Source organism: Solanum stenotomum, chromosome 3 (genome assembly GCF_019186545.1).
Source record: "Solanum stenotomum isolate F172 chromosome 3, ASM1918654v1, whole genome shotgun sequence".
In the NCBI taxonomy this organism is placed as follows: domain Eukaryota; kingdom Viridiplantae; phylum Streptophyta; class Magnoliopsida; order Solanales; family Solanaceae; genus Solanum; species Solanum stenotomum.
Window position 1 is genome coordinate 20,408,436 of NC_064284.1, and position 72,089 is coordinate 20,480,524.

The 72,089-nt window shown below is 33.4% G+C and overlaps 3 protein-coding genes and 1 pseudogene across 6 annotated transcripts; 1 reads left to right on the plus strand and 3 right to left on the minus strand.

The window, feature by feature from the left end:
• Nucleotides 1-20,308: 20,308 nt before the first annotated feature.
• Nucleotides 20,309-20,872, minus strand: LOC125858760 (probable (S)-N-methylcoclaurine 3'-hydroxylase isozyme 2; annotated as a pseudogene).
• Nucleotides 20,873-44,949: 24,077 nt separating this feature from the next.
• LOC125858762 (probable (S)-N-methylcoclaurine 3'-hydroxylase isozyme 2) lies at nucleotides 44,950-46,635 on the minus strand. The gene is made up of 3 exons (XM_049538568.1): nucleotides 46,626-46,635; nucleotides 45,714-46,342; nucleotides 44,950-45,560 (listed from the first exon to the last, which is right to left on the minus strand). Exons 1-3 carry the CDS (start codon nucleotides 46,633-46,635, stop codon nucleotides 44,961-44,963), a joined length of 1,239 nt encoding a protein of 412 aa, XP_049394525.1. The 3' UTR covers nucleotides 44,950-44,960.
• A 1,984-nt stretch (nucleotides 46,636-48,619) lies between these two features.
• Nucleotides 48,620-50,697, minus strand: LOC125859364 (probable (S)-N-methylcoclaurine 3'-hydroxylase isozyme 2). The gene is made up of 2 exons (XM_049539097.1): nucleotides 49,669-50,697; nucleotides 48,620-49,525 (listed from the first exon to the last, which is right to left on the minus strand). The coding sequence occupies exons 1-2, from the start codon at nucleotides 50,527-50,529 to the stop codon at nucleotides 48,929-48,931; spliced, it is 1,458 nt and encodes a 485-aa protein (XP_049395054.1). The 5' UTR covers nucleotides 50,530-50,697; the 3' UTR covers nucleotides 48,620-48,928.
• An 8,917-nt stretch (nucleotides 50,698-59,614) lies between these two features.
• LOC125860257 (E3 ubiquitin-protein ligase BIG BROTHER-like) lies at nucleotides 59,615-66,661 on the plus strand. 4 transcript variants are annotated; one of them, XM_049540185.1, is made up of 8 exons: nucleotides 59,615-59,772; nucleotides 62,591-62,778; nucleotides 62,909-63,128; nucleotides 64,314-64,354; nucleotides 64,451-64,510; nucleotides 64,688-64,812; nucleotides 65,554-65,662; nucleotides 66,398-66,661. In XM_049540185.1, exons 2-8 carry the CDS (start codon nucleotides 62,653-62,655, stop codon nucleotides 66,434-66,436), a joined length of 720 nt encoding a protein of 239 aa, XP_049396142.1. In that variant the 5' UTR covers nucleotides 59,615-59,772; nucleotides 62,591-62,652; the 3' UTR covers nucleotides 66,437-66,661. The 4 variants fall into 4 exon arrangements, with proteins under 4 accessions (XP_049396142.1, XP_049396145.1, XP_049396143.1 ...); XM_049540188.1 differs by having other exon boundaries at nucleotides 64,314-64,348; XM_049540186.1 differs by having other exon boundaries at nucleotides 59,657-59,772; nucleotides 62,595-62,778.
• Nucleotides 66,662-72,089: the final 5,428 nt, after the last annotated feature.

Here is a 72,089-nt window from a genome sequence, read left to right on the forward strand (position 1 = left end):
ATTTATCGCCAAATTTATATATAATAATAAAGCTAGAAATATAAATTATTACTTTACGTTTTATTAATACCTTGTTTGGTATTTTTTTTCCAACCTATTTATAACTAATGAAAATATTAGTTATACACTCTATTGTGTATTAAAGTGTGTATTACACTATTACTATATCATGGATTCTAGGTATTAGTAATGCAATGGTTTTAATGCATGCATTAGCATGGTTAAAGACCCAATTGCCCCTTAAAACTTTTTTTTTTACATCTTTTCCACCATAATTGTGAAGAGTATCTTTGTAAATAATTTTTTTTGTGCAATACATGTTATTTTGAATGCACCTAATTAAACAATGCATACAAATAATTTATCTATAATTGATACAAGCATTACTAATTAATACAAGCATTATTAATCAAACATTACTAATATACTCTATTTAGCATTAAATTTATTGTCACGTCCCGACCCTACACCCTGGGCGGGACTGACACTCGAAGGCCATTGCTGGCCCCAAGCGAACACTTGGCCTGACTTACTTAACACAGTGGAACACTTAAACTGAACAAAGGTAAGTTCATATAGTAAACTGGGATGTTATAAAGGAACATTTAACTGGCCATTAAGGCAAACTTAAGTCTCAACATGGAATAATGACAATGAAAAGACTAAACAACTAACATCTAACTGTCTATGAAGCCTCTAATAACAATTGAGATGGATGTTGGGACAAACCCCACAACATCCTAGTGAACTAAACTAGAAAATAATGAAATGGATCCTCCGGAATGCAAGGACGCTCACCAACAGACTCTGAACTACTCACTGGATCAACGATGCGCCGGAAAGCCGATCCTAGTTACATGTGTCTGCATCATAAAATGATGCAGGCCAACTGGCATCAGTACATTGAATGTACGAGTATGCGAGTTGGAAAGCTAAACATAACATAGGCTTGAAAAGGATCTGAAAGAAACACTTACCTTGGCTCTTCTCAACTCATGAATACTTAACTGAACTCATTTCATTATAAAGCAGTTTAAGACAAGTGCAATATAAAGAAAAAGAAAATTGTTTAAAACATGCTGTCAACTTATAATCATAAAATCATAAAAAAAAAATATCATGATCCCTCTCAAAGCATTTACTCTTTTCTGAAAACTACCCCGAAGGCTCTTTGGAAATTGAGGTTTCCTTTCTTGTTTAAATGTGAAAACATTTAAACTCTTTGGGAATACATGGTCCCCAAATACTTTTGAAGAAAATGAACTTCAACTCTTTACTATTTGCTTAACTTGAAATTTAAGTCTTTGAACAAGTTAAAACATTTGGAAAAGACTTTTGGAAAACTCTAAGAACTTCTCTTTACTTGACTCTTACTTCTCTTGATGTTGATCCTAACTTTCCTTGAATTGGATTATGGATTCAAGGTTCATGATGTTTAGATGTACCTTAGAGTGTTATAGGTACATTGCTAAGGAACAAGTACGAAAATGTGGGGAATGAATGGGGAGAACTGGCGTCCCTGGCACTTTGAGAGGCGCGGGGCGCCAGCCCTCAACATTCAGAGACCAAGTTGGGGTGCTCTGGCTGGCGCGACTCCCCACCCCCTTCCCCAAGTGCCTGACGACTTTTCTTCTCCGTTTTTCAACTCTAAACCCTCTAAACTACAATGGTTCTTTTCCCAAACACTAAGGATCATTTATACCCTTAGAATATGATAGATTCAAACAAAAATTACACCCGGAAACATGAATCAAATCGCAAGAAACTTCAACAAAACAACCAACAAGAATACAGACGAATTTCATCAAGAACTCAAAGGATTAACTTTCAAATCACACATATTTTGCTGAATTGAATAATGATTGGCACGTGAGTGAACTAAACCAATGCTATGTGATCTCACATACCTTTTTAGGGATCACCCCCGACGAAATCCATAAGCTATCCTTGGCGAAATCGACGAATCTTGCTTCTTCTTCTCCTTTCTCCTTTTTTCTCTTTTCTCCAAGCCCTAGCGTGAACTCTAACTTTTCTAAACTGACCAAAATCTGGTTTTACCACAATTAATCTCCTAAAAACGAATATGAATAATTAGGTAAGGAAAAGACTAAATAACCCTTCTAAATTCTGGATTAGATTCTCCTTAATCCAACAACCCAACTTCCAAAAGGCATAAAACTTATTCATACGAACTCGAAATTGTGCAAACTCGGTGGTGTTGGAAAGATCATTCCAAGAGCTTTCCAACCATGTCTGGAAGTACACCTAAATCATCCTGAGCTTGGAGTTATGGTCATTTGAAGTTGACCAAAACTCAATTTTTCCTAACTTTAACAAATTTCCAGATTTTCATTCTTTCCAAAAATGACTATTTCCAATTAATAGCTTCTTCCTAGTTATTTCAAATTGCAAGATGTTACAATATCTCACCCTTGGGAACATTCGTCCTCGAATGAGATTATTCTTACTTAGCTCAGGGCGTAACATCAAGTTCAAACACCCAACAAGCAAATGCAAACAAACAACATGCTTACTCATAAATAAATACTAAGAAAGGATTAGTACCTTGATCTAGAACTTCTCTGGGTTCGAAGAGATGTGGATATCTCTTTTTCATACTTTTTCACCAATAGACTTCTCTCAAGTCACGGTACATCTTGGTGGAACCCGGATGAATCGAATATTTGGTGCTTTAAGCTTCCTCCATGATCCTCTCTTGGGTTCCATCCACAATTGATACACACAACCTACCTTGATGTCTCAACATACCATATCTCCCTTGTTCAAAAGCTAATACTTTTTGCTTATGAACATTTGCCTTCAATTCAAGCAAGATAGGGTCTTGGTCTTGCTCGCGTTTTACTTCTGACACTAATGATGATTCAGCCCCATTCATCACCACTATTCCTCCTCTTGTGGAATCCATTAATCGAACTCTTAATCGTGCAAGTCTATACACATATTTTGCTAACTCTTTCATATCTTCCTCAATATGGGCGGTACTACCCATAGACAACCTGCTCAAGGCATCAACAACAACATTAACCTTACCTGGGTGATAAAGAATACTCATGTCATAATCCTTGAGTAATTCTAAGCACCTCTTTTGTCTAAGATTAAGCTCTTTCTGGGTGAACACATATTTAAGACTCTTGTGATCAGTGAATACATTAACATGCACACCATAAAAGTAATGACGTCATATCTTCAAAGCGAATACTACAACAGCCAACTCTAAGTCATGGGTGGGGTAGTTCTTCTCGTGAACTTTCAACTATCCGGAGGCATAAGCTATAACTTTGTCATTCTGCATTAAGACACAACCCAATCCAACTCTAGATGCATCACAGTACACCACAAAACCTTGAGTACCTTTTAGTAAGGTCAAAACTAGGGCAGTAGTCAACCTCTTCTTCGATTCCTGAAAGCTTTTCTCATAAGCTTCAAACCATTGACATTTCTCTGTCTTCTGAGTTAACTTGCTCAAAGGGGATGAAATAGACGAGAACCCCTCTACAAACCTTCTATAATATCCAACCAAACCTAAGTAATTCCTAATATCAATTGGAGATGTGGGTCTAGACCAATTCTGCACTTCCTCAATCTTTTGGGTATCAACTCTAATTCCATCACCGAAAACTATGTGGCCCAAGAACACCACAGACTCAAGCAAAAACTCACATTTCGAGAACTTAGCATACAACTCCTTATCTTTCAAAGTCTGAATAACTATTCTGAAATGGCCAGCATGATCTTCTTCATTCCTTGAATAAATTAGTATGTCATCAATAAAGACGATAACAAACATATCTAAGTAAGGTTTGAAGACTCTATTCATAAGGTCCACGAACGATGTTGGTGCATTGGTCAAACCAAAAGACATGACCAAAAACACATAAAGACCACAACGGTTCCTGAATGTTGTCTTGGGAATATCACATTCCCTTACTTTCAACTGATGGTAGCTAGATCTGAGGTCAATCTTAGAAAAACAAGAAGCACCCTGAAGCTGATCAAAAAGATCATCAATTCTCGGAAGAGGATACTTATTCTTGATGGTAACCTTGTTCAACTGACGGTAATCTATACATATCCTAAGGGAACCATCTTTCTTTCTCACAAACAAGACCGGAAAGCCCCAAGGTGAGACACTTGGTCAAATGAAGCCCTTATCTAATAGATTCTTTAACTGTTCTTTCAACTCTTTCAACACTGTTGGTGCCATTCTGTATGGCGGAAAAGAGATAGGACGAGTATATGGAAGAATGTCTATACCGATGTCTATTTCTTTCTCAGGAGGGACTCCGGGAAGATCATCAAGAAAGACTTCTGGAAACTCTAGTACTACTGAAACTGACTGAATATGAGGTATCTCAACACTAGAGTCATTAACTCGGACTAGGTGATAGACACACCCCTTAGAAAGTAACTTTCTTGCCTTAAGGTACGAAATGAAACGACCCTTAGGCACTGCTGAACTACTTTTCCACTCTAAGGCTGGCTTATTTGGAAACTGAAACTTAACTACTCGAGTTCTACAATCAATTAAGGCATAATAGACATGAAGTCAATCCATACCAAGAATGACATCAAAATCTACCATGTCTAACTCAACTAAATCAGCCGTGGTGTCTTTGTGATGGATGGAAATGACACAATTACTATAAACTCGCTAAGCTAGAATAGACTCTCCAACAGGTGTAGAAACACAGAAGGGTTCACACAGTTTCTCAGGAATAACATCAAACTTATTTGCAACATAAAGGTTAACAAAAGATAAACTTGCTCCTTGGTCTAGCAAAGCATAAACATCAAAAGTAAAGACTTGGATCATACCAGTGACCACATCTGGCAATTTTTTTTGCTTTTGGTGACTATCGATAGCATACAAGCGGTTTGTTTCCCCTCCAGTACCTGAAGTAGCTCCTCGAGGTGCAACTCTGTCTGGTGGAGCAACTAAAGAAAGTTAGGCCCTATTGCCCCTATTACCATTACCTTGCATATTCTCAGGACACTCCCTCATAAAATGACCATTCTGACCACACTTGAAACAACCAGTAGAGCCCTCACGACAAATACTTGAGTGGTTTCTACCACACTTAGCACATGCATGAGGCTTACAACCCCTTTGTGCCATACTACCTTGAGAATAGGCAGGTTTAGCTAGAAAACTATTGGAATTCTGACTATTGTACTCATTTTTGTTCTTAGGTGCAGGTGCACTAGCAGATAATGGGGCATGTCCCTTCTGTTTCTGTTGGAAGGAAGACCAGTTCGCACTACTCTTTTGCTGCCTAAACTCGTTCCCTGATGTCTTAGCCTTCTTATTCTTAAATTATTCTCTATCTTTCAGTTTATCCTCCTCAACTTGTTGCACATGGTTCATTAACCTTGCTATGTCCATACCCCCTATCAACATTGTTGCCTTTCCTTCCTTACTTGACTGACGAGACAACCTAACAACAAATAAACTAATCCTGATTCTCATGTCAACAACCATCTCCAGGGCATAGCAGGAAAGTTGTGCGAACTTCAGACTGTACTCATGAAAACTCATAGACTCCGGATTAAGGGTGAGAAACTCTCTTATCTTTGCCTCTCGTAACTCACGGGGAAAAAAGCTGTAACACCCCAGAAATTTTTCGAACTAAGACTCGAACCGTTCTTCGTTGTGAGTAGGATTTTATCGAGGAATTAAAATTTCTTAAGTGTTAAGGTCACTAGATGAGGCACCTTGAGTTCGAAAAAGAATTAAATTGGAAATAGCAAAATCTGAAATTTTGCAGGTTAAGCTAAGTATGTGTTTTGGATCGATTTCAAACGACCATAAATTCCAGCTCAAGATGAGTTAGGTGTGATACCAGATACCGTAGGAAATACCTTTGAATTATATTTCCAACGCCTCTGAGTTTGCTAAGTTTAGAGGTAGGATGAGTGAGATATGACCTTTTGAAATTAGGTTGTCCAGTAAAGTAAAGTCAAAACCGGGTTTTAGAGGGGTATTTTGGTCTTTTCTTTACCCAATCAGATTTAATTTATTTTTAGTAATATTTTAGGGGTATAATATGATTAGGTTCAGTTTTATATTCCTAGTTTACGCCTAGGGTTTTAGTTGAGAGTTCAAGAAAAGAAAACAAGAAGAGAGAAGAAGAGAAAAGAGAAAGGATGAAGGCGTTCGTCGATGTTCTTAAGAGTTGTTGCGGATTGTCGCCATGGGTTTGATCCCTAAGAGGTATGTAAGCTTCCATAGTATTGGATTTTTTTACCCACATTCCAAACATGTTATTTTCAGCGCAAATTTCACTCTTGAAGTTGAAAGATTAGAGTTCTTGATAGGTGTTCTTGAAGTTCATTCTAAGTCTTGTTGTGTGGAGTTTTGGATGATTTCTTGAGATCAAAGTGAGTGTTTTAAAGGATGTATTGAGTAAATTAGAGTGTACTTATGTTAAGTAATTGATTCTAAGTGATTGGGGAAGAAACCGTTCGATTCTAGGCGAGTTTGGGTGAGAAAACGAGCAAAGAAGCACGTCAGATTTTCTGGGTTGGGGGCCTGGCGCGATGCGCCTGCCAGAGCGCCCCAAACCCACCTCTGAAGTTTAGGGGCTGGCACCCCGTGCCACCCATAGCACCAGGGTCGCCTGCCCCACCCAGTTTGTCGTCGGTTGCCCCGTTTGAGTTCGTTTAAAGTGCACCTTCACTCCTTTTCAATTCTAACTACTCTAAGTTACTTTTAAACACCTAAAATCATTCCTAACATGATCATAACCTTGAATTCATAATTCAAATTCAAGGTAGAGTTGAGAGTTANAATTTTGCAAGTTAAGCTAAGTATGAGTTTTGGGTCGATTTCAAACGACCATAAATTCCAGCTCAAGATAAGTTAGGTGTGATACCAGATACTGTAGGAAATACCTTTGAATTATCATTCCAACGCCTCCGAGTTTGCTAAGTTTAAAGGTCGGATGAGTGAGATATGACCTTTTGAAATTAGGTTGTCCAGTTAAGAAAAGTCAAAACCGGGTTTTAGAGGGGTATTTTGGTCTTTTCCTTACCCAATCAGATTTAATTCATTTTTAGTAATATTTTAGGGGTATAATATGATTAGGTTCAGTTTTATATTCCTAGTTTACGCCTAGGGTTTTAGTTGAGAGTTCAAGAAGAGAAAAGAAGAAGAGAGAAGAAGAGAAAAGAGAAAGGATGAAGGCGTTCGTCGACGTTCTTAAGAGTTGTTGCAGATTGTCGCCATGGGTTTGATCCCTAAGAGGTATGTAAGCTTCCATAGTGTTGGATTTTTTCACCCACATGCCAAACATGTTATTTTCAGCGCAAATTTCACTCTTGAAGTTGAAAGATTAGAGCTCTTGATAGGTGTTCTTGAAGTTCATTCTAAGTCTTGTTGTGTGGAGTTTTGGATGATTTCTTGACATCAAAGTGAGTGTTTTAAGGAATGTATTGAGTAAATTAGAGTGTACTTATTTTAAGTAATTGATTCTAAGTGATTGGGGAAGAAACCGTTCGATTCTAGGCGAGTTAGGGTGAGAAAACGAGCAAAGAAGCTCGTCAGATTTTCTGGGTTGGGGGCCTGGCGCGATGCGCCTGCCAGAGCGCCCCAAACCCACCTCTGAAGTTTAGGGGCTGGCACCCCGCGCCACCCATAGTGCCAGGGTCGCCTGCCCCACCCAGTTTGTTGTCGGTTGCCCCGTTTGAGTCGTTTAAAGTACACCTTCACTCCTTTTTTATTCTAACTACTCTAAGTTACTTTTAAACACCTAAAATCATTCCTAACATGATCATAACCTTGAATTCATAATTCAAATTCAAGGTAGAGTTGAGAGTTAGGTTTTTAGAATTTTTTTGAACATTCTAAGAAAGTCCCTTTGAGTCTTTTTGTGGAGTCTTCTACAACTTCTAGTAACTTGTTTCAAGACTTGAGCAAGTGAGTGTGAGGATGAGGAGAATGTACTCATGAGTATACTTTGTCATCATGAGATCTTTCATATCGTGAACCATAACTCTTGAATTCATAATTCCCATTCAAGAAAGTTAAAAGTAGAGTTCAAGAAAGCCATTGAGTTCAATTGTGAATCCTTTGAGATCAACCATCGATTTGAACTAAGTCTTAAGGTAGTAAGTAAGAGAATAAGAAGTGTCATATACATGAGTTCCATGTAGTTTGTAGACCTTCGAGTCAAGTCGTTCATCCCCATAAATTTCGCATGAACTCCATAAGTTGAGTATCTATGAGAGGAGTAATATCTCCATGTCCTAAGTCTTAAGTGTTGAGTTTATAACCCATTTGATATTATAATCCTAATCATGGGACTATTACCTATTACCCATGAAGTCCACGAGTTGAGTTTTTCATTCCCATAATTCCGCATGAACATTATTAGTCGAACAATCTTGAGATGAGAAGTATCTTTGAGTCCTTAAGTTGAGTAGTTCATGCTCATAAATTCCGCATGAACCCTCTAAGTAGAGCATTCTTGAAGTGAGTAGTATTATTGAAGTTCCTGAATTCCAAGTATTTGAGTTCTATTTATGGTTATTGAAAACCTTGCATTGAGTCGTTCACGTCCATAATTCGGCATGAACCTCATTTTAAGAAGTCTTTTATGAATGTTTTACTTTGTTTTAAGACTAAAAGTTTCAAGTTAAGCAAAGAGTAAAGAGTTGAGTCCATTTCTCAAAAAGCTATAAGGGAACTAAGTATTCCCAAAGAGTTTATAAATGTTTTCACATTTGAGCAAGAAAAAGGAGCATCGATTCTAAGAGATCTTTTAAGCTAAGTTTTGAGTAACTACCTCAATTCAAAGAAAGAGTTTTGTTTTTACAAACATTGAGCTAAGTATATTTTGAAAGTAGTATTGAGCACTGATATGGGGATGCGAGTTCATATTAACTCAAGTCTCCATAAACCATGTAGCCATCATGGGTAGTAAAGGATCATACTTTTTAGATGCCTCCTTAAGATGCTTTTAGCATAAACTAGTGGATCCACTAAGTTAAGCGTTCTATATGACGGCAAAGTATTGGACAATTCTGGCAGCGTGGGCAAGACGTTGTATCACCACTTAGGCTCATAGTGGTTGTTGTCGGTTAGAGAATCTCCCACAGAAACTATATTACTTTATTATATAAGTAAAGTTGAGTATTTTATTGCATTTTCTTTAACGAACTAAGTTGTTTTTACTGTTTTATAAAGCTTTCCAAATACTGCATGTGTATTGTTGCTTTATATTAAGTTGAGTACCCAGAGTTGAATATCATATCTTTGAGTTGAGTATCTAATCTCTAAGTTGAGTATCTTATCCTTGAGTACTTATGAGTTGAGTAAGTTGAGTAGCTTTGAGTATCCTTAAGTATTCCTTGAGTTGAGAAAGTTTGAGAAGAGGTAAGTATGTTTTCTTTTTATCAAGTTTCAAGCTTATGTTTATGCTTTAGAATTCCTCTTACATGCTCGTACATTTCACATACTGAGCCATTTGGCCTGCATCTTCTCATGATGCAGACACAGGTATTCAGGATCATCATCATGAGCTTCATTGATACATCCAAGAGTTCGAGTTAGCTATGGTGAGCCTCCTTGCTTCCGGAGGATTTCATTTACCTTCAGTTTAGTCAGGATGTCGTGGGTCTTGTCCCGACTTCCATATTTATCAGTTAGAGGCTTTATAGACAGTAAGTATAGTTGAGAAATTTGTATTATTTATTTATTTTATTAAATATTTCAAAGACTTAAGTTGCCAATTTTGGGGCAAGTTGAATATATTTTATTATTCAGAGTTTTCATTTGAGTTAAATTTTGAATTAAAGTTTTATGAACTTTTATTTCAGTTTTTAAGCTTTGTATGCTTGAGTCGGTTTTCCGCTTGTAGTCAGCTAGGATGAGGGCTCGCTTGGGGACCAGCAATGGTCTTCGAGTGTCGACCATGTCCAGGGTGTAGGCTCGGGCCGTGACAGAAACGTCCCATGAGAGCACTCTCAAACATAACCTAACTCACTATTGGCGCATCCTCAGCCCTATTCTTCTTCCATTGGTCGAACCAGACTCTAGCGATACCCTTCAGTTGGTATGCAGCTAGTTCCACCCTCTCAGTATCAACAACATGCAATATCTCAAAAAATTTCTGAAGTACTTCAACAAAGTTCTTTGGATCCTCTGTGACTGTTGAACCTGTGAAGCTTGGGGGATTCATCCCTAAAAACTCAAGGATTCTTGAAGTATCAGCCACTTCCTGTCGATTACTTCTCTGTCCAACTTGATGAGTCGCAACTTGGCTTAACATTCGGATAGTCTCACAGAATTCAGCGTGGTTAACTTCCCCTTAAGGTTGTACTTCATGTGCATTAGGTAACTCCTCCTCCTCAGCGTTTCTCCTAGCTGGATGACCTCTGACTGCTCTTCATGGAGGCATGATTATCTCAAACACGCGCAGTCACGAATTAGAAGGAAACCTTTTAGAGATCAAGCTCTAACGCATGAAATGAGCGTGAAAGAAGTGAGAAATTTTCCTAAATGTTGCAGCCTCATAATTATAGATGTGACTTCACACCGATAAATAAGACTCTACATACACGGCTTCATAGACTCCCAGGACTCGTGAACTCTGTGCTCTGATACCAAGTTTGTCACGCCCCGAGCCTACACCCTAGGCAGGACTGGCACTCGAAGACCATTGCTGGCCCCAAGCGAACCCTTGGTCTGGCTTACTTAACTCAGCGAAAGACTTAAACTTAACAAAGGTAAGTTCATATAGTAAACTGGAATGTTATAAAAGAACACTCAACTGTCCATTAAGGCAAACTCAAGTCTCAACATGGAATAATGACAATGAAAAGACTAAACAACTAACATTTGACTATCTATGAAACCTCTAATAACAACTGATATGGATGTTGGGACAAACCCCACAACATCCTAATGAACTAAACTAGAAAACAATAAAATGGATCCCTCCGGAATGCAAGGAGGCTCACCAACAGACTCTGAACTTTTCACTGAATCAACGATGCGCCGGAATGTCGATCCTAGTTACATGTGTCTGCATCATAAGACGATGCAGGCCAACTGGCATCAGTACATTGAATGTACGAGTATGCGAGTTGGAAAGCTAAACATAACATAGGCTTGAAAAGGATCTGAAAGAAACACTTACCTTGGCTCTTTTCAACTCATGAATACTTAACTGAATTCATTTCATTAAAAAGCAGTTTAAGACAAGTGCAATATAAAGAAAAAGAAAACTGTTTAAAACATGCTGTCAACTTATAATCATAAAATCATAAAAAAACATATCATGATCCCTCTCAAAGTCTACTTGTGCAATGCATGAATGAAGTCTCATACCCCCCATCCATACTAAGCAGAACCCCTTGAGAAACCATGCAATTACTGTTGTGGGAGTTTCTTTAACCGACAACCAACACTTAAAGAACTATAGTGATGATACAATGTTATTAGCCCCACGCTGCTTGGGCCATCTTATACCTTGCCGTGGTATAGGACCTGAACTACTAAGTGGATCCACTAGTCTATGCGAAAATGATTCATCTAAATAGTATGACCCTTTTCTACCCATGATGGCTACATGGTTTATGGAGACTTGAGTTAATGTGAACTCGCATCCCTATATCGGTGCTCAATACTACTCTCAAAAATATAATATATATTAGCTCTTATATTTAAAAACATACTTCTTCTGTGATTTGAGATTAGTGCTCAAAAACTTAGCTCAAAGGCTATCTTGGAAATCAAAGTTTCCCCTTTTGCTTAATTATGAAAGCATTTACTCTTTTCTGAAAATTAGCCCGAAGGCTCTTTGGAAATCGAGGTTTCCTTTCTTGTTTAAATGTGAAAAACATTTGAAACTCTTTGGGAATACATGGTCCCCATATACTTTTGAAGAAAATGAACTTCAACTCTTTACTCTTTGCTTAACTTGAAATTTAAGTCTTAGAACAAAGTTAAAACTTTGGAAAAGACTTTTGGAAAACTCTAAGAACTTTTCTTGACTTGACTCCTACTTCTCTTGAAGTTGATCCTATCTTTCCTTGAATTGGATTATGGATTCAAAGTTCATGATCTCATGTTTATGGATGATTTCATGATGTTTAGATGTACTTTAGAGTGTTGGAATCAACTAGAAAATATAGGTACATTGCTAAGGAACAAGTACGAAAAGGTGGGGAACGAATGGGGAGAATTGGCGTCCCTGGCACTCTGAAAGGCGCGGGGCGCCAGCCCTCAACATTCAGAGACCAAGTTGGGGTGCTCTGGCTGGCGCGACTCCCCACCCCTTTCCCCAGGTGCTCGACGACTTTTCTTCTCCGTTTTTCAACTCTAAACCCTCTAAAATTCAATGGTTCTTTTCCCAAACACTAAGGATCATTTATACCCTCAATATATGATAGATTCAAATCAAAATTACACCCGGAAACATGAATCAAATCACAAGAGACTTCAACAAAACAACCCACAAGAATACAGACGAATTTCATCAAGAACTCAAAGGATTTACTTTCAAATCACACATATTTCGTTGAATTGAATCATGATTGGCGCGTGGGTGAACTAACCCAATGCTATGTTATCTCACATACCTTTTTAGAGATCACCCCCGATGAAATCCACAAGTTATCCTTGACGAAATCGATGAATCTTGCTTCCTCTTCTCCTTTCTCCTCTTTTCTCTTTTCTCCAAGCCCTAGCGTGAACTCTAACTTTTCTAAACTGACCAAAATCTGGTTTTACCCCAATTAGTCTCCTAAAAACGAATTAGAATAATTAGGTAAGGAAAAGACTAAATAACCCTTCTAAAATCCGGATTAGACTTTTCTTAATCCAACATCCCAACTTCCAAAAGACATAATTTATTCATACAAACTCGGAATCGCGCAAACTCGGCGGCGTTGGAAAGATCATTTCAAGAGCTTTCCAACCATATCTGAAAGTACACCTAACTCGTTCTGAGCTAGGAGTTATAGCCATTTGAAGTTGACCAAAACTCAACTTTTCCTAACTTGAACAAATTTCCAGATTTTCATTCTTTCCAAAAATGACTATTTCCAATTATTAGCTTCTTCCTAGTTATTTCAAATTACGAGATGTTACATTTATATACTCTACTAACGACTCCTCATAACTACTCATCTGCCCCAGAGAAGCTGGTTACGAAAAAAGTAAGGAAACTACAAAACTGTGAAATATTTAATAATTTCTTAAAATAAATGCACTCTAGCTCCGTCCCGTATTGGTTTGTTACATGTACAGTGTTGAGACTAAGACTGTTTCATTCTTAATCAGATGTATTGGCTTTGAATCCTAGATATAGAGAAAAAATTGTTGAAAGTGTCANCACTTCTGACACTAGTGATGATTCAGCCGCATTCGTCACCACTATTCCTCCTTCTGTGGAATCCATCAATCGGACTCTTAAGTGTGCAAGTCTATGCACATCTTTCGCTAACTCTCTCTTTTCTTTATCAACATGGGCAGTACTACCCATAGACAACCTACTCAAGGCATCAACAACAACATTAGCCTTACCTGAGTGGTAGAGAATACTCATGTCATAATCGTTAAGCAACGCTAACCACCTCCTTTGTCGGAGATTGAGTTCTTTCTGAGTGAACACATATTGTAAGATCTTGTGGTCAGTGAATACATCAACATGAATACCATACAAATACTGATGGCAAATCTTCAAAGCGAAGACTACCGCAGCCAACTCTAAGTCATGGGTTGGATAGTTCTTCTCATGAACCTTCAACTGTCTGGAGGCATAAGCTATCACCTTGCAATTCTGCATTAGGACACAACCCAAGCCAACTCTAGATACATCACAATACACCACAAAACCTTGAGTACCTTCTAGTAAGGTCAAAATTGGGGCAGTAGTCAATCTCTTCTTCAATTCCTGAAAGTTTTTCTCATAAGCTTCAGACCATTGAAACTTCACTATTTTCCAAGTCAACTTCGTCAAAGGAGACGAAATGGACGAGAAACCCTCTACAAATCTTTTGTAGTAGCCAGCTAAACCCAAGAAACTCCTAATATCAGTGGGAGATGTGGGTCTAGGCCAATTCTGCACTACCTCAATTTTCTGAGTATCAACCTTAATTCCCTCTCCCTTCACAATATGGCCTAAGAATGCCACAGACTCAAGCCAAAACTCACACTTAGAGAACTTGGCATACAACTCCTTATTTTTCAAAGTCTGAAGAACTATTCTGAGATGACTAGCACAATCTTCTTCATTCCTAGAATATATTAGTATGTCATCAACGAAGACGATAACAAACATATCTAAATAAGGTTTGAAGACTCTGTTCATAAGATCCATGAACACTGCTGGTGCATTGGTCAAACAAAAAGACATGACCAAAAACTCATAATGACCATATCTGGTTCTGAAAGCTGTCTTTGGAATATCGCATTCCCTTACTCTCAACTGATGGTAACCTGATCTGAGGTTTATTTTCAAAAAATAAGAAGCACCCTGAAGTTGATCGAAAAGATCATCAATTCTCGAAAGAGGATACTTATTATTGATGGTAACCTTGTTCAACTGACGGTAATCTATACACATCCTAAGGGAACCATCTTTCTTTCTCACAAATAAGACCGGAGCGCCCCAAGGTGAGACACTTGGTCGAATGAAGCCCTTATCTAAAATATTTTTCAACTGCTCTTTCAACTCAACTGGTGCCATTCTGTATGGCGGAATAGAGATAGGACGAGTATCTGGAATAAGATCTATACCGAAGTCTATCTCTCTCTCAGGAGGGACTCCGGAAAGATAATCTGGAAACTCTTTTACTATTGAAACTGACTGAATAAGAGGTACTTCAACACTTGAATCATTAACTTGGACTGAGTGATACACACCCCTTAGAAACCAACTTCCTTGCCTTAAGGTACCAAATGAAACTACCCTTAGGCACTGCTGAACTGCTTTTCCACTCTAAGACTGGCTCATTTGGAAACTGAAACTTGACTACTCGAGTTCTATAATCAACTGAGGCATAACAGACATGAAGTCAGTACATACCAAGAATGACATCAAAGTTTACCATGTCTAACTCAATTAAATCAGCCATGGTACTCTTGTGATTGACGAAGATGGGACAATCACGATAGACCCTCTCTGCTAGAATAGACTCACTAACAGGTGTGGATACCCGAATGGTTCACCAAGTTTCTCATGAATAACATCAAAGTTCATAGCAACATATAGAGTTACAAAAGATAAACTCACTCATGGATCTAACAAGGCATAAACAGTAAAGTCAAAGACTCGAATCATACCAGTGACAACATCTGGCGAATCCTCTTGCTCTTAGCAACTAGTGATAGCATATAAGCGGTTTGTTCCTCCGCCAATACCAGAAGTAGCTCCTTTAGGTGCAGCCCTATCTGGTGGAGCAACTGAAGAAGATTGGGCTCTATTGCCCACATTACCCTACCGGTTCTTTGGACACTCTCGCATGAAATGTCCACTTTGACCACACTTGAAACAACCAGTAGAGCCTTCACGACAATACCTGAATAGCTCCTACCACACTTGGCGCAGGCAGGAGGCTTACTACCCCTTTGCGCCGCACTACCCTATGAATAGGTAGGTTTAACTCTGGAATTTTGACCATAGTACTCACTCTTGTTCTTAGGTGCAGGTGCACTAGAAGATGATAGAGCAGGTCTCTTCTGTTTCTATTGGAAAGTCGATCGGTTTGCATTACTCTTCTGCTGCCCGGATTCATTCCCCATCTTGGCCTCTTGTTCTTGAACTCCTCTCTATCCCTCAGCTTCTTTTCTTCTACATGCTGCACATAGACCATCAACCTCGAGATGTTTATGTCCCCAATCAGCATTGATGCTCGGCCCTCCTTGCTTGACAGGCGACCCAAACCAGCAACAAACAAACTCATCCTACCCCTCATGTCTGCAACCATTTTAGGAGCATAACGAGACAGTTGAGTGAACTTCAACCCATACTCATGCACACTCAAAGAATCCTACTTTAGTGTGAGAAACTCACATACCTTAGCCTCTTTCAGTTCTCAAGGAAAGAGATGCCCCAAGAAAGCCTCTTCAAAATAGGCCCAGCTCACAGGTGGTGCATCCTCAGCTCTACCCATTTTCCACTGATCAAACCAGGTCCTAGCAACATTCTTCATCTGATATGCAGCTAGCTCAACTCTCACAGTATCAACAACATGCATCACATCGAACACCTTTTTCAGTTCTTCAATGAAATTCTCTAGGTCCTCTGCAGTGCTCGAACCGGTGAAACTTGGGGGATTCATCCTCAAGAACTCATGAATCCTTGAAGTTTCGGCCTCTTCTTGCTGAGCCCCTCTCTTCTGCCCAACCTGATTGGTCACAACCTGGCTAAGCATCATTATAGCCTCTCTAAACTCAGCATTAGAGACCTTTCCTTGCGGTTGCACTTCAGATGCATTAGGTAACTCTTGCTCTTCAATATTGCTCCTAGGTGGACAACTTCTAACTGCTCTTCGTGGAGGCATGGTTATCTAAAAACACGTGCAAGCACGAATTAGAGATAAACTCTAATGCACAAAAAGAGTGTGAAAGAAGTGAGATAGTTCCTAAATGTTACAGCCTCTTAATTATAGATGTGGCGTGCTTCACACCGATAATAAGGACCCTACAGACACGGCTTCATAGGCTCCTTAGGAAACTTGAACTCTGGGATCTGATACCAAGTTTGTCACGCCCCGAGCCTACACACCCTGGGAGGGACTGGCACTCGAAGACCATTGTCGGCCCCAAGCGAACCCTTGGCCTGGCTTACTTAACTCAGCGGAAGACAAAATTCATATCTATAATGATAAATGAACTTAACTGAACTAAAATAAAATAACTGAGAATGTTTTAAAGATTAAACATTTAACTTGGCCAAAAGTGGCAACCCAAGTCTTAACAATAAGAAATGATAATGAAAAGACTCAAAGGACTAACATCTAACTGTCTATGAAGCCTCTAATAACAACTGAGATGGATGTTAGGACAGACCCCACAATATCCTAAAAAAAAACTAAACTAGAAAACAATAAAAAGAGTCCTCTGGAATGCAAAGAGGCTCATCGATTGACAACTATCACATAAGAGCTATAGTGATGATACATCGATTTACCTCACGCTGCCAGAGCATCCTATACCCGGCCAAAGGTATAGAACTTGAACTGCCTAATGGATCTACTAGTCTAATCTGAAAAAGATTCATCCAAAAAGTATGAACCTCTTCTACCCATGATGGCTACATGGTTCTATGGGGGTTGTGGGTTCTTTGAACGCTCCCCCAATTCGGTGCTCAATACTACTCCCAAAAATTTACTGGCTCTTATGTTTTTAAAACATATTTCTTCTGTGATTTGAGATTAGTGCTCAAAAACATAGCTCAAAGTCTATCTTGGAAATCAAAGTTTCCCCTCTTGCTTTATTTAGAAAGCGATTACTTTTTTCTGAAAACTAGCCCGAAGGATCTTTGGAAATCTCAGTTTCCGATCTTATTTAAATGTGAAAACATTTTAAATCTCTTTGGAAATACTTAGTCCCCATATACTTTTGAAGAAATGAACTTCAACTTTACTCCTTACTGAACTCAAAACTTAAGTCTTAAAACAAAGTTAAAACGTTTGCAAAAGACTTTTAGAAAACTCTAAGAACTTCTCTTGACTTGCCTCTTACTTCTCTTGACTTTGATCTAAACTTTCCTTGAATTGAATTATGGATTCAAGGTCCATGATCTCATGTTTATGGGTGATTTCATGATGTTCAGATGTACTTTAGAGCGTTGGAATCGACTAGGAAACATAGGTACATCACTTAGGAATAAGTACGAGAAAGTGGGGAAAGAATAGGGAGAACTGGCGTCCCTGGCGCTCTGAGTGGCGCGGGGTGCCAGCCCTCAACATTCAGAGAGCATGTTGGGGCGCTCTGGCTGGCGCGTCGCCCCAGATCTCCACATTCAGGAACTGCTTTGGGGCGCCCTGGGTGGTGCGATGCCCCATCCCCTCCCCAAGTGTTTGACGACTTTTCTTTTCCGTTTTTCATCTCTAAACCCTCTAAACTCTAATGGTTCTTTCCCCAAACACTTAAAATCATTAGTACTCTCAACTTACAACAGATCTAACTCAAAAATCCACCCAGAAAAATGAAGCAAATCAACAAGAAACCTCAACAACACAACCAATCAAGAACTTCACTTTTTAACATGTAAACAACTTTGTCAAATCTCTCTTTGAGATCTGTCCATACTTGTTGAGCATTACTAGCATAGACAATTCCACTAAGAAGCTCTCAACTAACAGAGATCATGATCCATGAGAGAACAATGGCATTACATTTTTCCCACAAAGCATGTAGAGAAGCAGGAAACTTATCCTTTGAGCTAGTACCATCAACAAAACCTATTTTTCCTTTTCCTAGAAAACCTATCTTCATTGATCTACTCCACAGAGAATAATTCTCAGATCCAGTAAGTTGTAAAGAGACAAGAGAGCTACTTGGAGTGTCACATGCTTGCAGGTGCAGCAGATGATGAGAATCACTTGTAAACTCTCTTCCTACAGCTGTAGGAATGGTAGAATCAGAGTTTGACATTTCACCGATCGCCATTGATGACTACACAGCAGCGTAAACAATATAGATTCAACTACTTCTCAAACAATGCAACTCCTTTTGAGAAAGTTGTCACTGTAAGTAGAGAATCGAAAAAAATGCAGAGATAATCAGTAAATCATCGATGGCTCTGATACCATGATGAGACTCAACAATGGTGAAACAAGGTTATGGAATCACTGATGAACTAGAGAGAAAACTGTAACTTTTATTCATGAAAAGTGAATGTATATGTACACAATATTGGCACTATGCTATTTATAGTGTGTCTACTCATAACCTTCTAATCTAGTTAATCTAACTCAACCAGAGTTAACTTTAACTAACATTGTAACAAACTCTATAACTAACTTTCCAGTTTCACTATTCATAATAACTGACTTCTAGCTTCAACTTGTTTATAACAATCTTCCCATATGTTGGAGTCACGCCCTATTGCGTAAACATTCACAAACAACTTCGAGTTCTTTGGGATGGTGGAATTCATAATCTTACACGTCTCAGGAGCACGACGAGGAATCAAGAAGGGAGTAGGCGGATGGATTCTCAATGTCTTCTTGACAATAGCAGCCAAATATAAAAGTTCACTGATGTTTGACTCTGTGATTATATCATTTTCCCTGATTTTACTTGTAAGCTCAGCCTAAAGTTTGTGCATAGCACCCTTGTTCCTCAGCAACTCTGTCATTGTCCATTTAATTGTTGAGGTTGTGGTGTCAGAACCCACACCCATTAATTCCTGAAATTCAAGAACAAGATTGTGTCATGTCAGCCTCAATTAGTTTTGCCTAAAAAATTCACATCTATTTGAANAAAGATAATGCATCTTCCCATATGTTGGAGTCACGCCCTATTGCGTAAACATTCACAAACAACTTCGAGTTCTTTGGGATGGTGGAATTCATAATCTTACACGTCTCAGGAGCATGACGAGGAATCAAGAAGGGAGTAGATGGATGGATTCTCAATGTCTCCTTGACAATAGCAGCCAAATATGGAAGTTCACTGATGTTTGACTCTGTGATTATATCATTTTCCCTGAATTTACTTGTAAGCTCAGCCTAAAGTTTGTGCATAGCACCCTTGTTCCTCAGCAACTCTGTCATTGCCCATTCAATTGTTGAGGTTGTGGTGTCAGAACCCACACCCACACCCATTAATTCCTGAAATTCAAGAACAACATTGTGTCATGTCAGCCTCAATTAGTTTTACCTAAAAAATTCACATCTATTTGAAACCAGGGCTGATATAAGAGGATCTTGAGTCTTGAGGATTTCATTCTAATGTGACTGAAATTAATCTTTCTTTATATAAAACGATCTCACAATCATTGGGGTACTATTCAATAGGATAACTTTAAAACCTTTGAAATCATTCAAGGATTTTCATATAATATTTACTGTCTAGCTAAACATAATAATAATTTATTATCGTATTGAAGTTTTTCATATATTGTCAGACTGAAAGAAATTTCATTGCACCCACCTTAGCAGAACGCATCTCCATACAATAATGTCAGGACTTTTGTGAAAAATCTTTATACCCCAAGAAACAAGTTGTACTTAATATTTTTACTATTTTACTTGTCGCACAATAAATCATTTATTTTGTACTCCCACTGACATTATATCTTGGATATAGACTATAGAAAAAATACTCATATTACATAGGAACAATGAGTAGAGACTTTTCTTTCTATAAAGTAACACCAAACTTGTCTTCTATATCTAACTGCATTGGATCCTCACCATTAGGAAGTGACCACTCAAAGTAATGGATCAAACTAGTTAAAATCAAGTGAATTTCTTTCTTAGAAAGAGCTAAGCCATGGAATATTCTTATCCCTGCACCAAATGGTATGAGCCCAAAATCTTGACTCCTAAAGTTCACATTAGAGTCAAGAAATCGCTCAGGCCTGAAAGGCAATGCATCTTCCCAAGTGTTGGAGTCACACCCTATTGCCCAAGCGTTCACAAACAATTTCGAGTTCTTTGGGATGGTGTAGTCCATAATCTTACACGTCTAAGGTGCACGACGAGGAATCAAGAAGGGAGTAGGTGAATGGATTCTCAATGTCTCCTTTATACAAGCAGCCAAATATGGAAGTTCAGTGATGTTTGATTCTGTGATAATATCATTTTCCCCGAATTTACTTGTAAGCTCGGCTTGAAGTTTGTGCATAACTCCCTTGTTCCTTAGCAACTCTGTCATTGCCCATTCAGTTGTTGTGATAGTATAGTGTCAAACACTTTTTTCTCCCTCAAAGCAGTCTGTGACTCAACCGCTTTGGGTGAGAACAAATGTGTTCGACAAAATTCCCGCAAGAACTTCCAGTGATTGCTCAAATCACTTGAAAAGACAATTGAGTGTTGATCAATAAGAGAGAGTTCATATGGAACAACATCGGGCGGAGACCAGGCTGAGAGAAAACGATCTTGAGTCTTAAGGATTCCAGTTGCGGAATGAGGGGATGAAGCTACCACAACAATGACATAACATACCAAATAAAAACATGCAAGTATGCTGAGAAAGTTGTCTATTGCCATACCCATATTGTAACGACATGTTTCCGTCGTTATAGAAAAGCCAATGGGGGAAAATTTGGGGACGAAATACTTTTTTGTAGTATTTGGATTTTTCCAACCTTGTCCAGATTTGGATAAAATCGTAGTCGTTGAGGTGTAGGGAAATATGGTAACAATCGGGTGAAGTAATTATGATTTTGACTACATGAGTAGTTAGATAACTCGTTAAGAAATTCGTATGACTTTACAAATTTAATACGGGCAAATAGAACTCCTAGAATCGATCTTAGCGTAAAGAGTATTTACTGAGCGCCGTGGGTTAGAGGTGTGTTGTGAAATGAGAATTTTGAAATTCTTGAAATAACTCTCTGTCTCGAGAATGCCGCTGTGGCGGGATGGTGGCCGTTGTGGCGGGCCCGACGCGTATTAAAGTCGTTAATAAACTCCTAAACGACCTCATTATGCACTTTTCGACTTTTAGAGCAAAGGAATGAACCCCAGTCGACCCCTACTCACTTTTCACCATTCGTGAGGCTAAAGGTAAGATTTTCACTCCCCGAATCCATTTTTCGATCCGTAGAACGTAATAGAATGGGTGAATATCGATGGGGGAAGGTTTTGTTATAGATTCTATAGTGGAAACAACTCTAATTTGGATAATTGGGATCATGNNTTGACTTTTAGAGCTAAGGAATGAACCCCAGTCGACCCCTACTCGCTTTTCACCATTCTTGAGGCTAAAGGTAAGATTTTCACTCTCCGAATCCATTTTTCGATCCGTAGAACGTAATAGAATGGGTGAATATCGATGGGGGAAGGTTTTGTTAAAGATTCTATAGTGGAAACAACTCTAATTTGGATAATTGGGATCATGGGTTTGATCTAGGGTTCATAGAATTGTTAGTAATCCGGGTAGTTAATGATTGTTTATTGATTTTCGTATTATATTAATTGTTTGTAGACCAAAACAAGCGGAACAAATCCGAAAAGGGAAGGATCAAGTTTCTTAGGGTTTCATGCTTGTTTCGAGGTAGGTAATGGTTGTGATTCTATGATTGTGTGATGTATGCTTGTTCTTGCTTCATTATGATACTTATATATGTATGAATGTTACAACGTTGATCACACTTGTTGTAAATGAGATAGAGAATTGATGAATGCCATGAAATCATGACTTAAATGTATGATCTTGATGATATACTTGTGATTGTGATTGTGATTGTGATTGTGGTGTGTGTATGGGATCGGTTGCCACATTCCGACATAACTAACTTGGATCAGTTGCCACGTTCTGGCATAACTATGGGATCGGTTGTCACGTTCCGATATAAATATGGGATCGATTGCCACGTTCCCGCATGCTAACGTTTGGGTTTGGGTTCCATGAGAGGACCAATGATTTGACATAAAATGTGAAGTTGTCAGTTGTTCGTAAATGTTGATAATGTTGTATATATTGATATATATGCGTGTGATTATAATGTTGTTTGACTTGTTTATGTTGCACTAGTAGAATAGTCGCGTGATCCTACCAGTACACTGTGGTTGTGTACTGATTCTGCACTTACTTTTATTTTTGTTGAGTACAGGGATCTTCAAGCGGCTATTGACAGACCTCACTTAGAAGATCAGTGATCGTCGCTTCGAATTCAAGGGTGAGCCAACTCTTCCGGGCTACCATGGGATTCTCTTTCGTCTATGTCCACCATTTCCGGACTTAAATATTTGTTTTAGCTAGTTGATTAGTTCATTAGTTGGGGTTGTATCCCTTTATTGTTTAGACTTGGTTCATTGTTAGAATGTTTTGGTACATTGACTTTCAAGTTCTAGGTTATTCTTCCGCATTGTTAGTTATTATTGTTAGACTTTTGTTAGAGTTTATGGGAACTCTATTTTTATTTCCTTAGTGTTGATTTAAATGCCTTAGTTTTTAGATTATTTACTTGGTTTGGGTTGTAGTAGTGGTTCTCCCACCGGAGTGTTAGTGTGGGTGTCAATCACAACTGTTTGGGTCGTGACATATATAAGTACTATAAAGTCATTAACACTTACCTGTTATTGTATTGTTAGTTTAAATACGATATTTGCTTTAATTGTTATTTAAATTCTATTGTATTGTATCGTTTAAATTTATTGTTAGATAACGACGAAAAGATTTCATTTTATGTAACGACTGATTTGGTGTGACCGTGTTGTTAGCTCTATTCAGTATCCTACTTTTTTTTGTAGGTTATCATTCAAATTATGGATATGTGACATTATGTAATGATAGAGAACGATACAATCTATCCAAACAATGTATTCATTAAAACAATACAATACGATACATTATGAAACAATGTGTAATAATCCTCCAAACAAAGTGTAAGAGAGCAAAATGACGAGAGTTTTAGCGTAAAAAAAAGAATATTTATAGTCCAAAATAAATGAGTTTTAAAAAAAAATATTATTCATCACTATTTTTTTTACTAGAATTACCCTTTATTAAAAAAGAAAAAAGTTTTCGAGTATTTAAATTCCAAATAATTATCTATATCTTCTAGAAGAGTCAAAAAGAATACATTGATTAATTATTATTTAATTAATATCTTGTCACGTTTTTAATAATTTATTTATTGCTAATGTTGAACTAGAGAATATTACTCCCTGTGTCCCAAACTTCCAATTTATGTAATATTTTTTATTTTTTGAGAGTTAAATAATTTAAGTTTGATCAGAAATTTACATATGAAATTTTTAATTTTTTTGCATATATTTTTAAACTACGTAAAAAATATTATAAGTAACGAAAATTAATAATTTAAAATATTTAAAAAATTTATAAAAAAACTTACGATCAAATATAAACTTATTTAAATTCGAAAAGTAACTCACAGAATAAGACAGAGGGAGTATACAAATAATTCAAGTTGACTTACATGTCCATCTAAATATAGTTGACTTTTCTTCCTAAAAACTCCCTTAGTTAATTTTTATTTGTCACTTTTTCTTAAATAAATTTTTATTTACTTGTTACTTTTTGATATATATTAAAAAAATAATTTCTTTTTATATTTTACCTTTAATAATAAATATTATTCTCTAAATTATTTTTTAAAATTTAATACTAAATATCAATTAATAGAGATAATATAGTAAAATACTTATATCAATAATTATATTTCTTAAACAGTATGTCAAATCAAATACTCCCTCCGTCCCTTTTTAGTTGTCCACTTTAGAAATGGCACACAGATTAAGGCAACAATGATTAGCACAGTGAAGTTACAATTTTACCCTTATGACAACTTTTCACTTCAAAATTACAACCACTTATTTGAATTAAAGTGAAATAAATTGGAGGGAAACAACATACACTTTTACAATTTTCAAGAAGTGTAAATAAGGGTATAATAGGAAAAAATTTGTTGTCCTTTCTTGATTTGTCAAAATGGACAACTAAATAGGGACAACCAAAAAAGGAAATATGGACAAGTAAATAGGGACGGAGGGAGTAATGACAAGTAAAAATGAAAGAGATGAAGTATAACTTCAAGAAAATCCTGGCATGAGATCTTCTTACACTGCTTAATCATGCAGAATTAAAGGCCCATAATATTAATTCCATATTAACATTTCTATAATTGTTACTCCCCTCTGTTCATATTAGTTAATCATCTTATTAAAATAATTACTTAATAGAAATATTAATTAATTTCCTTACTAAATAAAAAAAACATTAATTAAAATTTACTTATATTATCTTCGCAGTTAAGTATTTTGTTTAACCCCAAATATACGATCTCCTTTATTCTTTGAAGAAAAGAAAGCTAAGAACTGTTAATGTGAACAGGTCAAACTCACGTTTAACATTATTTTTCTCATTTTCAATAGATTGCTCATATAAAAAAAGAATATATTGCCCCCATTTCATAAGGAATAAGTATCGTTGACCATAGTTATTTTTCGTTTTTCATTCGGTGTTTGAAATTTATATTAGAGTTTTGATCAAATTTAGTACGTGCATTGCCGGATTCATTTAAAGTGGCGCTTTCAACCAAATTTTCTTTACATCTAGGGTTCGAAGTCAATACTTTTGACTAAAAATGGAACAGTCTCACCATTATACATGTAACAAACCAAATACAGGGAGAAAATATCTCAAATGGTCACTCAACTTTTGATAGTTTACTTAGAAAGTCACTCAACTTTCGGTAGTTCACTTAGAAAGTCACTCAACTTTATTTTATAACTCAAAAGTCATTCAACTATTGATATTTCACTTAGAAAGTCACTCAACTATTGATATTTTTCTTAGAAAGTCACCCAATTAATTTAAATAATTTTTTATTTAAATTTTGTTGAATCTATTTTTTATTTTAAACTATTTTTTAAGAGATAAAAAGATATCCATTTTAATTATCTTATCAACCAGTTCCAATTATTTAGTCATAATGTTTTTGAAAAACATACGGTAGTAGTTGACGGAAAAAAACTTTAACGTTCTAGCAAATGTGTTACTATAATTAATGCTGCTAAAAATGATCCCAAAATAGAGAAGATGTTGGAATCGAGAAGTAATTAGGAAAAAGATCCAGTCAAGTATTATTCCCTCAAGTAATGTTCAATGGCCTCTTAGATCAATGCCATGTGGATCATAAAATAATTTATGGTAGAAATTCATTTCAAATTTTACACTTAACAGAAGAGTCAAAAATGGTAACAGTAAAACTAACGGTACCCATTAAAATTATTCTGATTTCTTTTCGCTTAATGTTTTCTTCATTTTAAGTGCAGAAGCAAAATGCACCAGATGCTTATAAAAAAAACACTACTCAGTATTATTTTTCTAATTCAACTCCCAAAATATGATATATATTTTGTCAATTAAAATGAATGAACATGAAAATAACAATTTATCCATCATACACAAGATTAATAAATATAGGCATGCTCGAGAGCATATTGCTAATGTGACAAAAGTAGATCATATTTCTTATACTTGTATGCAGTTTGTAGAATTGGAAAGTTTAATTCCTTATGATTAGGTTCATCTTAATTAGATGATTTATTTTTTTTAAAAAAATATTTTATCGTTGAGTTTAAATTTATTTGCATTTTACCGACAAATCTTTTCAAGAGTCAATGATCACAAATATTTTAATGGATATCGTTAGCTTTACTTTTACTATTTTTGACTTTTTTGTTGAGTGTAAAATTTGAAATGAATTGCAACCATCATTTATTTTATGATCCACATGGCATTGAATAATGATCTAAGCAATTGAACATTACTTGAGGGTGTTTTATTTAAAAAAATATTTAGACTGTTTTAAGAGTCGCCACTTAATTTTTAAGAAAAATCAAGAAAACTATTGTTTTCAAAAGACTAAAACAGAAATCTAGTGAAAACTTTAAAAAGGGTTCGAGGTTCTTATTCATTCTAGGAAGGTTTCAAAAGCACCTAGAATGTCCACTAATGTGATTATCCGACAATTAATTATTTGGCTAAAATAATTTAACTTATTTTGAATTGCAAAAGTGAACTACTTCATAGTTGAAACCTATTTTAATAGAAAAATAATGAAATACTATCTAAGTGAAGTATATCATAAACTTATTTATTTTTTTTTTAAGTCAAGTGAAAGATGAGTAATTTAGTTAAGTAATTAATTCAAAATGAGTGTCTTCCGAGGATTTGAATATTTTCGACCTTAAGACTAACGACAAATATTAACAAATAAATAAACATAATAAAAATAAATAGGAAAGAGACTTGGGCCCAAATCCGATTTTTCTGTTCACCTGGGCCAGTATCTGGGCCCTTTTCGTTTTGGGCCTTAGGCCCATTCAAGTTGCACCTGTCCTAAACTAAAATAAAATAATTATCCTGTCTTTGGGGCCTAAGGCCCAATTTTTCACCTGTCCTAAAATTCAAGTAGAATAATAACAAAATTAAATAACAAGAGCTTATGCCCAAAACAAAATACAATTAAAATATAAATAAACGGTCAAAAGTGGGCTTTTGGCCCAGTCTTTCGATTCCCGACTTCTTGCNAAACTATTATTGATTAATTATCTGCTTAAATATCTCTTTCACTCCAAATCAACCACTATCTCTTAATTCTCCCCTCCCATGCTTATCACTCAATTATGTCTCCTCCTTTCTGATTCAAGAATTTCACCTTACAATTTCATTTCAACAATAGTTAATCTACTCTCTTCTTCTCAAGATATCATCACCACAAATTCTCCTGAACCCAAATATCATTTTGTATTGTTCATTTATCACGAGTTCCAATCACAGTAACTGCTACAGAGAAAACTTTCAATTCATAGTGGATCTTGATTGTTTGTCTCCGAAAGAAATGGATCTTAGTTTTGATTATGTTATGCCACGGTGCAAAAGGATCGAAGGAAATATTGTAGAGAGTTTTTGTTTGCTGGTGTTCTTCTAAGACTTTCTTTGGTTACTGTGATATGAATGTGGTAGTACCAATATTACTTTGATATAGCCCTTGAAACATGTGTATCCAATAAGTAGTAATCTTAATTAAGATCCGAGTTGTATTTTTAGTAATGGGGTATCTGAACATGTATATGTATCCACTATTTATTAAATTTCGGATACATGATTTTTAACAACACTATGATATTAATAATACGACAGATACTCTACAGTCGTGATTTGTTCATAGATTCATGTGTTTCAACTACATTTCATATTTAGATACACATAATTAAATGTATATGCTTATTATGTATTCAAGATACATGTTTTTGGATATAACGTATGAAATTTAGATACACATAATTAGATGTATATGCTTCTTCTTTTTGTATATTTCATATTTAGATACACATAATTAGATGTATATGTTTACTATGTATTTGAGATACATGTTTTTGGATATAACATATGCAATTGATACTTGATACATCAAATTCATACTAGATACATATAAAAGATACATGAAATTAATATATATATATATATATATATATATACACACATAAAATTAATAACAAATACATGAAATTAATGCTAGATACTTCTATGATACATATGAATGTACTTGTATGACACNACGTATAACAAATACATGAAATTAATGCTAGATACTTCTATGATACATATGAATGCACTTGTATGGCACTCATGTATCTAAATGTTTAGTTTGTTGGATACATCATGTATTGATAATAGATACATCAAATTAATGAATTTATTATTTTAAGAGTAATAATTTGAAATTAATCAAATTACATTACCAAGATATACATGTTTTTATCTTATATTAATAATATTAATGAATTTACTATTTCATAGAATAATAAAATGAAATTAATTATCTATGTATTTTGAAAATCCTCAATTACTCCTCTAATTAAGGAAATAAGTTACAACCAATTAATTTAAATAAATAAATTTTGTATCTCAATTTTAAAATTCGACAGATACATGTATCTCATGGATTCAGACTCATGTATCCTAATCATAAAATATGATAGATGAAGTAATATTTGAAACTATTGGGAATCTTAATAATTAAGACCTAAACTAGTGGGATTTATGTGATTTGCCCAATAAAATAATTATCCTGCCTTTGGGGCCTAAGGCCCAATTTTTCACCTGTCCTAAAATTCTAGTAGAATAATAACAATATTAATTAACAAGAGCTTATGCCCAAAACAACAAAATACAATTAAAATATAAATAAACGGTCAAAAGTGGGCTTTTGGCCCAGTCTTTCGATTCCCGACTTCTTGCACATCCTTTCCGCTTTCGGGACCTGTTCGTCGATTTTAGTGGCTGGCTGACTCGAATGAAGGAGTTTGAGTCTTTACGATTCTCTCGAAATGCAAGAGGAAGAAGGAGTCCATGAGGACCCAGAGACAGATTTCATGCAAAGCGATAAACAAATAACAAAATTAGCATTTTTGGGGAGGAAACAAAATGATGAAAAATAATAACAATAATAAATAAATAAATAAATAAAATAACTCTAGTCAATCATTGTTAACAACACAACAATCATACGATAACTTAAAGGAAAATTAATGAAGACTTATTATTATATTTTTATTTTATTCTTTTATTTCATTTTTTTTTTTTATAGTTTTTTTATTTCATTTTTTTTTTCATAAGTGACGAGTAGTGATCAAGTGTCAAGTTTTGGAGCCAAGGTCATACGAGATGTAAACTAATAAGCATTTAATAAAGACTATTACCTATCACAAGATTAAAATGGATACTGGGCGGGTTCAAAAACAGAGGAGAAAACAAATTTTACTAAAAAAAAATAAAATACAAAAAATGAACTAAATGTGTAAACCACATTATACATGCTCTTCAAAATAGTGGAAAGGAACAAGGAATCAAGGTCAACATTTAATTTGTGTTGACACAATACTGCCTCCAAAAATTACTATAAGGTATGGCATCAAAGTTAATTCAAGATTAAAGGAGTATACAATAAATTGAAATCTAAATAAATAAGATAAACAGTGGAACCAAATATAATGCCAATAAGACACATAGATATATCAAAATGATGGTTCCTAATAAAGTACTTTGTGCTGAAACAATGTTAAATAAGGATGCATATTAATACTATATGATTCATGATACTACACTTGAAGAGTATGGTTCTATGTTGGAGAATCATCCGACCACCGAACTAGGAAATGGCACACGGACTTTACAAAATAAAACACCTTAAGGAACGAAGAGAATAAACAGTAGACAATCACTTGAAAAGAACAACTAGAAACAAAACACATTGCAATTTGAAAAAAAAAGGAAGACGAAAAACCTACACTTCAAAGCAGACTCAACAATCATTTGAGTGAAAAAATTCAAAATGAAATGCGACGAATACAAGACACAAGCTCAAAATCTCGACGTATTGTTTCTTTCATTCAACTAGGGGTGGAGGAAATATGGCGTTGATCATTAAACAATAATGTTGGCTCATGAGAACACACTAAGACTAACATACAACATTTTGAACTTAAACACCATGATGCTATGCAAGCCAAAAATAAGAACCGTAGCAGACAATGACCAGCTTCCCAACATACACATACATATTCAAGTCGCCTTCCGGACTAAACACAAAAGAGAACAAATAGCCCTTGACTTTTTATTAATAGCCAAAAGCAAACAATTATACTGAACAGAACAAAACAAGTAGACACGAGAGAGGACGGAACCGAATAAAAATAAAAATAACTTGAATAGACATAACATAAAAAAGAACTATNTCAATTAATAGAGATAATATAGTAAAATATTTATATCAATAATTATATTTCTTAATCAGTATGTCAAATCAAATAATGACAAGTAAAAATGAAAGAGATGAAGTATAACTTCAAGAAAATCCTGGCATGAGATCTTCTTACACTGCTTAATCATGCAGAATTAAAGGCCCATAATATTAATTCCATATTAACATTTCTATAATTGTTACTCCCCTCTGTTCATATTAGTTAATCATTTTATTAAAATAATTACTTAATAGAAATATTAATTAATTTCCTTACTAAATAAAAAAAACATTAATTAAAATTTACTTATATTATCTTCGCAGTTAAGTATTTTGTTTAACCCCAAATATACGATCTCCTTGATTCTTTGAAGAAAAGAAAGCTAAGAACTGTTAATGTGAACAGGTCAAACTCACGTTTAACATTATTTTTCTCATTTTCAATAGATTGCTCATATAAAAAAAGAATATATTGCCCCCATTTCATAAGGAATAAGTATCGTTGACCATAGTTATTTTTCGTTTTTCATTCGGTGTTTGAAATTTATATTAGAGTTTTGATCAAATTTAGTACGTGCATTGCCGGATTCATTTAAAGTGGCGCTTTCAACCAAATTTTCTTTACATCTAGGGTTCGAAGTCAATACTTTTGACTAAAAATGGAACAGTCTCACCATTATACATGTAACAAACCAAATACAGGGAGAAAATATCTCAAATGGTCACTCAACTTTTGATAGTTTACTTAGAAAGTCACTCAACTTTCGATAGTTCACTTAGAAAGTCACTCAACTTTATTTTATAACTCAAAAGTTATTCAACTATTGATATTTCACTTAGAAAGTCACTCAACTATTGATATTTTTCTTAGAAAATCACCCAATTAATTTAAATAATTTTTTATTTAAATTTTGTTGAATCTATTTTTTATTTTAAACTATTTTTTAAGAGGTAAAAAGATATCCATTCTAATTATCTTATCAACCCGTTCCAATTATTTAGTCATAATGTTTTTGAAAAACATACGGTAGTAGTTGACGGAAAAAAACTTTAACGTTCTAGCAAATGTGTTACTATAATTAATGCTGCTAAAAATGATCCCAAAATAGAGAAGATGTTGGAATCGAGAAGTAATTAGGAAAAAGATCCAGTCAAGTATTATTCCCTCAAGTAATGTTCAATGGCCTCTTAGATCAATGCCATGTGGATCATAAAATAATTTATGGTAGAGATTCATTTCAAATCTTACACTTAACAGAAGAGTCAAAAATGGTAACAGTAAAGCTAACGGTACCCATTAAAATTATTCTGATTTCATTTCGCTTAATGTTTTCTTCATTTTAAGTGCAGAAGCAAAATGCACCAGATGCTTATAAAAAAACACTACTCAGTATTATTTTTCTAATTCTACTCCCAAAATATGATACATATTTTGTCAATTAAAATGAATGAACATGAAAATAACAATTTATCCATCATACACAAGATTAATAAATATAGGCATGCTCGAGAGCATATTGCTAATGTGACAAAAGTAGATCATATTTCTTATACTTGTATGCAGTTTGTAGAATTGGAAAGTTTAATTCCTTATGATTAGGTTCATCTTAATTAGATGATTTATTTTTTTTAAAAAAATATTTTATCGTTGAGTTTAAATTTATTTGCATTTTACCGACAAATCTTTTCAAGAGTCAATGATCACAAATATTTTAATGGATATCGTTAGTTTTACTTTTACTATTTTTGACTTTTTTGTTAAGTGTAAAATTTGAAATGAATTGCAACCATCATTTATTTTATGATCCACATGGCATTGAATAATGATCTAAGCAATTGAACATTTCTTGAGGGTGTTTTATTTAAAAAAAATATTTAGACTGTTTTAAGAGTCGCCACTTAATTTTTAAGAAAAATCAAGAAAACTATTGTTTTCAAAAGACTAAAACAGAAATCTAGTGAAAACTTTAAAAAGGGTTCGAGGTTCTTATTAACATTCTAGGAAGGTTTCAAAAGCACCTAGAATGTCCACTAATGTGATTATCCGATAATTAATTATTTGGCTAAAATAATTTAACTTATCTTGAATTGCAAAAGTGAACTACTTCATAGTTGAAACCTATTTTAATAGAAAAATAATGAAATACTATCTAAGTGAAGTATATCATAAACTTATTTATTTTTTTTTTAAGTCAAGTGAAAGATGAGTAATTTAGTTAAGTAATTAATTCAAAATGAGTGTCTTCCGAGGATTTGAATATTTTCGACCTTAAGACTAACGACAAATATTAACAAATAAATAAACATAATAAAAATAAATAGGAAAGAGACTTGGGCCCAAATCCGGTTTTTTTGTTCACCTGGGCCGGTATCTGGGCCCTTTTCGTTTTGGGCCTTAGGCCCATTCAAGTTGCACCTGTCCTAAACTAAAATAAAATAATTATCCTGTCTTTGGGGCCTAAGGCCCAATTTTTCACCTGTCCTAAAATTCAAGTAGAATAATAACAAAATTAAATAACAAGAGCTTATGCCCAAAACAAAATACAATTAAAATATAAATAAACGGTCAAAAGTGGGCTTTTGGCCCAGTCTTTCGATTCCCGACTTCTTGCACATCCTTTCCGCTTTCGGGACCTGTTCGTCGATTTTAGTGGCTGGCTGACTCGAATGAAGGAGTTTGAGTCTTTATGACTCTCTCGAAATGCAAGAGGAGGAAGGAGTCCATGAGGACCCAGAGACAGATTTCATGCAAAGCGATAAACAAATAACAAAATTAGCATTTTTGGGGAGGAAACAAAATGATGAAAAATAATAACAATAATAAATAAATAAAATAACTCTAGTCAATCGTTGTGTTGTTAACAGCACAACAATCATACGATAACTTAAGGGAAAATTAATGAAGACTTATTATTATATTTTTATTTTATTCTTTTATTTCATTTTTATTTTTTTATAGTTTTTTTATTTAATTTTTTTTTTTCATAAGTGACGAGTAGTGATCAAGTGTCAAGTTTTGGAGCCTAGGTCATACGAGATGTAAACTAATAAGCATTTAATAAAGACTATTACCTATCACAAGATTAAAATGGATACTGGGCGGGTTCAAAAACAGAGGAGAAAACAAATTTTACTAAAAGAAAAAAAAAATACAAAAAATGAACTAAATGTGTAAACCACATTATGCATGCTCTTCAAAATAGTGGAAAGGAACAAGGAATCAAGGTCAACATTTAATTTGTGTTGACACAATACTGCCTCCAAAAATTACTCTAAGGTATGGCATCAAAGTTAATTCAAGATTAAAGGAGTATGCAATAAATTGGAATCTAAATAAATAATACAAACAGTGGAACCAAATATAATTCCAATAAGACACATAGATATATCAAAATGATGGTTCCTAATAAAGTACTTTGTGCTGAAATAATGTTAAATAAGGATGCATATTAATACTATATGACTCATGATACTACACTTGAAGAGTATGGTTCTATGTTGGAGAATCATCCGACCACCGAACAAGGAAATGGCACACGGACTTTACAAAATAAAACACCTTAAGGAACGAAGAGAATAAACAGTAGGCAACCACTTGAAAAGAACAGCTAGAAACAAAACACATTGCAATTTGAAAAAAAAAAGGAAGACAAAAAACCTACACTTCAAAGCAGACTCAACAATCATTTGAGTGAAGAAATTCAAAACGAAATGCGACGAATACAAGACACAAGCTCAAAATCTCGACGTATTGTTTCCTTCATTCAACTAGGGGTGGAGGAAATATGACGTTGATCATTAAACAATAATGTTGGCTCATGAGAACACACTAAGACTAATATACAACATTTTGAACTTAAACACCATGATGCTATGCAAGCCAACAATAAGAACCATAGCAGACAATGACCAGCTTCCCAACATACACATACATATTCAAGTCGCCTTCCGGACTAAACACAAAAGAGAACAAATAGCCCCCGACTTTTATTAATAGCCAAAAGCAAACAATTATACTGAACAGAACAAAACAAGTAGACACGAGAGAGGAAGGAACCGAATAAAAATAAAAATAACTTGAATAGACATAACATAAAAAAGAACTATACTACTGATTTGGAATTAACCATAAGCCGAAACCAAATAATAACATATGGACAGCTTCACGTAGTCAAAAATCGACAACACGTTACGGTAAAATGCTTGAATTGAAAGATGAGTATTACCTTTAAAAGTGCAGCGAACTGAGCAAAACGAGCTAGCTATGAAGATAATTTCACCACCGAAACGAGCAAGGAAACCACACTATAGTCGCACTAATCTCTCTTCGATTTCGAATGTGTTTTGTTTGTATTCTTACTGTTTTTTCGCTCAAGTAGCTCTGTGTATTTTATTTTTTTTCTCTCAAAATTTTCCAACCCTTTAAATAGAGAAGAAGAGACATATATATATGAGAAATTCCAGGGCTCACGTTTTGAATGAAGAACGGATAGGAACAGGGAGCAGCTGGGATGAAATTTTCTCCAAAATTCCAGAAAAATCGGACAAGGCAGCAGACTGGAACGAGTTGATGAGGGCAGACGCTTGCTTTTCCATGGATTCTGCCAAATTGCTGCTGCTACTTTGACATTTTTGACTGCTGAAGAAAAAGGAGAACGTGGGCGGGGTCATTTGGTTACTGCTATACGTATGCATGAATGTTTGGAATTGTATGTATTGTATGTTAGGAATTAAAAGGGAAAAAGGGGTGGAGTCAGTTTAGTGTATGTTGTTGTATTATTATAATATATTGTTGGGTCGGTTGGTACATGTATGTATTGTATTGTTTTGGATATGTTTGGATCATTGTATTGTTGTATTAAAGGGTTGCTATTAATTGTAAAAAAAATGAGTGGGGTCAGTTGAAAGGGGGGTTAGAAAAACTTAGCCAATTAGATTTAGCTAAGATAGATTCGGCTAGTAATTAAACAAGATAAATTGATATTAATTAATTAACGAGCTTCTTAATCTTAACAAAATAAAATAATTAACTTAATTATAAACTAATTAATTTAACAATATAAACAACTAAATAACCAAATATTCAAATGAAGCTAAAATCCTTTTGAGACAATTTTAGAACATTCATAAAATATACTAATTAGACACATATTAATATGATGAAAAAATACATCTTATAATATTGATCAAAATTTATATAATTTGACTTTTGAAAAACGAGAGCTGAAAAGTAAAAAAGGAACTGAGATAGTACTTTTTTTTGTTTTTCTCTCGATATCTGGAGCATACATTGAAACCCAACTAAATTCGAATCAACTCATAATTAGGTGTACTTTTTGTACTAACTACTTAATTTGTCCCTAATAACTTATCAATTTTTGAATTGGCACACTTAATAAGAAAATAATTAATGACATAGTGAATTTATTATTTTACCCCTATTAATTATGAAGTGGATGAAAAGTTCTACATTTTTCAAAATAATTAGTCATTTAATTGAGGATATAATAGGTAAAAAGAATTTATTATTTCTTGATTTGTTAAAATGGACAAGTAATTCGGGACAGAGGGAGTACTAACTAGGTGTATGCACACCTATTATCAACGTTAATTAATCATTCTGTGATGCACTACAAGAAATTAGGTTTATACTAAATTGTATAAATAGGCAAGGAAGACAATTAAAATAAGTGATGTTTGAATTGACTTATTTTTTGTGGCTTTTAGTTTTTTATTTATTTTTTTCTTTTTAAAGTGTTTGAATAACTTAAAAAGTACTTTTAATTTCTTTTTTAATATTGAAAAAGTATCCAAAAAGGTGAAAAGTCAAAAACTGAATGTTACTTATAATTTTTAGCCTTTTAACTTGTAATAAGTCACTTAAAAAAAAATTAATCAAACACATAAAGAAAGTTTGCTAAAAGTGAACCTCCTTTTGTTTCATTTATTTGACAGTTACATAAAAATTTGACTTTTTTTACTAAAAAATTGATTTTTTTACTTATTTAGTTTAACATATAATTGTTTCTTCTTCTTATACTATTCTTATTAAATAACTATATAAAATATTAGTGATTAAATCTAGATTTCATAAATAAAATTAATAAATTTAATTTAAATTTAATAAATCTATTTTATATATTTTCTTTATAAGAAGAATGTTAAGTCAATTATTAAAAGGAGGGAGTACTTACTCAAGATTAAATATGAAGGACTTGAAGATTTTTTACCGACTCCTACTTCCTAATACTTACTCCTATTTAGGTGTAATTTTTGTACTAACTACTCCCTCTTTCCATTTTTAATTGTAATGTTGCGCTTTTCGAAAGTCAAATTGACTAATTTTTAAAGTGAAATTAGATTACATTAATTTGATATTTTAAACAAAAAATTAAGATATTCAAAAATTATACGAAAAGTATTATAAATTGCAACTTTTTGCATATCAATATGATGAAAAAATACATAGTAAAATATTAGTCAAAGTTTTGATCGTTTGACTTTAAAAAAGAAAAACATGACAATTAAAAATGGACTAAAGGAGTAGTATATATATGCATACTTATTATCAACCTTAATTTATTATTTACTCATGAGATGTACTAATTATTAGATTTATACCATTTTTTTGTAAATAGACAAGGAAGATAGGAGCAATAATTAGAATAAAAGGCAAATAAAGAAAGTTTGCCAAAAAGTGAGCCTCTTTTTTCACTCTCTCTCATTTCCCAAAAATAATATATGACTAATAACAACATAATATTAATGGAAAAAACAACTAAGGGTCGGTTTGACAATAAGTATATTTGGAAAGAAATGGAAAAAAAAAATGAGACTTAGCATTTGGTCATATAATTTATCATTACTTGGTAAAATATTTGGCAAACATTCCAACTTTTCAAGTTGTAGAAAAAACTAGAATTTGGGTCGAATACTTCTATTTGGGATTTTTAGAAATTTAAAATTATCCCAAACTTTTATATTTTATAAAAGGAAAAAAATTTAAATATGTCATTGAACTTTTAGAAAAGGCTTATTTATGTCATCCGTTGAAAGTTTGACTCATCCATACCATTTTTTAATTCCGATTTTGCAAAACGGAGTTTTTGGATCAAATGTACTCCTTTTGTTTTATCTTCCTTAAAACACCAAGAACACATAAGAACATTAACAATTCTCAAATTTGAAACTTCTTTAATTCTTCACAAAATCACCTCAAATTTCAAGAGTAGTTTCCCTCCGAGCTAGATATCAAAACTCAATATCTTTTGAGTTTGAATTCAACCTAACTCAACAAGATTCACATGAAATTTCTTCAAAGTTTCAAAACTTAACATTCTTTAATGGTAGAATTTTCTCCACAACTTCAAATTATTGAAATTTTGACCATAGGCTCAACAAACACTAGGGAACAAAGATCTAATGTCAAAAACAACTACAAAATACGAATCAAAGCAATTTTTTACAATTTTTGGGACTGATTTTCATTTTTTTGGAATTTTTTAATACGGGTGAATTCTATAAACTCTACAAATGATTTAGAATTTTGGATTTTTAAAAAAGAAATTAATGATGTACCCGAAATTTGAGATGATTTCGTGAAGAATTGAAGATATTGAAAATTTCGAAGTTGTTTATGTTTTTCATGTGTTCTTGAGGAAGAAGAAGCAAAAAGAATATATTTGAAAGTGTTAAAAGTTGTGTAAAAAAAGGTTTTGCATAATCGAAGTTAAAAAAATGACATGAATGAATCTTTTCTTAAATGGTAATGGCATAGATGAACCAAACTTTTAACGGATGACATAAATGAGTCTTTTCTAAAAGTTTAATGACATATTTGAGTCTTTTCTCTTAATAAAAAGGGGAAACTATATAAATGGACCATAAAATCTAAAATAACTACAAGTTCATACCCAAACCCAATGTAATTCCTCAAATAGCCATTCTCTCATAAATAATTATAGCACAAACCCCCATATTAATGTTGATAATTTTTGCTTAACTGATACTAAATAAGTATCATATGTTGTATTGGTATCATTAAGGCTGATAATTTTCGCTTAACTGATATTATATCAATATCATATACTAGGTATCATTAAGACTGATAATTTCGCTTAACTTAATACTAAATCAGTATATATATATATTGTAATGGTATCATTACGGTTTCTTGTTCAGAAATTACTAATTAGTCAATGATACTACAAGTGTATATGTATATTGTTGTGGTATCATTAATGTTTCTTATTAAGAAATTACTCATTAGTCAATGTTACTATAAGAGTATATACATAAATATCTTATGGTATATATATACTCTTATAGTTAGGGGTGTACAAGTCAAAACATAAAGTCAAACCGAACCAACGAACCAAATCAAATCGAAAAAAATTGATTTGTGGTTTGGTTTGGCGGTTGAAAAAAAACCGATCACTCTTGGTTTGATTTGGTATTAAAAGAAAAAAAGTCAAACCGAAACCAAACCGTATTATTTATAATTTTATTTTATTTATAGATAAATAATATTATTTATAATCTACTTTGTTAATATATTTTTAGTTAGTTTATAGTTTTCAATGTTTATATATTTTATTTCAAATTTGGGCTTGGAAAATTTTATATATACATATATAATTTTATTTTATTTATAGATAAAAAATATTATTTATAATCTACTTTGTTAATATATTTTTAGTTAGTTTGTAGTTTTCAATGTTTATATATTTTACGGAAAAGGGCCAAAAATACCCATGACTATTCGAAAAGGTTTAAAAATACCCCTCATCCACCTATTGGGCTAAAAATACTACTCAATCAACATTTTTGGTCCACTATTATCCTTTAAACTAACAACCTTATATTTTTTAATTATTATTATTATTAATTATTACATGGCGTTTTTCTATTGGATAAAGTTTAATTTCAACCCACCAAACTTTCTCCTACCCTACCCGACCCATATTGGCATACCTTGACCCAAACCGAAATACAAGATCCATTAAAAATTTTAAAAATTGAATCATCTTTTTTCCCCCTAAACCTAATATCCTATTTTTCTTCTTCCCTTTTTCTTATGAAGCAATTTCAAGATCAATTTCACCCAAAATAACCATAAGTTATTGTAATTATAAGGCACATAAGCACTATAATCATAAGTTATTTTCTTGAAAGGCTAATTACATCGCATTTTTGCGGGCATTTCGCCTTAAATTAAGACCCCTATTATTCCATATTAGAAATTAAATTAATCAATATAGTACCAATCTTTACATAAATGGACAGTAATAGTACAACGTAGCTATAATTGAAGATTTTAAAACACACCAACATACATACACATTTATACAACTACTTGTAAATGAGTGGCGTTGAGGATCAAAAGCAGCAAAATCAAATGGATCTTGAAATTGCTTAATAAGAAAAGGGGAAGAAGAAAAATAGGATATTAGGTTTAGAGGGAGAAGAGATGATTCAATATTTTTTATTTTTAAATGGATCTTGTATTTGGGTTTGGGTCAAGGGATGTCAATATGGGTCGGGTGGGGTAGGAGAAAGTTTGGTGGGTTGGAATTAAACTTTATTCAATAGAAATATGCCACGTAATAATTAATAATAATAATAATTAAAAAATATAAGGTTGTTAGTTTAAAGGATAATAGTGGACCAAAAAGGTTGACTGAGGGGTATTTTTAGTCTAATAGGTGGATGAAGGATATTTTTAAACCTTTTCGAATAGTACAAGGGTATTTTTGGCCCTTTTTCGTATATTTTATTTCAAATTTGGGCTTGTAAAATTTGTAAATATTTTATTTTGTATAGTTACAATTATATTGTTATAGTTTTTCAAATTCAAAGTTAACAATTTACTTTGAAAATATTTTGTTTTGTATTCAGTTTGCATGTAGCCTTTAATCTTATTAATTTAACATAATGAGCGTTGATATTTCAAAAAAAATATTTTGTACTCAAGTGAATTTTACCGTCTTTTCGAAAAATTTATATTCATTTAATATTTTTTTAAGTTTAGCTTATCACACAGGTAAGTGAAAATATATTTGATCTCTTTTTCAAACACCATATAGTTGTAAAAATCGAAAGAACCAACTAAATCCGAAACCAAAAAAACCGACTTTATGTGGTTTGATTTGATTTTTAGATTTCATAAACTGATATAATTGGTTTAGGTTTTTTTAATGAAAAACAAAATCAAACCGACCTATGTACACCCCTACTTATAGTATTGTAGACAGTGAAGTTTTATTGATAAATCCATATTAAATTTGGATTAAATCTTAAATTCGTGATACGTTGACCAAGTCAAATTACTAGTTAACAAAGTCGGATTAATATTTAAGCCAAATCATATGACTTAAATCAAGTCCAAATTACATTTGGGTCAGCCCATTAAGTTGACAAGATGAGCACAACTCATGTTCTTCAAGCCCACATGCCAAAATTGCTCGGACCAAAATACGCTTAAAACCCTAACTCAAGTCTATATAAAGAGGTCTTTGTAAGACCAGAAAGAGACACAGAGATATACATATAGAATCCTTACTCTTCAGCGATGATCTGCAAGTATTCCACATACAAAGAAGTATATTCGCTCCAAGTGTTGAGCCGCAAGTATTCCATCAAATCAAGAACATCCGTGAAGAGAAGAATCAAGGGATTACATATATTTTCTTAAATATTTTATAAAGATTGTAACCTTCACATAAATTCAAATACAAATACTATTGTTTGCTTTCTATTTTCCTTTCCTCTTTACTGTATTTCAGGATTGAAACTTTAGACACATACAAGTATCATTGACTAATAAGTAATTTCTCAACAAGAAACCTTAATGATACCAATACAGTATATATATACTGATTTAGTATCAATTATATAAGAGTATATGTATATTGTTGTGGTATCATTAAGGTTTCTTGTTCAGAAATTACTCATTAGTCAATGATACTATAAGAGTATATATAAATATTTTATGGTATATACAAACACTTATACTATCATTGACTGATAAGTAATTTCTGAATAAGAAACCTTAATGATACCAATACAGTATATGATACTGATTTAACATCAGTTAAGCGAAATTATCAGTCTTAATGATACCAATACAATATATGATACTGGTTCAGTTAAGCGAAATTATCAGTTTTAATGATACCAATACATTATTTGATACTAATTTAATATCAGTTAAGTGAAATTAGTTGATAGGTATATAGTGTAATTAGTTAGTGGGTATGAATGTAAAGGGATATATATTTGTAATTATTTTGATTTTATGTGGTATTTGCTTAGTTTCCCCTTTTTAAAATACTTATCATTTCTAGTTTTGGACTAAATTTCATTCCTAGTTTGTTGTACAAAATTTATATCATTATATACATATTTTATACAAATTTTGCCCAAGCTTGCTCTCCAAAGTCATTTCCAATTACAACTTACAAGTAGTAATAGTAGTTTTCTATATACAAATTAATGATATTTTCCTTTTGTTTTCTTCCTCTCTTTTTTTAAATTCATATTAATTATGTTCGTTGTCACGGCTATTAACGGAACATTTGCATTATAAAATGAAATACAAACTTATGAATATTTTAAAATAATTTTTAGAACTTATGAATATAATTAATATTTTCTTAAAAAGTCAAATATTTTCCCAATATCTAAGCTAAACACTTGGTGAAACTTTACTCAAAAATAATTTGTCAAAAATATTTAAAAATTTATAATCAAACGCGAGCTAACAGTTGTAACGAGATCACTTTGACCAAATAAGAGTACTTAAAGTAGGTTTTAACTAAAGGCAAATTAGACAAAAATGTCCATTATATTTATTCTTTTATACAGAAAATAGTTTTAATAGCAAATGGTCATTCGACACTTTTATGGAGTACAAAATTTGGCCAATTTTCTTCTTCTTTCTTTTTTTAAATAAATAGAATAATTCACAATCTGTCCAACTCAAGAAAACCAAAAAAGGAAAGGGAAAACTAAAGTAGAACTGATCTTCTTCTTGCTTGAGATTCACCTGCCATGGAGGACGAAGAAGCAACGTATTCCTTTTAGAGAAATTGATTCATATATGGCTGAGTTTGGATCGTTTCCACTCAGTACACTCTAAATGACATGGAAGCGACTCCCATTGAATAACACTCTTCAACACAGCTTGAGCAACGCAGGTACGAATCGATCAACTTCTTAACTCGCAATTAAGCAGATATCTGATCCTTGAACTCCATTTCTAAGATTTACCCTTTCTTGCAGATTGAGCCAGAAATTAACTAATACCACTGCATAGGCCAGGTAAATCCTATCCATTATGTTTTCTTGTCTCTGTGCTTTTCCTTAAGCTACTGTTGGTGTTTCCTTATTGTGCATTAGAATTCTTATCATAATTTCTGTTTTTTGTATTTTTCTGATTCTCAAGTTTGCAGCCCCTGCTTACTAGAGCTTTCACCTCATTTGGTAGTTCCTGAAAAGTTGAGAATGTAACACTTTGTGTACCTGCAAAATAGAAAACATGGTTAGCTAAAAAATCCGCAACCTTGTTGCCTTCTCTGAAAATGTGATCAACCACAATCTCTCTTTCCTTCATTAAGTGCCTTATTTTTCTGATACACTTCATGGGCCTCTCATTCCCCCTCTATCATCTTCTTCATAGTAAGGGAATCTGTTTCAAGAGTAACAGGAAGCAATTCTTTTGCAATACAAAATTCCAGTCCCATTTTGATAGCACTGATTTCTGCCTTTAAATTGTTATTTTCCTCCAGCCTCTTTACTTCAACATATACAAAGTTACCTTCCACATCCCTAATGCAAAAGGCTCCAAAACTAGGCCCTGGATTTCCTTTAAAAGCACCATCAGAATTACATTTAAAACCAATTGTAGGCTTAATCCATTTCACCACCTTATAAACTAGAATAAGAGTGTAATCTTCCATGAACTTCACTAGCATAAGCCAAGAAGTTGTTATGTCCTTCAACCAAGGATGTAAACATCTTGCCATAGGTGTAAGTTTCTCCCAATCTCCAAAGTCATAGTAGATTGTGTCATCTTCCCACCATGTTTGATAATGTTTCTTCTTTTCCAAATCTGCCACAAAATGAACAGAAGTACTGTCTTGTATACGTATTTAAGCTTGGGTGTCACCTCTGCCTTCCACCACTTCAGTACTGTGTCTTTCAATTGAATGAAAGGACCATCAATCCCTGTTGCAGCTGCAAAAATAGCCCATAGTCTACTAGAAAAGTTACAATGTACGAATAAATGTTCTATAGACTCTGAGACCCCCTGTCCACAACAAATACATATCACATTATCAGACATTCTGTTCTTCACTAGCACTTCTCCAATAGGAATCCTTTGCTTTCACAAACTCCATATAAAGAATGACACTTTGTAAGGGACTCCTTTCAGCCAAATATGTTTGAAATGTTCATTGGAATCTCTGCCTTGCCTAACAAAATCCCAGGCTAATTTAACAGAAAATTTTCTTGTAATAATATTCAACATCCACCATGGTCTATCCCATTCTTCAGAATCTGGTACTAATGATACAATAACTCTTTTTTTTTCTACCGCTCTTCTTATACTATTCTTCATTCTTCTTTTATTGGTCTTTTCTATTCTTATTCTTTTTCTGATGTTCTTCTTCTTCATTCTTCTTCTTTTATAATAAAAAAAAAAATTCAACCTATCGTAAACATGAATTATTTCGAATGAATTTTTATATCAAAAAACTTAAAACATTGAGAAAATTTCATATCTAAAATTTGAAATTGTTTAGAGGTGATTTTGAGTTAATCAAGATTGAATAGTCAGTGTAACTTTATGTATAATTAGTGTATACTTCATGAATAGTTTGATAGGTAAGTCATACTGTATAGTCAATGTGTACTTTTTTTTTACTTTGCAAACTATATTGTATAGTTTGTGTATACTTTTTTTTTTTTACTTTTAACGATATTTTTTAGGTAAATAAAGCATGACTATATTTATTTTAAACTAATTACTTTATTGTATATATTTGAAATTGACCCTTTAGATATTTTGTATTATTAATTAAATAACGTGTGACTAATTGCACTCCCTCCATTTAAAAAAATACCTTGTTTGGATGATTGGTACCCGCTGTATTGTATTGTACTATTTTAAATATAATGCTTGTTTTGATTGCTATTTAAATTTATTGCATCGTATTATTAAATGCATTGTTAGATAACAACAAAAAGTCTCATTTTGCATATCAATGGATTTGATGTAATCACATAGTTACCTTAATATTTTCTTCTTATTTTATCTTTACTTATTATTAATCTAATAATCATATTTTATCTTTTACGCTACCTTTTTATAATAGCTTTATTTTGTACTCTACTTTTCTCGTATGTTTATCATTCAAATTATATTTATGACATTATGTAACAATAGAAAATAATGCAATCTATCAAACCATTGCTATAACAATATGTAAGTGAAGGTACATATGGTATATGGAGAGGGAAAAAAACATACACATATTATATAGGAACAACCGGTAGAGACTTTTCTTTCTGTAGAGTAACACCAAACTTTTCTTTCATATCTAACTGCATTGGATCCTCACCATTAGGTAGTGACCACTTAAAATGATGGATCAAACTAGCTAAAATCAAGTGAACTTCTTGTCTAGCAAAGGGTAAGCCGGGGCATATTCTCCTCCCTGCACCAAATGGTATGAACTCAAAATCTTGACCCCTGAAGTCCACATTGGAGTCAAGACACCGCTCAGGCCGGAAAGATAATGCATCTTCCCATGTTTTAGAGTCGCGACCTATTGCCCAAACGTTCACAAATAACCTCGAGTTCTTTGGGATGGAGTAATCCATAATCTTACACGTTTCAGGAGCACGACGAGGAATCAAGAAGGGAGTAGGCGGATGGATCCTCAATGTCTTCTTGACACAAGCAGCCAAATATGGAAGTTCACTGATGTTTGATTCCTTGATTATATCATTTTCTCTGATCTTACTAGTAAGCTCAGCTTGAAGTTTGTGCATGGCGCCCTTGTTTCTTAGCAATTCTGCCATTGCCCATTCAATTGTTGAGGTAGAGGTGTCAGAACCTGCAACAATTAATTCCTGAAATTGAAGAATAAGATTTGTACCATATGAGTCTCAATCAATTTTGATTAAAAAATTTACATCTACTTCATGAAATTCGTGTATTTGAAATATGGTTCAACCAGAGTAAATTAGTTCTAAGAAATTGATAGAAAGGGATGAAGAAATTACTAGCAATGAGATATTGATTTGTAAATCCGAGAATCCACTATCAATCATGACATCCAAAAAGTCCGAGCTACCAAGACTAATTGCCTGCCTTTTTTCCTTTACAATTTCACTCCAGATGTTGAACAATTGATTTTGATATAGTTCAGTCTGCTTTCTCAATCCTTGCAGATCTAGAGCATCAAATAGAGGATAGAAATCTGATATATTTGGCATTGCCCCCAACTCTAGCAATTTTCTAATAACAAGTTTGATCCCACTGGTGTTCGTTTCATAATTCAAATCACATAAATCTTTTGAAAAGAAAAGGTTTCCTAACGTGTTTAAAATGGCACCAAACAAAATTTCAGAAATTTTCACAGTTTTCCCTTTCCTGGAGCTAAGGAAATCTATCATTTCAGACACTTTTTTCTTCCTGAGAGCAGCCTGTGACTCTACCGCTTTAGGTGAGAACAAATGTGTCCGAAAAAATGCTTGAAAGAACTTCCAGTGATTGCTCAAATCACTGGACCAAACCATTGAGTGTTGATCAATAACAGAGAGTTTATATGGAGCCACGCTAGGCACAGACCGGGCTGAGAGAAGACGATCTTGAGTTTTGAGGATTTCAGCTGCGGAATCAGGGGATGAATCTGAATCTCATAATATATTTTCCTATTTCATTAACTATGAAGTCACAACCCTTGGTTCTACTGTTAGCCTGCTATTTTGTTTAGCCCCAAATATACGATCCCTTTCTCAATTTGGCGGCAAATCTTCTCTGAAAATGATATAAGCTAATACTGCTCTACCAAAGCTGTTGTTACTCTATGAATTATGATAGCCGGCTTAAACATTTTACTCTTGCGACTTTCAGTAATTAAGTCAATATAGATATGTAGCAGGGGCGAATCCAGGAGGGGTCACTGGGTTCACATGAATCCATGCTCTCTGCCCAAGATCATGTAGAGTAGTGTTATACTTTTTTATATAGATGCGTGAACTCAGTAAGGATAGAAATTTAAATCTTATATTTGTCTCTGTCTTTTTGGTACTAAAATTGGGTAACACCTCTTTAAGTGATTATGGGTAGTACTTTTGGCGTTTTAATTAATATTTTTTCTTTCTTTTTTTGCTTTAACCTTTCAAAATTCCTAATTTGTCAAATGAAGGGACATGCGCTTAGGTAAAGATTTTGCAAAAAGATGATTACACTTGTATGAATATATTGAAATTTGTAAACTCAAAAAGATGATATTGCATGCATGAGTATTTCTGAAAATAGAGTAATGCATCTGTTGTTTCAAATATTCTGTTGTTTGATTTATGGAAGTAGAAAAATGCACAAATAAACTGTTAGTACTACAGGATTTCGACAGACATTACCGGGATTTATTTCCTCTTTCAGAGGTTTTACAACTATATGACTTGGAGCTATAAGATTCTTCTGTCTGCTTTTTATGGTTTGTTTAGCATTTTTGGAACTTTTAACCTATTTTGTCTAGTGGCTTGAAAGATATGAAAGATCTCCCTCTAAGCCGTACATACAACTTTTATCGAATACAAATTTCCACTCTATATGTATCTACAAGATTGAGTATGAAATTATGTTCACTCACTTTAAATTGAGTATTTGCATGTTCTCTCCCTTTCCTGCTAGAATTGGAAATCCTATATTTTACATATTCATATGATTTAGCGAGAATGTCATCTTGAGTAACACAAACATTATTGGGGAAAATCCAATACCCCAAAAAACTACGCGTTCCTCTGCAAGGTTCGTAAATGGAGAGTGAGTCAGGGCCTAAGATCAGGCTGAAAGGTGTAGTTGATGGACAACAAGTGAAAAAATTACAATATAGGATAGGCATTATAAAATGTCATTGGTGTCACGGATCTTCTATTTGTAAATCCTATTTTATCCATGGATACTTATTTTATCAAGCTATAATTACCCTCTGAGTGAAGCTGCTAGTTGAAGTGCTTTTCGCAATAAAATTCTTTTGAAGATTCTTTCAACCATGCTCTTTAGAATAGCTACTTGCTCTCATTCACTATTAAACTTTAACTTCATGGTTGGTGTCTTGCTTCCTTTCATATGTGTCTAATGGTTTCTCCGATGAATTAACATTTTGCAAGCATATTGGCAGTAATAAAATCACTATCAAAGGGATTATTGTATTGGTCATCTAAACGCTACATGTCTCTATACTTATTCAATGTTTTTCGAAGGTTATTCAATTTTTCTTTATTCTGTAATTAACCTGCTGGGGGAGTGATTACTCGGTTTACAAGTTTATTACCAGCCTTTCTTCTCAGTAAGGTATAAGGCACTGACTTTGATGATGACGCTTCAGCAGCAAGTTTTGGGCATACATGTGGAAAAATCTGTGGAGTTTTCGTATGACTTCAGCATTTCAAATAAGACTGAAGAAGGTGGCTTTGGAGCCGTCAAATATGCTGAGCTGAGAGGCAAGGTTAGTTCAAATTTATACTTTCCACCAGTGACTGCAAATGCTCGTCTATTTGTTGGTTAAAAATATATGATGAAACCAGCAAGGAGAACACAAATCTTATTGATTTCTTCATTTTTCATCCACACCTTCGAAATAGTTCCACTATCAGTCGAAGGATTTAAGATAGTCTGTTATAGATGTTATAACGTTATCTCTGTTGTTTCTTGATGAACCTACATTTATTGATCCTCAAGTACTTTTAGGGTTGTTGGAAAAGTTAAAGACATTGCTAAAAGTTGTAGCATAGTCCTCATGACCATCCACCACCCGGTTGCACATGGCTGGTCTATGAGGTATGAAATCCATTTTTTCATGATACAAACAGTTGGACGAATTGTGGTAACCTTGGAAGAACGGTTAGAATTTATGGCAAACCATGTAAGTCTCTCTATATCCTGAAAAGTAGTACATCAATTTGGCTAAAACATAGTCCATCTCCAAATAAAAGATTTATTAACAGATGTTAGAAGATTATTTTCCTTCCAAGTACATAGTAAAGGACTGATTATAATATGACCATGCAGGTGACTACAAGTTACTTGAAGATAATCTCCTCCTATGTTATGCAAGATGATCAATTCTTTCCTATATTGACAGTTCCCGTGACGTTCATGTTTGCAGCTGAATTCAGGCTTCCACCATCAGTATCTAGAGCGGAGAGGAAGACCACTACACTTTCTTGGAGTGGAAAACATTCCATCACGGGCATTGACCCATCTAGTATTATATAGGGACAACTAGTAGAGACTTTTCTTTCTGTAGAGTAACGCCAAACTTTTCTTTCATATCTATCTGCATTGGATCCTCACCATTAGGAAGTGACCACTCAAAGTGATGGATCAAACTAGCCAAAATCAAGTGAACTTCTTGTCTAGCAAAGGGTATGCCAGGGCATATTCTTCTCCCAGCACCAAATGGTATGAACTCAAAATCTTGACCCCTGAAGTCCACATTGGAGTCAAGAAACCGCTCAGGTCTGAAAGATAATGCATCTTCCCATGTATTAGAGTCGCGCCCTATAGCCCAAACGTTCACAAACAACCTTGAGTTCCTTGGGATGGTGTAATCCATAATCTTACATGTCTCAGGAGCACGACGAGGAATCAAGAAGGGAGTAGGCGGATGGATCCTCAATGTCTCCTTGACACAAGTAGCCAAATATGGAAGTTCAGTGATTGATTCTGTGATTATATCATTTTCTCCGATCTTACTCGTAAGCTCGGCTTGAAGTTTGTGCATAGCGCCCTTGTTCCTTAGCAATTCTGCCATTGCCCATTCAATTGTTGAGGTAGTGGTGTCAGAACCCGCAGAAATTAATTCCTGAAATTGAAGAACACGATTGTTCCATGTCAGTCTCAATCATTTTTGATAAAAAATTTACATCAAATTCTCCTATTTGAAACAGGGCTCAACCCGAGTATATTAGCTCTATGAAATTGATCCAAAGGGGATTGAGAAATTACCATCAATAAGATATTGATCTGTAAATCCGAGAATCCACTATCAATCATGACATCCAAAAAATCCGGGCTACTACGACTAATTGCCTGCCTTTTTTCCTTGACAATTTCACTCCAGATGTTGATCAATTGATTCTGATATATTTCAGTCTGCTTTCTCAATCCCTGCAAATCCAGAGCATCAAATAGAGGATAGAATTCTGATATATTTGGCATAGCTCCCAATTCAACAAATTTTCTAATAACATGTTTGATCCCGCTGGTGTTCGTTTCATAATCCAAATCACATAAATCTTTTGAAAAGAAAAGGTTCCCTAACGTGTTTAAAATGGTTGCAAACATAATTTCAGAAATCTTCACGGTTTCCCCTTTCCTAGACCTAAGAAAATCTATCATTTCCGACACTTTTTTCTCCCTCAGAGCAGCCTGTGATTCTACCGCTTTGGGTGAGAACAAATGTGTTCGACAAAATGCCCGCAAGAACCTCCAGTGATTGCTCAAATCACTGGAAAAGACAATTGAGTGTTGATCAATAATAGAGAGTTCATATGTAGCAACTTTAGGCACAGATCGGACCGATAGCAGACGATCTTGAGTCTTGAGGATTTCAGCTGCAGAATCAGGAGATGAAGCTACCACAACCAGCTGAGTTCCCAACTTGACAGAAATCAATGGGCCATGAATTTTGGCAAATTGTGCAAGGGAAATATGAGGGCTTTTCCCAATCTGGAGAATATTTCCTAGCAGAGGCCACGGTCGTGGACCTGGTGGAAGGTTTGGAGATTTTGGTATGAGTTGTTTGAGAATGAGTAAGAAGAAGGGAATGAAGATAAGAAAGGATGCTGGCAGCGTATAATACTCCATTGAATCAGCTTACACAACTTGCCTTGCTCATCTACCTAATATTGGTGACTTTTTCTCCCTTAAGAAGCACTAAGAAACGAAAAGGTATCTCCACAGTACGGCACCTGGTTATTTGAAATTAAAAGCTTACTATAATATTCCCTCTCAACTTCTTTTGGTTTGTATGTATGCATTTCAACCGTTTTATCAACTACAAGGTAATATACTCGCGTTTTGTGCGGGCATAAATAATCTTTCTAAATTTTTGAATAACATTTTCAATAATTGACTGTTATAAGAAAAAAATAAATAAATTTTAGTAGGTTTTAAGAACATTTCAACAGAAATTAAATGATTTGACATTATCACATATCTCAAGAATTGTACATATATAATGAATCATTAAAAATATCTTAATATCTAATGATTTTTATCTTTTACATAATTTATCATAATATATGTTTGATGATATAATTGTCTTGTTAAAATTGAGTGATATTTTTATGTAGCGATTAAACATCATTTTTTCTACCTGAAAAATATATAATCTGATAATTTTATAGTTACTTATGGAAAAAAAATTATATGAAAGTTCTTGATAATCAATATTAGTAACAAATAAGTTAAGACCGTTAAAAAATGTACATCACAATAACATTAATAATTATTTTAGAAACAATTTACTTGTTTGAGATCAAACCTTCACCACTTTTCGTTATTGTTACTTTGTTACTCTAACAAAATTTATAGAAGGAGAAAAACAAATTTGAAACAACGGCAAAATAATATTATTGACCCTTTTCTTCATTAAACTGCAGCTCTGAAGGCCCTTCTAGATGCTTCATCAATGCAAGTTTACGACTTTTTCAGAAATATGTATCTATAATTGTTGCATTATGAAAGTACAAGTAGATCAAAATTTTGGATTCTAGACACATGTTATAGAAATATTCTAGAACATTAAAAAATTAAAAATGAGTCTAACCTAGATAACTTAAACGCTCAACAATGACTTGGGACATGAAGGACAACAAATCTATGTTAATACACGTATCTTTTGTAGCTTAAGATATTACTTTTATTTAGAGTAGGTTTTGTTTCATGTTCTTCAAATTAATCTTGTCGAAAATAGTAATAACTCACAAAAAAAATATTTTGAAGAGCCGAATGAGAAGGAAAAAAAGAAAAACATTAAAAGAATGAAAGCTTTGTCCAAATGAGATCATATACAGACCAAATGAAAAATAATCAATACAATTTTAAGGAGAGAACATAATAGCGAGAAAAAACGTACATTAAAGGGAGTAAACTATGAGATATCCAATGATGATAACAAATCATTCTAACCAGAAAAGTTCCAATATTTGGAAATAACATACCTCAAAAAATTGACGAACACTTCAATCAACTTTCAATCCTTAGAGTACCCATAATATCCATAGATAAAATTTAGTAAAAATAGATAACAACCAAAAAACATGGGCATGCAAAGTTATTAACTGTCAGAGAATTTTCTGAAGAACACAAAATAGCATCCTTGTATTTGAAGGAATGACGTTGTTGATGAAGAAATTAGAGATTTGTAAGGGCTTCTTTTATTGTACCTTCAACTATTTTAGTAGAGAAAACTTGCTTGAATACTTAATTAATGTTTGTTATTTAATCTGTACTAACAAATACTTATAACAATAACTTTGCATAAACATAAACAACAAACTTTAAAGCATGTAATCAAAAATAATAATTAATAATATAAGCATAAATTAATGACTGTAAAAAACATACAAGGATTTGTAACAATAGAATGAAACAGAATGGAAAAAATCGAGCCCACTAAATGCACAGTGTCCCTTTAAGGAAATTATTCCCCTCTAGTACCCGAGGTTTAAAGGAATAAAACCGCTCAGGATAGAAAGATTCTATTCAACAGAGTATTGATACAAAAACAATGGTGTCAGTGTGCCATTCAACAGGAGCAAAATACACAAAAAAAAATTTACTGTCCAAAAGAAGAAGAATAAGAAGTTCAAAATTTTCGTTGTTTTAAAATAAGAGGAAATTCCTCTATTTATAGACAACAAAGGATAGTGTGAACAAATGTTTATTGTGTCTTATCTGAAAGGTCACAACTCTTTGGAAAAATTACAATCCTTTGGAAGGTCACAACTCTTTGGAAAAGTTACAATCCTTCGAAAAGGTCACAATAATTCATAAAAGTCACAACTTTTCATAAAAGTCGCAACTCTTCATAAAAGTAACAATTTTTCATAAAAGTCACAACTATTCATAAAAGTCACAATTTTTCATGAAAGGAGAAGGCTAGTTTTGGAAATAAAATAAATTAAAAGGAAATCCTGGTGTGTGGTGGCGCCACATAGACGTGCCTAGGATTTTCTTTTATATATATATATATTATTGCTACTTTTAATATTGGGTAATTTTGTCCAACAAAATTAAGTTAGATTAAAAAAAATTATTACACTCCTTTAATACTTAAAAGTGAATTTAATACCACGTGTAACACCACGCTCACAGTATGTGAAGTTTTACACTCGCCACCGCATCAGCGATACATCAGTGGCATCGCCATGTCAGAAATTATAATTTTTTTATAATTAACTTTTTTTTTGTTAACTATATTTTACACTAATTAATAGAAACTAATTAGTAAAATTCTCTAATAATTATATCTTCTTTGTAGCAAAATTGCAAAGAGGAAACTTTCTACAATGACCGCCAAGAAAACTTTTCGAAATTCAAAGCTGATTCGTGGAGTGGAAGAATTTCCTCCATTCCAAAATGAACCACAAGAAGACTACTTTAGTTTCTTCCATGGATTGATCATGAAAATCGAGCTTTCAATTGCAACCTGATATCATGTTTTCAACCTGAATTAGAAATCAAGGTTTTCACATGTAAAATGAACAGACTTTTACATGTCTTTATTGCTATCATTAATAACAGATATTGGCTATTTACATGTATAAATTACTCTTTACATATCTTTATTTCTATCCTTAATAACATAGTAAATCGACGAATATGACAACATAGTTTACTTATGGCAAAGACAAGGTTACACTAATTTTCCTTTAAAACCTGCTTTGAATAACTGAGAGAAACACATCAATCCAACAAAGGATGATTGCAGGATTTGAAACAAACTTCAAAATTCAGGCACAAAGTAACAATTTCAGAAAAGCAATATGTTTTTTTTCTTTAAAACTAGCTAGGGGTTGCCTATTAGGAGTTGGTTGTTAGCACATAAGAAGATATTCTAGAAAGATCATGACCCAAAGTACACCATAGTCGTAAGTCGTAACATGGCGTATAGGACTCCGGGAGACCCTATACAAGCAGTGGCGAATTCAGAAATTTTATTTCATGGGTGCTCGATTATTTTTAATTTGAGAATTGCTATATAAAGTGGGTGCTTAGTTAATAAATTTGAATGAATTATTAGATATTACAAATAAATATTAGTGTTTATTGCAAAAAACAATGGGTGCTTAAGCACCCATAATCCATAACATACATCCGCCACTGTATACAAGCAACTTATCATGCACATACATGTTGGGTATTAGTTGCCCTGAGTTTCTTACCATAAATAGGTTTTTCTTTTAGGAAAAGGTTTTGGATTGACTAGTCCTTTTCTGGTAGGAAAATGTTTAGGACTTTATAAATAGAGGCTTGTTCCTTCTAACTTAATCAGCATTCACAATGTAGTCTTAAGGGTTTTGAGAGTTTTGGTTAGGGGGAGAATTTGTGGGTCACAAGCTTGATACGTTATCACTTGTGTGACCCTCCCATGTATTCCAAGTGAATTGGTTGAGGTTACTTCTCTCTATATTTTGCACTCTCATATTTATAGTGGATTGCTCATCTCCTTTGTGGACGTAGGTCGATTGACCGAACCACGTTAAATCTTTATGTCTTTTGGTATATTTCTCTTTTGTCTTCTTACTCGTGGTCTTTCGAGGATTGTTTTGCTAGCTTCCGCATTACACCTGCTTATTTTGGTCCTAACAATACAAGATAATAGAATCTTAAAGAGTTCAAAAGACATTTTTGATTCATAAAGAGTTTGATAAAAGTAGTGGAAGTCGTCTCAAAGCCATCTATTACATCAAAGAAGTGATTGAGACGTAAATCATTATACATCACATACAAAAATCGAAATAAAGAGACATGAAAGCAATAAAAGAGTCTCAGTCCTCAGAACATGAACACTCACCAATCTTCAAAGTCTAAAAGGGATCAAGAATTATAAGCATCACTCTCAAAACTCATGTAAAGTGTTATTGTTTAGGGTGTGTCCTATTAAGGGTTAGGTCTGCTAGGAGATTGCCTTGTTAGTGATTGCATGTTAGCACACATGGCAAGAGCACATAATAGGTTACTCGCTATATCAAGCATTATATCATCCTAAAATTCATTGTCAATAATAATGGCCTACAAAAGTGTTGCTAGGCTGGAGTTTGAGTTTGAAGCAAAACATCAATAACGACTTTCAATAGCGGCTTTCTCATGCTATAATCTCCTGGAGAAAATTATTGGCTAGTTTACTTTATATTGTTTGATTGTAGTATAAGAAATTTATTTATTTAAAAAAATAATCTAAACTCTATGATTAAGGATGGTTTGATAAAGATAGTATCTTAAGGTCAAACTAAAATGAGCAGTTTGTATTTATAAATTAAGATATATATATATGTTTAAACTTGTTTATAAGTTTGACTTTTGAACCATCTTGCACAAATCTCTACCATTTAAAAATAGATATCTAATATTTTATAAAATACTCAAGGTTAGTGCAATGCTTTTGAATTTTTTTATCACCTAGTGGTTAGTAATGCCAATTTGAACCACCAAGTGGAATGTCAATAATAATTTCATATATTTTAAGTAGTTCAAATCTAGTTTGACTTATTAAAAAATAGTTTTGTCTATGATTTTCAAAATTTTCAACATTTAGTGATTTCAATATATTTTTAGGCTAAAAGTACTTGGTTTAGTGGTTTTAAATTGGGGAATTTCCATATATAGTTGTTCAAAAATAACTTAATTATGTCTCATAGCTATAGTTTACTAATTACTATTCGTAGCTACATGTTAGAGGGAGGATAGAGGCGAGCAAGATTGGGAGAGGGAGGAGAGAGGCGAGCGAGAGAGGACAGAGAGTGGAGAGAGGTGAATTGTATATGTATATCTGTCAAATAATAGTATATATGTAACTGGTATACATATGTATTTGTATATATGGCGAGCGAGATTGGGAGAGGGATGAAGAGAGGCGAGCGAGAGAGAGCAGAGAGGCTAATTGTGTTTGTATATCTGTCATATAATTGTGTGTGTATATATATATATATATATATATAATTTGTATTTGTATATGTATAAGCAACGTAATTACAACTAAATTTAAATTGCAAGCTGTAATTAATTCAAACTATAACTATTTTAACTAATTAATTAGTATATGTTTACTTATACGCATAAGTTTCCTTTTTAAATTTAACTCAGTCTTATCTAGGACTTTCAACATGAGTACGTTTCTGCCGCATAGCGACTAATAAGATAAGATCCGAGATATTTTGTAAAAGGCTATCATTAGTCCTTGTCAACTTTGGTTCAACAGTAAATTATTGTGCGATTTTCTTATTAGTCTCTCTGCTTTAAAAAATAATTTACTATAATTTACTTTCTTTTTTAGTTTTAGTTTGTTTTAAAAAGAATGATTCCTTTTTTTTCTTTGACAACACTTTAATTTCAATTTTCCACATGACATGTTTAAAACTATAAGATTAAAGAACATTTTGGTATATTTGACATAACTTTAGTTTAGAAACAGAAAATTAAATTTTTTATTTATTTTCTTAAACTATGTGTCAAGTCAAATTAAGTCATTCTTTATTAAATGAAGGGAGCGTTAAAAAATTTGTTATCCTAAATTTGGTTTGTTGAATTCCCATACAAAATATATTTGTTTTAAATTTTACAGTTTGTGACATTTAGCTCATGATAATATTTTGTTAGAATAATTTAGAAAACTCCCTTTAGATTTAGCTTTATAAAAGGAAAAATTGTATTATATATCAAATTATTAATTTAAATTAAATGTTATAGCCATAGTTTTTTTTATTTGTAATTCGCAGCAAATATTCCATGTTTTTTGTCATCCCATTTGTATACCGAAATATACAAATAGACCAAAATATACAAATGCAGGATCCATTTGTATACCGAAATATACAAATGCAGGACCCATTTGTATACCGAAATAAACAAATAGACCCAAATACCTTTTTTTTTTTATGTATATGTATACCGAAATATACAGATTAATAGTCATAGCAAACATAGGAGCGCAATTATACAAACTATAGCTATAGCATACAAATATGATTTTTATGTTTGCTAAACCTAAAATTTACTCATAAAACCTTCATTGTGATTAACAATGTTACGCCTATCTTTTTTAATTAATTATTTTTAACAATTATTTTAACTTGTTTATCATTAATAAAATAAATTATGATCTACCTAATTTACCCTTTTAATATGCTTTTTATTTATTTGATATAGCTTTTTAATGATACAACTTCAAAACTCTAATCGTGTATAACTTTTTGGTTTCTACAAACACGAGAAGAATTGTAGGAATTGATCAATGATACAGTGCTTGCTCATCCCATATGAGATATGCTTTGTGTCAGGTAACTCTTCATATTCTAGCTAGGAGATATACTTATCAGAAAATTTAATCGTAGAGAAGCTTTCAACTAAGCTTTATGCGCTAAAGTTCCCTTATAAGCTTAATTCACATCCAATACACAATTCCCACTCTTAATATTTGACCTTTACACCTAATCACAATCAAATTCGCCAAGTTTGAATCTAATTTCATAGGTGAAACGGTTTAAATCATAGTCTGATGAATAATTTGAGATGTTATATAAATACATACATTTGAGTTTAGCTTAAGCAAATAGCCATATCATTCTTGTATAATCAACCACATTTAAAAAGTATTTGTTATTTATCATAAATAGTTGCTACTAGAGGTCACCTGAATTATATCAAATGAACCCTATGTCACATTCGTTTCTTTAAGCAACTTCACTTGCTCTGGCATTTAGTTCAAACGTTGAAAAAAGAAAGAATATAAAGGTCAAAAGATGTAAATGTAGTAGAACATCACAAAGTGTTTTCTTGTCGTTGAGATTCCTCTTTGCATCTGTATTTTATAATATACTTTTAAAGTGATGTGTCATGAGCACTATCTTTATTCTTGTGGTAGAAGTGCTTTCTCTAATAAATAATAGGAGTACTTAATAAATAAATCTTGAATACAATAATGATGTTTTACGTTTCCCTTACTTCCTATATGGTCACCTTTTGGAAGGTAAACTAGCAATAGTCATATTTTTTTATGCAAAATTTATGTGACTATTATTTTTGAGACAAGTGAAAAACACAAGCTTCGATCATAACTTACACATTGTTTTTGGCCGCCATTGAGAATGAATATTATTAACATGCATTTATACTTATTGGTCAGTTATGTTAGTTAGCCTTAGTGATTGTTAGCCTGATTAGTTACAGCTGGCAGTAGTTAGTTACTAGTTTGTTAGATTGCTAAGTGCAGTATAAAATGCACATGTACTCATACACTTTCATTTTGAGAAGTTTTATTCAAGTAAACAAGTTCTGTTTTTCTTCTCCGCCATTGATGCTCACTTTAGGGCTTGTAATTGGATCGTCAATTGCTGCGTTTTGATAGCCTTATTTTATCACTCAAGATCCAAGTCATTGATAAAGATTTTTTGATTCCTCACAGCTAACATTAGCTTTTTTTTCTATATGATAACTTGCACGTATAGAACACACGCTCTCACAAGAAAAAATCAACAAAACAAGTGTAATAAGACAGTTCCAATAAAAAGATTGTAGAAAAGTTGGACTCAAAATAACTAGGGTTATAAAATGGCGGATTAAATTTAATTTAAATAAATTAAAATGGATTGAATTACGCTAAATAAATCGATCATTATATAAGATGTCACGTGCAAGGTTATAGTTTAACATAACATATCAAAGTAGCAAGTACAATATTTACTAGGACAATTTCAATAGAACACGTCTAGTATGCAAGTTTTATTTATGAGCTCACCTCATTGCGGTGAACGACTTTTTGAACCTGTCTTATATTAATTAATTAATGACTTCACGTGTCGAGTCATCCCATAAGTAAGTAAATAAATATTTGTGTTGTTTTTACAAATTATTTTATTATTTTACTTATAGTATATAGAGAACATAGAAGCCTGCTAGTATTTTTCAACCATTTTAATGGGTAGGTGATAAAAAGATTAGTTTATCACGAAACAACTAACCTTGATACTACAATCATTATAACTTTTTGACAAAAATAAGTTATTCTAATACATATAATTTATTTTAAAATTAATAATCAAAGGTAATGGATAAAACAGTACTAATAATTTTTTACTTTATGACCATCTAATCCAACACACCATTGAAGTTGAAGAAGAAAATTCACACTGTCCATGTCGAAGTGAGTGGGCAGTCGCCTTCTTTACCGTGTCCACATGCCCTTTTATATTTTTATTGGTTTGATATTTGAATTAGACTCGATTGGATAGAATTTAAAATATTATGAAGAATTTTATATTTAAAATTCGAATTCAATTATATAAATAGCAGTCTGATTCAAGGATTTTTTCATTTGAAATTTCTAATGGAAAGAATAACAATCTCATCCACTGCACTACTTGATGTTCATGTTTTTTTATCTCTGTTTTATGTCTATACCAGCTTTTAGCTTTTACTGTGTTTTGCAAACGAACAACAGTAAATATATGGAAGTACACATTGCAGATTTTAGCTGACCCCTAGCAAAAGATGAAGCTTTTATCCCCAAAAATCAAACAAAAGGGCAAAAAGGCAATGTAAGAAGGATTTGTGTCGTTAGTGAAGAAGGGAAAGTTGATGTAAAAGAAGTCATGTGGTAGGGCTGGTTTTCACTGTTCTGGCTTCTTGTGAAACTTACCATCAATTGCACCAGTAGCATTTTTCATAAAGCAAAGTGGACCCCTTAATGTCTTCCTTACTTACATATAATATTCATCAGTTCCTTTCATTCGACCTTTTCTTCACTATTTTACAGTCCACAGTTACAAAGATGACCTGCTTAGACTCACAGTCAAGAACCCCATCTCGTCTTCTTCCCTCAAAAAGGTAAATTTTTCACCTTTACTGCCATTTTCATGAATAATTGAGTCAAAATTCAATAACCCACCTTTTTTGGATTTGTATTTCAAGATTCTAAATGTAAAGTGACAACCTTTGAATCTTGCCAATTTTACTCATGATTCATCTGTCATAATTGAGTAAAACCAAGATTTTCCCTGGTTGAACCTTGTGACCTGGTCATTTTACTGTGGAAAGGGAATCAATGTAAGGTGTAATAGTGCAATTAAATCATGATTTCCTGTTTTTGCCTTTCTTGTTATCTTGAATTTTCCAGATTTGTGAATTTTGGGGTAAATTAAGGTAGTTTTATTTTTTAAGCATGATTTCTATTTCAGTATGTTACTTGGGTGGAGGGTCCATCGGAATCAGCCTCTCTACCTTCACAGAAAGGTAGGGGTAAGGTTGTTACGCACTACCCTCCTCACACCCCCACGTGTGGGATTACACTGGGTATATTGTTGTTGTTGATTTCTCTTTCAGTATGAATATAGTGTGGGAGAGTAACTTGGTACCTCCTTGTTGTATCTTGAAGATGTCTTCCATCCACTTTTCTACCTTCTGGCATGGGGCACTGTATAAGCCTTAATGAAGGCATCTGCGAATGACCCTATTGAGTTTTCAGGCAAGAGTGAGTACCAGGTTAATGCTACCTTCCTGAGCGTTTCTCCAAACTTTTTAACTAGTACCAATTGTATCTCTGGCTTTGTCAGGTCATTCTCTTTGATTCTGGTTTTATAGGCTGTGACATGGTCCCTGACACCTTTTGGTTCCATTATACTTCTCGAGATCTGGCATTCTGAACTTATTGGATATAGGTAGGGGGCAGCACTTAGTTTCCTTGGTTGTTGAGAGTATCTTTCCACATCTATAACCTTGAGTATGGGTGGAGCCTCCGAGTTCTGATCAATACACTTGTTTTGCTCCTTAAATCTGTCTCAAAAGAGTCTCCTGCAGAGCTAAGGGTTCGTTTGGCCATGTGAAATTGAAAAAGTAGTTTTTGTTTTCGAAGTGAAAAATGGTATTTAGAAATTGACATGCAGTTCGGGAGCACCAGTGCCTTGACCTATTCTACCAGTTATTGAGTCTTCAGTTCCTAAGTCGCCAGGAAGTCCCTCGGTAAGAGAGCTTCCTGGTATGAAATTTGGAGTGTCCCTGCCCTGGTTCCACTCTTGGTGGCGCAGGCGATCATGTGTTGACATTCGCGGTCAAGGCCAACAACACCTTGCTGATCTGCCTGTTCCAATCTTGTTGTTCGGTTGTGAAGTTATTCTTTTGTGTGACCAATCATTGCACCTTTTCTTCCCAACTGGGTTGTGCATTTTCTTTCCTTTTGTTTGGAACTCTTTGAGGTGACATCTCCTTTGACAGTCGTGCTTTGCTGAGTTCCCAGGAGATTGGCCTGGAGTCCTGGAGTCGTGTGTGGCAGTTGTGATCTGGTTTGTCCTGCCATTATACTCCACAGAAACAACAATTACAAAATCAATAAAGGATCAATATTGTTTTGGAACAACCACACAATTACTAGGGTCCTACTGTGGGCGAAAAACTGTTTGACCTATATCAACCAGTTAAATTTATAATATTGAGGTCACAAGCAGTGCGATTAATCCAAATCTAACTAATCATTTGATAATGACTTTAATGAAAATAACATGATAACAGTAGCAAAGTGAATAGTCAAACTGAAGCAATAGAGAAAGAGATAGAGAGAGTGATTCATATTGAATTTTCCAGGCCGACTGATGGCGAACAACGATGAACAACAATAGATACATAATAATGTTGCTGAACCGTAGGTATAATAATCTGTGTAATCAGATGTCTTACAATGGTGGAAAGATGGGAGTATCTATAGGATAATCTAATCATAACCGACAACGTGAATCTCGCACATTTCAATGATAAGATCGTGACTATTAGATGTGATATAATGAAATTTCGGATATCTCAAGTTTGGCTGTCATAGTGAAGTTAATGATTGGGGTACTTTGGACTTTCCGGGTGTATCCTTCTGGAAAACTGTTGTCTGACATGGGTGAACCGGACCCGGGGACAAGTTCTGAGGTGGCTAAGGGTTCTACGGTTTTTGACCAGGCTGTCATCGACTGACTTGGGGAAGACTATGAGTTCCTTCTGCACTTGCCACATGTCCAGTCAAATAGTCTTCGCCCTGGTATATTTATTACCTATACAAAAAGGCCTTTCTATTACTGTGTAGATAAGTGTTTGGCATTTTCCTGTCTATTTTCAATGACATTTTATCTTGCCTATACCTGAATTGGTACCTTTTCTTGTCTGGTGCTTGTGGCGTGTTTATTATGAGTCTTCATAGTTTCTAAGGTGTCAAAATCAGTCATTATTGGCATTTTGTGGAGTTGCAGAATTTGTTCAATTAATTTGCAGAGTGTTGTTGGTCCTATGCAGTGTCTGATAGCTTTTCAACCCTTCTCAAGTAGTCTTATTTTCATATCTTTTGAATCTATGGCATCATGTACAATATTTTGAAGAAGGGAGAGATGGTCAAAACTAAACGACAGTTTTTTTGCACTTGGTTTGCAGTCATGAATAGTTCATTATAATCCCTCTATTGATGTACATTTCTTTGTCTTTGTCATTTATCCTCAAATGTACACCATTCTATATAAGAGGTAGATACATGTATATGAGGTGAATGTGAAAAAAATGACACCTATTTCTGGAAACGGGTGTTACTGGATATTCAGTGTGTGAAAACTTGATCTTCTTTATAAGCTTCTTTCAAGTCCTTTTATCATCTTCACCTGATCAACTCCAAATTCTACAGACAGTAAAAGGACCCTGCAGTCTGAAGAAGAATAGTGTGAAATCATACCTGAAACATTTACAATGAGTAACAGCTTGTTACATAGTCATTATTCGAGTGGTGGAATCCCATCAGAGATTGCTGAGAATCTAAAAGATTTGTTTCCTGAGGATGGCGATTTGAGCTATGAAGAAGTTCTTTTGCAACAGGTATCACAGAATGAAATAGATGTTTTTGCACAAGGTTCAACAGGGGGCGGCCCTTTTGTTGACCATCTTTCTATTCCTTATTCAGTAGTTAACAGTATTTTCTGTTGACAGTTGGATTGTTGTCTTGCAGGAAACTGTTTACTTATCATTTCAAGCAAATGGGAAAAACAAGAATATGAGCTCTGAATACGGTCAAACCAGTAACGGGCATCAGTTATCAGCACAAAAGAGTGATTCTTCTCAAAGCCCTGAATCACAGTTGGCTCTGGATGAAGCTATAGCTAGATCATTGCAGTTGGGGGATGATTTTGAGGATTACTGTAGAGATGAGCTTAACTCTACTGTGGCTGGTAATTGCATAAGAACTTCATTTATTCAGTAAAATTTCTTGGTCGTACAGCTTTTATCTCTGCTTTGTCTTAGGGTACAATTTGCATGATATTACCTTTTTTTTTTTTTAACCATAGATGTTCTTCTCTGTGATTAAAGAAGATGTTAGTCATCTTATTCTGACTTGTTCATAAGTGTAGCCATGAACAATGATATATAGATACCAAGATGTTAAAACTTTGCCAAAATGAAGTCTTTCTTACACTGATGACTGAACTGTAGAATGGACGAAAGGCTAGTGGCTTGTAATCTGACAACTTAAATACCAAGGACAAGGAACTTCACTAAATGAACATTAATATTGAGATAGTGAAGAACATGAAGTGTTCTAGTAATTGCTGGAAAGAATGGTTTTTTCCCTGCATACCAGTGTTATGAACTGTTTATACCAAAGAATGCAGTTGATTAACTTTGTGATGCAAAGTGTGCGCGTGAATCAAGTATTTGTTATTCTGTTTTTATTTAAAAAGTAACAATTATTTTAAAATACACGTGTTATTCACTGGTATGCCTTTTTGACACATCATAGGTGATTGTAACTCACATGTGAAATCTGGTGGACACGGGTGTCCACAAGGCGCACGTATGATCATGTGAGGTGTCTAACTGATCACTACCTTACTTTTGATGGCTAACTGGCAGTTGTTGCCAACTTCGATCTGTTTATGTGTTTTGCCGATGTTTTAGCTTAGAAAATCATTTTGTGGTGATTAAATGAGAATTTCATTGGTCAATAGTGGAGTGGAGCATGAGGATTTGGCGTTTGGTGATTATTAATAGTTGTAAATAGTGGAAATAGTGTTTACCTTTATAGGAGCAAGTGATATGGAGTAGGAGTGTGGAAAATATTTTGTATCACACTATATAGTGTATTATTGTTCTTCAGTTTTCTAAAACCATTTCAAAAAGTGACTCATACTTTAGAGCATTTGATAGGTGTGTGCGTGTTCAGTTTACTCAAAAAGCTAGATTGTACATCTAAACAACTTTGTGGGTGAATAGAAAAGTATGAGTAAATAAATAAAACAGGTTTTACTTTGCGGGTGTTTGAAACATAGTTTCTATTTTGGAAATATTCAGTTCAAGTATTATTGAACTAAGTGTCCACATTACTCATAACCAAGTGACCTCCACATCATCTGCAGGCATCAGGGAATCCCCTCCTAGAGAATCACCTCCGGTCAGGGTATGCTGCAACCTTTTAGTTCTCTAATGGTTTTTATGCTTAATAAATTGTATCATGTATGCAAGAATTAATGCAAGCTTCTATTAAGAAGTGCAGGCTGAGAATCCGAACACGAGGAGACAAGATGATATTGATCCAGATAGTATGACCTATGAGGTTAGACTGGAACACTTTTTCTTCTTTTTGATTAAGCTTGAAATAGTAAAAATTGAGTGCCAGAACTGTAATTTATGCACCAGGTTATTTACACAGATAAGTTTTGCTCTTCTATCTTTTGCCACCATGTGAGTTTTCTTATACTCCATTTCGATTGTCTTCTTTCATTTTTGGTAGGAAATGCAGTTTTTAGGAGAAGCTGTTGGCCAGCAGAGCAGAGGGCTTTCACAAGACCTCTTAAGTCGTTTACCAACTTTCAAATACAAGACTGGATTCTTCTCAAAGAAAAAGAAAATGGGAGAGTAGGAATAAATTCCCTTCTGATATTATCTCTTCTATCCTGACTAACTCTTTTGTGTTAGCATTTAGAAGAAGTGCACTGGTCCTTATACAAAAGTTTACAGATAAATGTGCTAGTTCAATAATTAACCCATTCTGTTGATGACTTGTGTCTCATTCTTACCAGCATAAAGCATTGCTGGCATTTTTTTTTTTGGTGTTTCTGACTCTTAGTTCCAGTGTCTAGATGAGAAATGGCCCATAATGAAAATGCTAATCATAATGAGAGATTCCTCTTCTAAAGACCAACCCTGCGTCTTAATTAGAACCCCCTCAGCATATCTGAAGAACGCCACCCCGTCTGAAAAAGAGAAAGAAAAAAGAGGAAATGTTAAATTTATCTTTTTGGCATTTTTCTGTGGTTAACTGTTGTCACTGCCCTCCCTAACATTATCGTCTTTTTCATTTTTTTGTCTCCATTTTTTTATTAATTAAAAAGTAAGTCTGTCGAGATAAGTTGCCCTTCAGTCCTGTTTCCACCATTCACCATTCATACATTGCTAACAGCTAAAACAGCGGTCAGTTAGTGTTTTTAAGTAGCCCATTTGACAATATTTTGAGTAGGTTTCCTGGAAAAGATGTTTGTAAAGGTTGATCCAGTCAATAACTTCATTTTGATTAGAGTGTAGAAACAAACACCTTCAAACAAGTTGAGAAAAAGATATGATCGTCTAACTTGGTCCTTCCAATTTCATTTTATGCAGGTGTGTTATATGTTATGCTGCATACAGAAGCGGAGATATGTTGACCACTTTGCCTTGTGCACACATGTTTCATTCAGAATGTATTAACCGCTGGCTAAAAGAAAGAAAGGTGAGAAATCATATCCTCACACTTAAGATCATGTCCCCTTCTATATTTTCCTGTTTTAATTTTTTTCCTCCAGTACACAAGTAAGAACATATGATAAAAACATCAAAGAGGCTTAAAGAGAAGTTTTGGCATTGCTTCTCACTATTTGTGTGAAAATGAGATTTTGGATCATAGCATCCTAGTCTGATTGAAATGTGCCAACATTTTTTTTTGATGCAGTAGCTGTAAGGAGTTCTTTCTCATCTCTAAGACTGGTCAAATTCTCATCAACTTATAGTAGTTCTTAATCTCCCGTTTAGGCTTTCCTTCTAAAGCACACTTGCAGAGCTTCACAAACAAATAGTATTTTCATCTTTTAATCACGCAAGAAGTTCTAGAATAACCTCTCTAAATAGGAAAAGGATGACTAGTTTGGGATTGAATTGAATCGGATAAATGTGCAAAAGTCAGCTCATGGACAATTAACACATCTTGGTGCTAAACGATACCACTTTGGAAGTTTCAACTTGTTATTCATTTGAACTCAATACTCCACTTTTACAGAAAGGTAGGGGTATGGTCTGCATACATCCTATCCTCCCCAGACCCCACTTGTGGGATTACACTGGATATGTTGATTGTTGTTGTTCAATAGTACACTTTTACAGGAGAAACACTGCTTTTTTTTCCCACTGCAGCAAAACTGACCACCATCTGTGTTTGTTTTCTTTTTTTGTGCATGTGTTGCTGTCACAGAACTGCCCCCTCTGTTATGAAGAGGTGAAAGATGAATGACTTTGCAGATCCAATGCCTTGTTGCTCAACTGATCTGCCTTCAATTATCACTTTTCGTTCATGTAATAGATAGAGAGTATCATAAGGACTTATATTTGGTTTGTAAATAGCCTTCTGGTTTGATTCCCCATATTTCACTATCTGGACATATGAATGAGACCGTTAAGCAAACTAAACTGTCTAGTCCTGCTCTTGGTATCAGCATATCTTGCTAGACATTGACTTCGGTATGCCAATTATTTGCAAGCACAACATTATGCCCCTAAACTATGTGAATTTAAGTGGATGTGTCCGTAGTGGTAATACTTAGTTCAAATTTGCCCTTATTTTAAACGCACTCGCCAAATTAATAAGTGAGAAGGGGTCCAATATCTCCTTAAAGTATGTGAAATTGAGTAGATATGCCCTTCTTTAACAATGTATGTATATTTGCAAATGTCCGGACTGCAACCAGCACATATGAAGTTCTTGCTTTTATTGCATCAAGAAAATGAATGAATTCATCTCAAGAATCTTACTAGCTTCGTTGGTTGGCTTCCTGAACTTTCACGTTGTTGTTGAGGGTTCGATTCTCATTTTGTAATCCTATCCCGCATTTCCCCTTCCCCTGCTTCTAAAAAAAAAAGAGGAAGAAGATGGATTGATTCTCCCTAATGGCAGGAAGCAATGAAATTACATAAAAAATTATTTGAAGTTGATCAGCCTAATAGGATGAAATAAACAAAGCTAGATACACCTTAAACAAAAATCTTTTGGTGTCCATTTGAATCATCATTAATTCACTTTAACGTGCTTAATACTCCCTATATCCTTAATTACTTGTCCACTTTTGAATTGACACACATATTAAGAAAACAATGATTGACATAGTGAGTTTACCATTTTACTTCTATTAATTATGAATTGGATGAATTAAAAATTTAGGATTTTCAAGTTCTACCTTTTTCAAAGTAATTAATTGAGGATATAATACGTTAAAAAAATTGTTTTTCTTGATTTGTCAAAATGGACAAGTAATTAAGGAAGAGGGAGTATAGCGTGTATGACTTTCAAATCTGTCAAAATAATGTTACGGGTGAATTCGAACATCATTTACAGTTGCGACGCAGGATTTGCTTGTGTCGTAGATGTTCAATCAATATATTAGATATATATGTGTTAATAACAAAATATGATTTATATATGTAGTGTAATTTTCTGGTTAAGGGTGTTTGATAATTTGAACGTTCTTTACCGTTGCACCTAGGATTTGCTTGTGTCATGGGTGTCTAGGATGTGTGTGTGCGCGTGTGCTAATAATAAAACTTAATGTAATTTTTTTGTGAAGGATGTTTGGTTAATCATTCTTGAGTTATTGTAGCTTCTGATCAATAATTGAAATGTATGATCATCCTATCCAAAACATACACACAATTAACTAAGCAGTGTTTGGTGCGTTGCAACGACTATTAAGGTTCGTGCGAAAAAGAAAAGGCAAATTATAAGAAATAGCCATTCGGCGATTTCAATTACCAAAATTTTAGCCAAGTTTTCAAAATTCGCCAAAATTTCTTCTTCTTCCGACTCACACGGTCGTCTTAATCTCTAGCTCACTAAAGTCATTGCTTGGGACCCTCATTTTAAAAAAATAATTACTTATATATGTTATTTTTAAAAGAAAATTATTTTTACTATGAGTGCTATGATTTCTACTAAGGAAATTGCATATGAGATGAATATAAACTTGAATTTCGTAAGAAACAATTTGATGAAAATATGAATAACGAAATCACAAAGTCCCTTGAAGAATCTTTTGGAGTTGATTACTTTATATATGTAGAGTAGATCAAACTATTTTTTCACTTCAAAATAGATTTGAACCAATTGAAGCATATAAAAATATTTTTGATTTCTTATTTAGTGGTAAAATATTGAGGTCACTAGATAATGAGAATTTTTTAAAAAAATTGGCTTAACCTTGAACTTTCTTTAACACGTAATAGTGATTTTGATATTGATGATTTAGATTTATTTTTTGAATTAAAAGTGTTAAGAGAAATAATTCATGTAGAAGATAGTGATCTAATGAAAATACTCAATCAAATAAAAAGAGTTGATTCTTTTCCAAATACACATATTACTTATAGAATAATATTAACAGTTCCTACAACCATTGCCTCAGCTAAAAGAAGTTTTTTTTCGAAATTATAATTGATTAAATCTTCTTTAAGATCAACAATGTCTCAAGAGAGATTGAATGAATTAACTATATTATCATTTGAAAAGAAATTGTTAAAATAAATTGATTATAAAATAGTATTTGATGACTTCACATTTAAAATAGCTAGAAAAGTAGATTTTAAATAAAAATATATATAATAAAAAAAAATATTAAGGTCCTCTCTTAAATTTTGCTTTAGGCTCCCAATGTTATCGAGTCGACCCTGTGTTCTCAGTTTGTTATAAATGGCTTCTAATCTTCGTCCTCTTCCTTCTCATTTCGCCATTAATATACAATGGCTTCTTTTCCTTCTTCCTCCCTCCCCCTTATTCTTCTGCATCATTTTTTCTCTTATGGGTCGTCGTCTTCTTATTCGTTGTTTATTCTTCTTTTTTTAAAAAAAATTACATACTGTAAACGTGAATTGTTTTGGGCGAATTATATATCAAAAGAGTCGAGAAAATTTCATATCTAAAATTTGGGATTGTTTAGAGGTGATTTTGAGTTGATCGAAATTGAATAGTTAATGTATATTTCATGTATAGTTAAACTATATATAGTTCTTTTGAGTGTATCATAATATATATAGTCAGTGTATAACTCATGTACATATATTCTATATTGTATAGTCAGTGTATACTTTGTATAACTTTTGGCAAGCTATAGTGTATAGTCAATATATATTTTCAACGACTTTTACCTATTTTTTTATGTAAATAAAACATGGTTATATTTGTCGTAAATTGATTACTTTATCTTTATTTAGAGAAAATTACGCGGTTAAGCAAACTTATACTACTTAATTAGTCATCATAGCTATAGTTTGCTATAATTACCACTCGCGACTAACATTAACCATTAATTACGTGGGCTGACTTCGAGTTTGTATGATTAGTCACGTTTGTATAATTCGCCACATTTGTATAATTTGAAAGTAACAATTATTCATTTGAATTGTATTTGTATACGATGGTTTATATTTGTATATGACGATGATTTCCTTTGGTTTTTCAGTTTTATCACCATATACATTCAATCTTTTTGTTTATAACTTTTTAAAGTTTGTATAAACGTGTAGTTTTCGGATTTTGTATAATATAATTTATATAATGTAATTTGTATAATATAATTTGTCTAACTCCTTATGTTTGTATCAATTCGTTATTTCGAGTTTTTATCATATTTGTATAATTCTAGACTTTATATTACTCAATTATACAAAAACACGCGAAGTATACAAACGTACCCGCAAATTATACAAATTATTGACCTCTCTCGCTCGCCTCTCTCCTCCCTCTCCCAATCTCGCTCGCCAAATATACAAATGCATATGTTTACCAGTTGCATATATATAATTATCTAAACGATATACATATACAATTCATCTCTTTCCCACTCTCTGCCCTCTCTTGCTCTCCTCTCTCATCCCTCTCCCAATCTCGCTCGCCACTCTCCTCCCTATAATATGTAGCTACGAATCATAATTAGCAAACTATAGCTATGGAGCGTAATTAAGTTATTTTTGAGTGGCTATATTTGAAAGTTCCCTTGTTATATATATTTGAAACTAGCCCAAAAAGAAAACATATATAATCTCCAATTTTATAAGATTTCGTTGAAGTGTAATGTTTTATAAAGAAAACTATTTCTATATGTTTTGAAAATGAAATAGCACAATATAATTACTACGTATTGGTTATAATAACTAGGACCGCATGTTAGCATATCTAGAACATTATCCCTAATTTCAATTACGTGTTGGAAGTAAATATGATTTATATTCATATGATTGGGGAAGTTGTCTAATTTATTTTAATAAGATACATTCATTTTTTTCTTCCAATGGACGGAGAAATTAAAAAGGGCAGAATTAAGAAGACCGTGAACGAAGTGGTTCACGTGTTATATATTAATAATTTTCGTTTCTAAGTTGTAATTCTTATATTATATTTATAATTATAACATGGCCAATATATTAGTTTTGTCTATTTAATATAATATCCAAAGTCTTTTCAAATGATGAAGCAAATAGGAGAAAGCTAGGTAAACGACGTGAGTCGTGACTCACGTGTTATGAATAGTAATTTTAATTTCAAAGTTGTAATTGTAGTTATTAATAGTGGTAACATGGCCAGCTTGTCTCAATTACACAAGCAACATATAGTACAAATAGACTGCTATAAAAGTAGCTTAAAAGGTTACATAATAGGATAGGACCCTAAACGTGAAGACAAAGTTGAATGCTATTCCTCATGACAACCAAGATTAATAGATGATAATACAAGTAAACTATCTTTTTTGACAGATAATGAAGAGTGGATTTGGTTTGATAATTTATAAGATTATATTCCACTCAATTTATAAGATAATGAAGAGTGAAATTGATTTCTCAAATAATAATTATTAATTAAATGATCATCTCATAAATCGATCGAATGGAGTCGTACTCTTTATTACATTTTTAGTTAGTCGCTTAAATAAAAAAATCAATAAGTATCGTTAGGTAAAGTGAAATGAAAAGGGCAATTTCTTTAAAAATGCAACTAAAACAAAATTAAATGGACGGTAAGCAATATAGCAGAGTGAACCAAATTTAGACACGATGCAAATAGCTCTCATGAATGTGGGCCCAAAAATATTTAGTTGATTTGACATAAGTCGTTGGATAATAATAAGGACAAATTACTTAATTACACTCTTTTACTTACCTTAATATCCATTTATCCCTATTTATTTCAAAATTTTCAAAAATTCCTTATTTACCCATGTATCCTGCATGTATTCTGTGCACAACGCTATGTATCCCGCTATGTGGACTGTATCAAACGCTATGTATCCCGTGCACAACGCTATGTATCCCGCTATGTGAAATGTATCAAACCTAATGTATCCCGTGCACAACGCTATGCATCCCGCTATGTGGAATGTATCAAACCTAATGTATCCCGTGCACAACGCTATATATCCCGCAAACATCATTTTTAAGAGATTTTTGGTAAATAGAAAACTAGAAGGGATAGGATGTTATTTAGTACTTATAATATGTGGTTCCTATAATTTATACTAATAATTAAAAAAAAAAAAATCGTATGTCGTTGCTTATCTCCACAAAGCCATTATCTAATTATGAAAGTGGGACATTTTTCTCTTCTAGAATACATGGTATGAAATACGTAGAGTTGTTACTCTCCCGTCCACATTTTTAATTGTCATGTTACGCTTTTTAAAAATTTATTTGATTAATTTATAAAGTTAAATTAGATCTCATTAATTCGATATTTTAAACAAAAAAAATTAGATATTCAAAAACTATACAAAAAGTACTATAGATTACAATTTTTGCATATCAATATGATGAAAAAACACATCGTAAAATTTTAGTCAAATAAATTCTGATAGTTTGACTCTAAAGAAGAAACCATGACAATTAAAAATAGACGGAAGGACTAGTTT

Coding starts and splice junctions, on each gene's coding strand:
- LOC125859364 (XM_049539097.1), bottom strand. CDS start 50,529: ATGGAGTATTATACGCTGCCAGCATCCTTTCTTATCTTCATTCCCTTC. Junction 49,526..49,668: donor AGATCAATATCTTATTGATG/GTAATTTCTCAA, acceptor CTTCAATTTCAG/GAATTAATTTCTGCGGGTTC.
- LOC125860257 (XM_049540185.1), top strand. CDS start 62,653: ATGAGTAACAGCTTGTTACATAGTCATTATTCGAGTGGTGGAATCCCA. Junction 64,511..64,687: donor CAGATAGTATGACCTATGAG/GTTAGACTGGAA, acceptor CATTTTTGGTAG/GAAATGCAGTTTTTAGGAGA. Junction 64,813..65,553: donor AAGAAAAAGAAAATGGGAGA/GTAGGAATAAAT, acceptor CATTTTATGCAG/GTGTGTTATATGTTATGCTG.
- LOC125858762 (XM_049538568.1), bottom strand. Junction 45,561..45,713: donor AAATCAATATCTCATTGCTA/GTAATTTCTTCA, acceptor CTTCAATTTCAG/GAATTAATTGTTGCAGGTTC.